The sequence below is a fragment of the Schistocerca americana genome, chromosome 7, assembly GCF_021461395.2.
Source record: "Schistocerca americana isolate TAMUIC-IGC-003095 chromosome 7, iqSchAmer2.1, whole genome shotgun sequence".
NCBI classification, from domain to species: domain Eukaryota; kingdom Metazoa; phylum Arthropoda; class Insecta; order Orthoptera; family Acrididae; genus Schistocerca; species Schistocerca americana.
The window spans coordinates 318227567-318299655 of record NC_060125.1 but is presented as its reverse complement, the minus strand read 5'-3'; the positions used below and the strand labels follow the sequence as shown (position 1 = coordinate 318299655).

Below are 72089 nucleotides of genomic sequence, written 5' to 3'. Positions count from 1 at the left end.
TCGATAGTAGGAAAAGGAAGAGAACAAGAGAAGTAGGTGAATATGGAATTAGTGTAAGGAATGGAGGAGGACGCTGCCTGGTAGGATTTTCCACAGAGTATAACTTAATCATAGCTAACACTTGGTTCAAGAATCATGAAATAAAGTTGTATACATGGATGAGGCCTAGAGACATTGGAAGGTTTCAGATAGATTATATAATAGGAAGACATAGATTTAGGAGCCTGGCTTTAAATTGCAAGACATTTCCAGGGGCAGATGTGGACTCTGATCACCATCTGTTGGTTATGAACTGTAGATTAAAACTGAAGAAACAGCAAAAATCAGGAAATTTAAGGAGATGGGACCTGGATAAACTGAAAGAACCAGAGGTCGTAGAGAGTCTCTGGGAGAGTTTTAGGGAACGATTGACATGAATGGAGGTTAGAAATACAGTAGAAGGAGAATGGGTAGCTTTGAGAGATGAAAAGGTGAAGGCATCAGATGATCAACTAGGTAAAAAGACGAGGGGTAGTAGAAATCCTTGGGTAACAGAAGAAATATAGTAATCAACTGATGGAAAGAGAAAATACAAAAATGCAGTAAATGAAGCAGGCAAAAAGGAATACTTCAAACCATGATAGCTTAAATACTATTTACTGGATAACCGCTTTCAACACACTAAACGTTCCATCATCGGATATGAATGTAGCTTAACATTTATAAACTATTTGGATATAACGGTGCATGAGTCAGACCAGCTGACACAAAAGTACAGGTCTGCCTCATATAACACTATATCCAAATGGTTTGTAAATGTTAAGCTACATTCGGATCCGATGATGGCACCTTTAGTATGTTGAAACCGGTTATCCAGTACAGAGTATTAAAGCCATCTAGGCTTTTGAATTATTTCCACAACAGAGTGATCGCCCCACTACGCACTATCTGTCCACTGCAAAAAGGAATACAAACGTCTCAAAACTGAGATCGACAGGGATGATTAGAGGACAAATGTAAGGATGTAAAGGCATATATAACTAGGGGTTAGATAGATACTGCATGCAGAAAAATTAAGGAGACTTTTGGAGAAAAGAGAACCACTCGTATTTATGCAATGGAAGAGGACGTAGATGAAGATGAAATGGGAGATGTGATACTGCGTGAAGAGTTTGACAGAGCACTGAAACACCTAAGTTGTAACAAGGCCCCAGGCATAGACAACATTCCATTAGAACTACCGATAGCCTTGGAAGAGCCAGTCCATACAAAACTCTACCATCAGCTGAGCAAAATGTATGAGACGGGGGAAACACCCTCAGAGTTCAAGAAGAATATAATAATTCCAACCCCAAAGAAAGCAAGTGTTTACAGATGTGAAAATTACCAAACTATAAACTTAAAAGTCACGGCTACAAAATATTAACACTAATTCTTTACAGACGATTGAAAAAACTAGTACAAGCCGATCTCAGGGAAAATCAGTTCGGATTCTGTAGGAATGGTGGAACATGTGAGGAAATAGGGACTCTACGACTTATCTTAGAAGACAGATTAAGGAAAAGCAAACCTAAGTTTCTAGCACTTGTAGACTTAGAGAAACACTTTCTTTCAGATTCTGAAGGTGGCAGGGGTCAAATACAGGGAGCGAAACACTATTTACAATTTGTACAAAAACCAGACTACAGTTATAAGGGTCGAAGGGCACAAAAAGGAAGCAGTGGTTGGGAAAGGAGTGAGACAGGGTTGTAGCCCATCCCTGATGTTATTAAATCTGTATATTGGGCAAGCAGTAAAGGAAACAAAAGAAAGATTTGGAGTAGGAATTAAAATCCATGGAGAAGAAATACGAACTTTCTGGTTTACCGATGACATTGTATTTATGTCAGACACAGCGAAGGACCTGGAAGAGCAGCTGAACGGAATGGACAGTATCTGGAGCAAGAAGGATAGAAGTTGAACATCAACAACAGCAAAACGACGATAATGGAATGTAAACGAATGCTGAGGTAATTAGTTTAGTACAGGAGGCACTTAAAGCAGTAGATGAGTTTTGCTATTTGGAGAGCAAAATAACTGATGATGGTCGAAGTAAAGAGGATATAAAATGTAGACTGGCAATGGCAAGCAAAGCGTTTACGAAGAAGAGAAATTTATTAACATCGAGTATAGATTTAAGTGACAGGAAATCATTTCTGAAAGTATTTATATTGCAGTGTAGCCATGTATGGAAATGAAACATCGACGATAGATAGTTTAGACAAGATGAGAATAGAAGCTTTCGAAATGTGGTGCTACAGAAGAATGCTAGAGATTATATGGGTACATCAAATAACTAATGATTAGGTACTGAATAGAATTCGGGAGAAGAGAAATTTGCAGCACAACTTGACTAGAAGAAGGGTCGCTTGGTAAGACGTGTTGTGAGGCATCAAGGGATCACCAAATTAGTATTGTAGGGCAGCGTGGAGGGTAAAAATCGTAGAGGGAGACCAAGAGATACACTAAGCAGATTCAGGAGGATGTAGGTAGCAGTATGTACTGGGAGATGAAGCTTACACGGGACAGAATAGCATGGGGAGCTGCAACAAACCAGTCAGTGGACTGAAGACCACAACAACAACGGAAAATACGCAAGTCACACACTTCCTTTATGTTTTATTTATTTATTTATTTATTTATTTATTTTTGCAAACCTGTCGTCAGTTACATCCTGGAAATATTCCAGTTTGTCTTCCACTATAGTTTTTTCCCTCTACAGCTCCCTCTAATACCATGTCTTAATAGATGTCCTACTATCCTGCCCATTCTCCTTATCAGTGTTTTCCACGTATTCGTTTCCTCTCTGATTCTCCGCAGAACCACCTTGTCCTTCCCTTCTTAGTCCACCTAATTTTCAACATTCGTCTGTAGCACCACATTTCAAATTCTTCGATTCAGTTCCGGTTTTCCCACAGTCCATGTTTCACTCCCTTTACTCAAGACATACATTCTTAGAAATTTCTTCCTCAAATTAAGGCCGATATTTGATACTAGTAGACTTCCCTTGGTCCGGAATGCCCTTCTCTCCAGTGCTAGTCTGCTTTTGATGACCTCCTTGCTCTTTCCGTCATTGGTTATTTTACTGCTTAGGTAGTAGAATTACTTAACCTCATCTATTTCGACACCACTAAGCCTGATTTTAAGTTTCTCCCTGTTTCATTTCTACTACTTCTCATTACTTTCGTCTTTCTTAGATTTACTCTCAGTCCATACTCTGTGCTCATTAGAGTGTTCATTCCGTTCAGCAGTTCATATAATTCTTCTTCACTTTCACTCAGGATAGCAATGTCGAATGCTTTTTCCAAATCGACAAATCCTATGAATGTGTTTTAATTTTTCTTTAGCCTTGCTTGCATTATTAACCGCAACGTCAGAATTCCCTTCCTCGTGCCTTTACCTTTCCTAAAGCCAAGCTGATCGTCATCTAGCGCATCCTCAGTTTTCTTTTCCTTTCTACTGTATATTATTCTTGTAAGCAACTTGGAGGTATGATCTGTTAAGCGGATTGAGCGATAATTCTCGCACTTGTCAGCTCTTGTCGTCTTCGGAATTGAGTGGATGATGCTTTTCCGAAAGTCAGATGGTGTGTTGTCAGACTGATGTATTCTACACAATAACGCTTTGTTGTCACTTCCACCAATGATTTTAGAAATTCTGATGGAATGTTATTTATCCGTTCTGCCTTATTTGATGTTAAATATTCCGAAGCTGTTTTAAATTTGGATTATAATACTGGATCCCATATGTATTCTAATTCGACTGCTGTTTCTTCTTCTATCACATCAGATAAATTTTCTCCCCTCATAGAGGCTATCAATATATTCTTTCCACCTATCTGCTCGCTCCTCTCCATGTAACAGAGGAATTCCCGTTGCACTCTTAATGTTATTACCCTCGCTTTTAATGTCACTGAAGGTTGTTTTGACTTTCCTGTATGCTGAGTCTGTCCTTCCGACAATTTAATTTTTTCCTGCAACTATTTCGTCTTAGCTTCCCTGCACTTTATATTTTTTTCGTTCCTTAGAGACATTTTTGTACTTCCTCCTTTCATCGCTCAACTGAGATATTTCACCTGTTACGCATGGTTTCTTCACAGTTACCTTCTTTGTACCTACGTGTTTCTTCCCAGAATCTGTGATGGCCATTTTTAGAGATGTCCATTCCTCTTTAACTGTACTGCCTACTGAGATTTTCCTTATCGCTGTACCTATAGCCTTAGAGAACTTCAAGCGCATCTCGTCATTCCTAGGTACATCCGTATCCCACTTCCTTGCATATTGATTCTTCCTGACTAATGTCTTCAACTTCAGACTACTCTTCATCACTACTACATTGTAATCTCAGTCTATATCTGCCCCTGGGTACGCCTTACAATCCAGCATCTGATAACGATATCTGTGTCTGACCATGATGTAATCTAACTGAAATCTTTCCGTATCACCCGGCCTTTTCCAAGTAAACCTCCTCTTGTGATTCTTGAACAGGGTATTCGCTATTACTAGCTGAAACTCAAATAGTCTTTCTCCTCTCTCGTTCCTTGTCCCAAGCCCATATTCTCCTGTAACCTTTTCTTCTACTCCTTCCCCTACAACTGCATTTCTGTCCTCCATTACTATTAGATTTTCATCCCCCTTTACATATTGTATTACTCTTTCAATATCCTCATACAGTTTCTTTATATCTTCATATTCAGCTTGCGACGACGGCATGATTACCTGAACCATCGTTGTCGGTGTTGGTTTCCTGTCGATTCTGATAATAACAACCCTGTCACTGAACAGTTCACAGTAACACGCTGTCTGACCTACCTTCCTATTCATAACGAATCCTACTCCAGTTACACCATTTTCTGCTGCTGTTGATTATACCCTATACTCAACTGACCAGAAATCCTTGCTTCTTCCTACTTCACTTCATTGACCCCTACTATATCAAGATTGAGCCTTTTCATTTCCCTTTTCATGTTTTCTAGTTTCCCTACCACGTTCAGGCTCCTGATATTCCGCGCCCCGACTTAGAACATTATCCTTTCGTTGATTATTCAATCTTTCTCTCATGGCAACCTCCCCCTTGGCAGTTCCCTCCCGGATATCCGAATGGCTCAATATTCTAGAATCTTTTGCCAATGGAGGGATCATCATGACACTTCTTCAATTACAGGCCACATGTCCTGTGGATACACGTTACTTGTATTTAATGCAATGGTTTCCCTTGCCTTCTGGATATTTATGCCGTTGATCATTGCTGATTCTTCCGCCTTTAGGAGCAGTTTTCCAACCCTGAACCTTAGTCCGCTAGTCCGCCCTCTTTGACAAGGCCGTTGGCTGAATGAGAGTGACTTCTAATGCAGGAAGTCTTCGGCCGCCAATTGTGATTGCTAATCACACACATACGTTGGACGAAAAATTTTAACATTTATGCAATATAATTATGTAAAAGTGTAAACTATCTTAGGTAAGCAACGTCGATCTCCGGGACAGTTTCAAAGTTAAAACGGGAACTACCCTGCAGATCAGTCAGTTAAATTTGCACATGCATAGATGCGCTCTCAACTGAAACAGGAAAACGGACGGGAAAACAACTGGAAAGCAGACGCTAAGATGGACAGCGTCCTCAAAACGTATTCGAAACTGTCATTGTAACTCTTCCACTGTCACAACGAATTTTTCAAACCTCGATTTTTCTTGTATTCCACTGATAACTTGCGGCGGCGCGGTTTCTTTCTTCCATTACCTGCCCCTACATGTGAACTCGTTGCATCATATCGCCGGTAGGAAAGCAGAGCAGAAACCTACCGTACTGCAAGTCGAACCAGGTTGCATACAACGTAACTATTTCAAGAATCGGGAAAAGGTCTTAATTTTGAGTGACAGGAGGAAATACTGGCAAAACGTCTGTATATTCTGAATCTTGATTATTTAGACGCTGACTGCCAAGACCGTTCTAATCTTAACAAAGTCACACACAAGCCCTTTCATTCACGTTAGCAAGCTTATGATAACGTATTCCCGAAATCTGAATAGCTACTAAGCACGGATTGTTCTCAAATGAAAATACTCACCATACTATTAAGTTTATCAGTGTCTAATGCACTCAAGTCTCTAGTCACCTACGTGCTCATCATGCCAAGCGGAATTGCTGTCTTTTCTCGTACACAAAATTACTTAAAAAATTCATGTTTCCTAAAACACACACCAGAATAAATATGCATGCACTTTAAAACACTTTTGAAACATGTAGCTCAACTAAAACTGGCAAATTATAACTTTCTTCGGAGCGCATACTACACAAAACCGTAGCAGTGCAAGGCTGGGCTTCGACTCCTTAGACTGCTGCTAGCATTCTCTGTCTCCAAGAGAAAAGACGCGCGAAGAATACTCCTTTCTGATTGGTCAGTTTTCTTCAAAGCCAATAGAGAAATTCTCACAATTTAGTCAGCGCTTTTCATGACTAACAAATCAACAAATAACCACTTTCGAACTGTACTTTTTCCCGTGATAAACGTTTAACATTCTGATATTTTGTTTACAGTTTACGTTATTAAGTATTTTCATTTGCACTCGAGTTAGCCTTCCTTTTTCCATAAACTTACATGACATATGATACAAAATTCCTCATCGAACAACGATCATCTGTGGAACAAAGATCTACATTTTTAGTTTAGACCACATTCACACATCATACACACTACTAACAGCATATACAAAACTGTGCAAACATAAATAAATAAAAAAGTTTTTAAGAAATACACAAAACAATTCACAAAAACATTGTCTTGAACTATTTCCCTGTTCACTACTGGACTCTGGGGTGTGGATATTAGGATTACGTACTCGACTAAATCCGCTTCAGACCGCGTGTCACTGTGCACGCTTAAGTCACTCTCCCAATACACAGGCCTTACACAGGAGCGACATAAGGCGCCACGGCTCACACACCTTATGATTATAAAGATTTCTCCCAAAAATTTTAGAATTATGCAAGCTGTCGATCCTGGCTTCAAATTTTAACTCTTTCAAAAATTCTCAATCTTATAAACTAAAATTACGAATTTGCTACTCCGGATTCACCAGTTTGCAACTAACCTAGCCCAATCTTTTAATTTTAATATTAAAAATCATTTCGTACTTGACGAAACTGATGCAGATTTTCAAAACAAATTTTCAAAATTTTAATAACTTTTTCAGCATTTTTACATTCACGTATCATGAAAGTCTTTTTAAGTTAACAACTCGAACACTTTTCTTTTATTTAAAGGCGCTGGAATTTGTGTCCTTCCATTTAACATGGTATTTTATCCTACCTTTGCATCTGCACATCACTATAGTCTTTTTGTCACATATATTTCCCTGTTTTTTGATCACGGCACCAATTGCATTGTAGTGTCCATAACATTCCTCCATTCTCCACATATCTGTCCTTCCAGGGTTTAATGCAACGTTATCCCTGAAACCATACTTCCGTCTAAGATTACTTTCTTTACATACAACCTAATGCACAATCACTTATTGTTACACAAATTTATTTACAAAATTTATATTTCGTTCAACTTGACTTCAAATGAAAGTAAATTAACAGAGTGTTGCTTCTTTACTTTACTTTAATCAGGAGGATCAAATCTATTACCATCTTTTTCAAGAATTTATTGCCTTTAGAGGACTCAATGAGATAAAAAAAACTAGTTGCTATTGAAAGGAAAAGTTAAACTTTTCCTTTACCTTATCTCAACCTGAGAAAATTTAATTGTGAAAAATGCATTTCACACAAAGCAATTATTTACAAACATTTTATTTTATAATACACAGTTACCATAATTATGCAGTGTCTCTTTGCATCACTTCTTCATATTTTTTAGCACTATTGCAGAGATATCAATGATTTATATTTAATTATTAATATAATCTCCATATTAATTCATATTCCTTTCATAATAAACGTTCTTCAGCTTTATCCATGTATATTTTTCATCATTACAATACGCCTTTTCCTGACCACTGCACTTCAGGGTTCATCATCAAAATCTTCTTTATTAACTGCTCTTGTCACACTCCCTACATTTCATTCAGCCTCCAATTTATCTTTACTTATTCCAACAGCATACTCATTCCTATCTGCCATTACTGTAATTGTTATATTAATGCTTCATACACTTCCACATACCATGGAATAACTTCTTGTGTTACTAAAATCAGCCCTTACTGTCAGATTTATGCAGGATGATGCACCCTTTTTCTATTTTCCCATTATGTCATCATCTTTGTACCTTAATAATTTTTCCACATCAACATACTTATGTCGTCCATTACAATTTGAGCCCCATTTCTCTCACCATTAAACTCATTTTGTTATAAGACACTGTAACGCCCTCTCAGGCTCTCAAACACTTTACCGTCACTGATAGAGAAGAAAATTAAAGATGATAGATTCAGCTTAGAATGACAAAAGAGGAAGATTGGCAATGCGAAGAGAAACTAACATAGCATTGTCAATAACTCAAGCACCTGCTGTTCATCAAATACTTAGCAATGCATAAGTTTTAATGCCTTCTGAGGCCTCCAAGCTTAGCTCTCATTTAACTCTTGTACCATCTTCATTTCCTCAGAGTCCACGCCACATTATTTCCATACTCATTGTAGCCCCCTAAATCTTCCATTCTTCTGCAATGCCCAACTGGTACACTGGATTCTTCTTCCTTAGTGAAATTATGTTTTCCAAAATATGGTAGCACCACATCTTTCCCATTTATTTCAAAAATTACTATATTTTCTTTAAAATTTTATCTCCCTTTGTACTTGTTAAGGAAATCTACACCAATTAGCATTTTTATGCACAGACCAGGGATTGTAAGGAAGTTATGGAGTACTTGCACACCGTTAATTTTTACTGGCAACAGAACTTTTTGTTAAACAAGGTTTTTCTCTTTTCCTGTGGCTACGATTATCTGCTCCCCACTTTCTGGGATTATTAAAAGTTCATTTCTATTTGGCGACGATTCTTACCAACTTTTGCTCACATCACTTAAATCACTGCTCCTATCTGCTAAACACTGTACTTCTCCGTTACACACTTGCAGATTAATTACTGGCCTTCCTTTCATGGCTGGTGTCAGACCCGTCCGCCAACAAATCGTTCACAACCTCCCTTATATCGAAACCTTCCATGTTTCCAGAAATTATACAGATTTTTGCAGAATTACCCTCATCACCTTCCTTCCCCATACTAACGATTCGGTCCACTAATGACAGCTCAGAATATTTTTCCGGCGTTTTCTCTCTCTCTTCCTTTTTAGCACAATTAATTGGCTAACCACCATTTTCTTGCCTCTCCCTTATAGCCTCACAAATGTCATTTACAGGCGCTAGTATTTCTTCTACACTGGCGATTCTAATCTCACGTAATTGTAAAGCTTCTGTACTTTTTCCTTCGCCAGAACATGCCTCGCCTTCAACTTGGTTCCTAAAGACTTTCTGACAGTCAGGTTCTGTCACATTTTCCGCTAGTAGGTCACTCATTTCGTCTGCAATACAGTGCTTATTTTGTTTATGTCTGTCCAAAAAATCCCCTAAACCTTCGTTAAATGTACAGATATTTATGTAGCTCGTTTCGTCTGTTGTTACTACCTTTTTATGCTCCCCACTTATAATCCCTATCTGTTAAGCGCTGACATATGGAAAAGGTGTTGCTAGTGGGTTCAAATTACTGCTTCCCGTCTTGTAAATGCTAATCCTTTCACAGATGGCATATAGTTTAACGGATTCAGTGATTCTGTACCATTTCTTACGTTTAGCCCCGTTTGTTGTAGCCTTTGCGGAACATCATCGTCTCCCACTGGAGAATACGATCTATTTTGCTGGATAGCGCCACCTCCTGGCACCTCTGCTGTTGCTATTTCCACGGTACACGCGAATTCTGTTAACATGTACATTCTACCGCGGTAGTGCATTATTTGGTGGTCCGACATTACGATTTGCATCCTCCTCCTCATGCAACGAATTTCTCAACTCTCTCCAAATTACTAGTTAATTTATGGACGTCATCCCTCGGACTGCAATAATTTTGTTTCGCCAGTTCATGGGCAGTTTACCTTCCAGGCCCATAACAACTTGTTCTCGCTCGACTTTATTGTTTAAATATGACAACCTTTAACGCGAACTTTCTTACGCTTTGCTTTCTAGGCTTAAACTTTTTCCCAGCCCAGAAGCTATGTAGCCACTCCATTTGTTTTTGCTTGCCCCAATATTCTTTAAAAATCTGCTCTTTAAAATCATTTAGAGTATCGTACTGTTCAGTAGCGATAAACCCTCGAGTTCTAGCCTCTCCCACGAATTCCGACGTAATAAACCCCATTTTTTGTCTGTCTGCCCACAAACTAGGCAGAACACCGTCAAATTAATTCCAAAATTCTTTTTGATGTAATTTTCCTGTTGGATAAAAACGTAAAAACTGCCTCTTAGTGACATATGATATTTCAGCTGATTCTACTACAAAGCTACACCCACTACTTTTAGTTCCGTGTCTGAGGTTAGTTTCAACTTGGCATAGACTACTGCTATGCTCTTCAAATTTTTTAAAACCTCTTTTATCTGGTTAGTTAGCTGAAGAACATTTTCTTCAGACACACACTCTCGGTCGGACACACGTTTTACTTCATTCATACATTTAGCATACTCCGAACTGGTTTTACGGTCTAACAATTTGTGATCATTTACACATGTAGACCCTACCGCCGCTATTTTGACCTCTATTTTCTGCACACTTTTCTAAATAAATCTACATTTTGTTTCCAATAGAAACTTTTTGAAGTCAACTATTAGTTCACTTTTTTCAGTTTTAATATATGGTTGGCAGTTATTCTCAACTTGATAAAGACTTCAAATCATTTTTCCTCCTTTCTATTAGAAGATCAGCCTGCTTTTCAAGTTTTTCATTAAAGTCACTAGTTTTCTTTCGAGTTTCTCATCAAGTTTACTTATTCCTGACCAATGTTTTCACGCAAGTTATTATGCCCATCTTTTATAGAACCCATTAATGCTGCAAACATTTATTGGTATCCACATTTGACGTATCTGATTCAGTAACGCTACCAATAATGTTATCACAAAATTAGTTGTTACCGATTTCATGCTTAGTATCACTTTCAGGATTTACATTACCCCCTCTAGTTTCAGTAACTGACACCATTGACGCAGATTCCACTCTATCGTCCGTAAATAACGCAGAAATATTGTCAAACACCTCCTCTTTAACGTCTGCTCCATCTTCCTGTTCAGGCGTGCTAGTTTGTGAAGCACTTACACTGAATGAGACTTCTTCCTCTTTTACCATTTTTACACGCCTCAAACTGGTTTATTTGGTCAGAATATTTCCCTTCTACAATGCGATGATTTTTAATATGAAATATGTCCCCATCAAATGAAAATCAAGTTGTTTTCTCCTTGCAGTGGCTTAAAGTGGGCAGTGTGCAGTAACGTCCGCTTAATATGATGGGTCTGTAATCAGTTCCGGATGTCCTAATGTTAGTTTCTGCAGTTGTTTTTCCTTCATAAATTCAACAATAGCGAGACTTAAAGAAAAACGGTTCCAGGCATGCTGCTTGAATTAACCGACATACTCTGCAGTAATGTATGAAATCTCCATACTCTTCGTTCAGTTTCGTCGAAAACTGTTGCAACAGAAAGCGGAATAATGCTTGCGACTAAAGAAATTTCACTATTCGTACCGAAAGTCCCTTCGCGTGCTCCATGCGTACAATTTTAGCACAACGTGCTTTTTGATATATACAACAACGAATTATTTCTGTCTTGTTGTAACTATTTGCTCTTTCACTGCCAAATAAATGTTTAAAGTCTTTCTGCATGGCACTGTAATGACGTTTCATAGCAAATATTCGTCGCTTATGCTACTGGATAATACGTATTGAAAATTATCATCCGATTCTTCGGTCATTCCCATTCACATTTAAAGGTTTGTGACAATAGGTAACAAAACTGCCTCTCTTTACGCAAACAGCCAGTGGATATGAGAACGTTCTCAATACCACGAACAAACATAGAATGTTAAACAGCGCTGAGCTCTTGTTTCTGACGAACTGAATACAGTTGTGTCGACAGAAAAACGCCGCACCGCAATGCTCAATGAAATGTCTCGCTGTATCGGGTAATTCCGAGGAGGGCCGAGCAAAACGGAGACAAGTCAGGCCTTTGCCCGCCCGTGGCACACCCATCCTACGACCATTAAATTTAGCAGGTAACGACAATTCCAACTGACATTAAGAAACTAAAAGTGGGGTGAATTAAAATGTAAGTGGTGTTTGTTACTGGTGAGAGTCGTTTACGAGAAATCGTATTTTGGTAAGTTTTCACACCGACATCTGCAACTGCCATTGAACCTGCTCAGTTGCTAGGTACGATGTTGTTATGTTTAGAGTTATGTTATAGAGTGCTTGCGTGTTCCCTGAGTGCAATGCGACTTCCTAGTCAGTTACTGTGTGACAGTCCAAGCAGTAGGTCGTGAGTGGACGACAGGGATTACCGATGTAGGAAAAGCCAACATGTTCATGGTGTATCAAGAGTGTAGGAAGAACGTAGTTCGTTCTTGTACGGTGTTTGCGGCCAAATATCCCAATAAACGCAAACTATATCTGCAATTAATTTTCAACCGTTTCAACCAGTTACGTGAAGGGGTAGTGTAACACCCACACAACGTAAGAGAAGGAACAAGTGAAGACAGTGTTGTTGCAGTTGATCCCCACGTTAGCTCACGCCCAATCGTTCAAAGGAGCAGCACGAAACAGGCAGGTATCCTATGCATTGCGCATCGACATCTGTTCCCTCCCTATCGTATCACTCAGCATCGAGTGCTGCATGGAAACGATTACGATAACCGCGTACATGGGCATTAGGAAAGGATAATCCAGGTGTATCATCTATCTTGTTTAGTGATGAAACCACATTTACCAATCGTGGTCAGAGAAATCGCCGAGACATGCATTATTGGTCTATTGACAATTCCTGTCGGCATCGTCATGTGGAACGTCAGCATCCACGGAGCGTAAATATGTGGTGTGGGATAGTGGACCGTCTGCTCACAGGCCCGTTTTTCATAGACGGAACACTGAATGCGCAAAAGTATCACAGCATCCTAACAGACCATCTTCCACGGATGCTGGAACATGTCTCTCTGCAGACTATGAGGAACCTGTGGTACCAACAACATGGCTTTTCAGCCCATAGTGCACAGGGTACTACAGCTTCTCTTCACGAATTGTTTCCAAATCGTTGGATTCGATGTTGGAGACTTGTATCTTGGCCGGCCCATTGCCCTGATTTGACGCCTACAAACTTTTCTGTGGGGAAAGCTGGAAGACGCTATCTACGAAGACAAACCAACAACTCCCGATGATACGCAACGACATATTTCTGCGGACTTTTCGGGCGTCACCGTTGCAATTCTAGCACGTGTGCAGCAGAACTTCCGTACCAGATGAGAATCGTGTATTGTCGCTGCCGGTGGTCATTTTGAACACAACTCGATTGTTTCCTTACCGGTCAGAATCCGCATAACTAGTGTATAGTCTATTGTCTTCTTACTAGTCAGCATCCAGATAACTAGAGTATGCTCTTGTCTTATTCTCTAGTGTAAGCAAGCACAGGTATTGTACAAGTGTCAGTGTGGGAATATTCCAAAATATGACCTCGTAAACTTCTCGCACTAGAATCCTCCAACGAACACCACTGACATTCTAATTTACTTTTAATTTGATAATGTCAAAAGACATTGTTCCATTTAAAAATTTTCAAGTTTACACAAAACACGCACTTTCACTGTATTATTACGATCTGTTGATTGACTAACAATAAAACCCTCTGACTACCAACCCATTGTTTAAAAGCGGCACATCAATAGAACATCCCATTGCCGCCATATTTGCGGTGCACGTTTTACGTGATTCACCCTGTATTTTATACTGAAGCGCGAAAGAAACTATCGTAGGCATGTGTACTCAAATACAGAGATACGTAAACAGTCAGAATACGTCGCTGCGCTCGGCAGTACCTATATAAGACAACAAGTGTCTGGCACTGTTGTTAGATTGGTCACTACTGCTAAAATGGCAGGTTATCAAGATTTAAGTGATTCTGAATGTGGTGGTATGGACGACGCACGAGCGATGGGACACAGCATCTCCGAGGTAGTGATAATGTGGGGATTTTCCATACTACCATATCACGAGTTTACCGTGAATATCAGGAATCCGGTAAAAGATCAAATCTCCTGCATCACTGCGGCCGGAAAAAGATCCTGCAACAACGGGACCAACGGCAGCTGAAGAGAATCGTTCAACGTGACAGAAGTGCAATTCTTCTTCAAATTGCTGCAGATTTCAATGCTGCGTCATCACCAAGTTTCAGCGTGCGAACGATTCAACGAAAGATCATCGATATCGGCATTCGAAGTCTAGGGCCAACTCGTGTGCCCTTGATAATTGCACTACACAAAGATTTACTCCTCTCCTGGATCCGTCAATACCGACATTGGGCTGGTGATGACTGGGAACATGTTGACTGGTCTGATGATTCCCGTTTCAAATTGTCTCGAGAAGATGGACGTCTGCGGGTATGGAGACATTCTCACGAATCTATGGAGCCTGTATGTCAGCAGAGGACTGTTTAAGCTGGGTTAGGCTCTGTAATGGGAGTGTGTAGCTGGAGTGATAGGGGATGCCTGATACTTCTAGATACAACTCTGACAGCTGACACGTACGTAAGGATCTTGTCTGATCACGTTCATTCCTTCGGTCGTCGGCGATTCCAGCAGGAGAATACGACATCCCACACGCCCAGAATTGCTAAAGAGTGTCTCCAGGAATACTTTGAGTTTAAACAGTTTCGATGTCCACCAAAGCATTGTATTGTATTGTATGGAACTGGGGACCTAGAAACGATGAACAGGCTTCATCCCCGCCATAGCCCTCAGTGGTTCTCAACCCCACAACAGGCTACAGCAGTCCACTCACCCCACCGATGCCCCACACAGAACCCAGGGCTATTGTGCAGCTCGGCACTCAGTGGATCCCCTGGGAACGTCTCAGACCAGACGAATGTCACCCCAATGTGTGCCTGGTAGAGTAATTATGGTGAACGCATGCCTGGAGAAAGTGTTTGCGCAGCAATCGTCGACATGGCGTAACTGAGACGGAATAAGGGGTACCTGCCGCATTCGCCGAGGCAGATGGAAAATCGCCTTAAAAACTACCCACAGACTGGCAGGCACACCGAACCACGACACTAATCCGCCGGGCACATTCGTGCGTTATGCCACACGGCTAACCGGCCCTCCAGCACTACTTCAGACATTGGTCGAGTCCATGTCACGTCATGTTGCGGCACTTTTGTGTGCTTGCGGGGGCCCTACACGATATTAGGCGCGTGTCGCAGTTTCTTTGGATTTTCATTGTAGATATACACTCCTGGAAATTGAAATAAGAACACCGTGAATTCATTGTCCCAGGAAGGGGAAACTTTATTGACACATGCCTGGGGTCTGATACATCACATGATCACACTGACAGAACCACAGGCACATAGACACAGGCAACAGAGCATGCACAATGTCGGCACTAGTACAGTGTATATCCACCTTTCGCATCAATGCAGGCTGCTATTCTCCCATGGAGACGATCGTAGAGATGCTGGATGTAGTCCTGTGGAACGGCTTGCCATGCCATTTCCACCTGGCGCCTCAGTTGGACCAGCGTTCGTGCTGGACGTGCAGACCGCGTGAGACGACGCTTCATCCAGTCCCAAACATGCTCAATGGGGGACAGATCCGGAGATCTTGCTGGCCAGGGTAGTTGACTTACACCTTCTAGAGCACGTTGGGTGGCACGGGATACATGCGGACGTGCATTGTCCTGTTGGAACAGCAAGTTCCCTTGCCGGTCTAGGAATGGTAGAACGATGGGTTCGATGACGGTTTGGATGTACCGTGCACTATTCAGTGTCCCCTCGACGATCACCAGTGGCGTACGGCCAGTGTCGGAGATCGCTCCCCACACCATGATGCCGGGTGTTGGCCCTGTGTGCCTCGGTCGTATGCAGTCCTGATTGTGGCGCTCACCTGCACGGCGCCAAACACGCATACGACCATCATTGGCACCAAGGCAGAAGCGACTCTCATCGCTGAAGACGACACGTCTCCATTCGTCCCTCCATTCACGCCTGTCGCGACACCACTGGAGGCGGGCTGCACGATGTTGGGGCGTGAGCGGAAGACGGCCTAACGGTGTGCGGGACCGTAGCCCAGCTTCATGGAGACGGTTGCGAAGGGTCCTCGCCGATACCCCAGGAGCAACAGTGTCCCTAATTTGCTTGGAAGTGGCGGTGCGGTCCCCTACGGCACTGCGTAGGATCCTACGGTCTTGGCGTGCATCCGTGCGTCGCTGCGGTCCGGTCCAAGGTCGACGGGCACGTGCACCTTCCGCCGACCACTGGCGACAACATCGATGTACTGTGGAGACCTCACGCGCCACGTGTTGAGCAATTCGGCGGTACGTCCACCCGGCCTCCCGCATGCCCACTATACGCCCTCGCTCAAAGTCCGTCAACTGCACATACGGTTCACGTCCACGCTGTCGCGGAATGCTACCAGTGTTAAAGACTGCGATGGAGCTCCGTATGCCACGGCAAACTGGATGACACTGACGGCGGCGGTGCACAAATGCTGCGCAGCTAGCGCCATTCGACGGCCAACACCGCGGTTCCTGGTGTGTCCGCTGTGCCGTGCGTGTGATCATTGCTTGTACAGCCCTCTCGCAGTGTCCGGAGCAAGTATGGTGGGTCTGACACACTGGTGTCAATGTGTTCTTTTTTCCATTTCCAGGAGTGTATTTTCGAGATAAGGAAATAACTAGCTGTTAACCTCAGCAGCGCTTTCATATCAGTTGGTTTGTTAAAGTGCATGGTGGTGAGTGAGTAAGCCGCTGTATGTACAATAAAGTCAGCTGCCCTCACGTGTCTGCCTATTTGGATAGGCATAGCTTCTCACTCACCCCGCCGCCCAAACGCACTATTATGCAGCATGCACAGCATCAGTGCTGAGTGGAGCGTCTGAAGGGGAGGGGATATCGACCTATTATACAAAGTATACGTTACGCAATAGACTTATTATTTTTTTACATTTCTCATGTACAATGGTGTAAAAAAAGTTCCATTTCTTACGTCACTTGGCAGATTTGCTTTATTTTTCCTGTCTAATGTAGCACATGTTCACCTTTAGTCTTCAGGCTAACTCCATACCAAATCACATCGAAATTGGTCAAGCGATTCCGTCGTGAAAACGTAAGCGACAGAGTTACCTTTACAATTAATATTATTAGTGAGGATACATGGATTAAACACGTTGATGAATGTATAAGCATATCATTCTGGGTGTTTCCAAGAGCTGCGCTTGTATATGAATACATTGGGATGAAATGTACGTATGGTTTTATTGGCTATTGGCTGAGAGGACTCCATTCGGGAAATACGGTCACTTGATGAAAGTCTTTTTATTTGACGGTACTTCATCAGTGATGACAAAATGATGACAGGGACAACACACACCACCAGTATTTGGCGGAGAAATGCTGACCCAGTCGGTAATCGAATACGTGAATCTGTGGTGGAGATCAGCAACGCCAATCACATTCCCACCAGCTGATGATGTGTATCAGTAGTTATGATGTGATAAGTGATGGTACTAAAATAGAGTGAGGACTTTTTAAACGTACTAAATAACGTTAAACTGACAAAGGAAAAATGTATATCATTTGTAGTTTGTACATGTGACAATGTCTGTTGCCTCAACTGTTTGTTACCTGTAGGTACGCCTGCAAATCACAATCAAACGCAGTCTCACTAAAAGCTTCCTATGTTCTACGTTTAATAGCGTGATGTTTCTTTGCTTTTGGTTCACAATTTCAATGACAATATTGTCGTGAGCCTTCAAACATTTCAGAAGCTATAAGGCACTTGTGACGCTCAACAGTCTAATTACGTTGGGTTTTTGACTGACATTAGCGCAAAAGTATGAATTGAACCGGCTGGGGACTGTATAAGAATTTTATTCATTACGTTGAATTGCAGAGCACATGAAACAATAAATGAATTTTCACAAACATGATCAAGTTCAAAAGCCAAACGTTTAATAATTTTTCCAAAGATTGTTTATTGTTGCACATTGTGCGTTATATTCTTCAAATCGATAAGTATCTTGAACTATGTATTTTATAAAGTAGCCTTTGATCTTCCTCAGCGTTGAAGCTATCACAGTACGAAATCTCATTAAAATCGGTTAGCAATTTATTCCTTAATGCCTAACAGACAGCTTTACTTTTCTATTTATAACATTAATACGCTTAATCATAATTTAAATGCAGTTACATTTGTTTACTTCCGAAGGTCATGGATTTTGAAACGAGCTTTAGGCTTTACTTAGAACTTAGCGAACGCTAAGGTTGTTCTGATTACTCCAATATTCTCGACTGCCATCACATGAAATTGCCTTCTGACCGTCGGCTGCCGTCTGAGTGTTCTCCTCCACTTCTGAGGGTAAATGTTTGCACCAACCCACGCTGCAACGTTCCTCAGTGAAGACAGTTCGGAAACTGGAGTTAGATTTGAGTTACGTGTGTTGCCTTGCGGAATAGTAGACATATTGCATCGTGATCACGCAGTGTGCTTGACATTCAGTTTCAAGACAATTGTAACATTTAGTTTGCGAACTGAAGTTAGAAAACCATACTTCAAACTTCTCAGGAAAACGTAATAGTATTGATTCATTCCACACTTTTTCAAACGATGTCAACGCATCGTAAGGTCTTACAACTTTCCTTACTAATAACTGGAATGAAGTCCCCGTTTTCTCGCAGATTAAGCCGATAACTTTATCAGTAAGGCTACTAACCAGCAGTATGGCAACGCTCCTGACGCTATTACATCACCAAGTCTACGCCAACAATCTTTTTGATGTATGCCGATGCCGCATGCCGTAACAAGACATAGTACTGTATATCAGGGGATTAAATTGTTCACTAGGAATATGTTTAAAATAAGATGAAATTTAAATAAATTTGTCACTGTTACTTCGTTCTTCTATTCGGATGAATTTTGGATCGACAGTAGAAGTAGGACTGGAGGAAGATTCTTTAGAGTTCTGCAAATAATGTTTTACCACTAACAGAAAACACAACAAAGAAAAAGTGGAAAAAGAGGATGTATACATTCAACAGTCCAGGAGATGGAGGAGGATCCAAGGAGGCGTAGCACCGTATAACGATCCTGTCTTGGAGGCGGTTAAGTGGGAGATGTGTCTCAGAGCTGGAGAGTGACGGATGGTGACGCGAGACTGGACGCGCACGTAGTTTATGTATCACCCGATAGAGGACAATATTGGATAGGGGACTGATTTAGTTTCGATTGTGCCCACTAGAGTACACTAAAGTAATAGAATGTCTTTCATAAACTGTTCTAGTATTTTCATAAAGTGTCATTATTTCCTTTTGTGTATGTAAAATGTTACAAATTTGTTTTAGCTGTATGAATGGTGCGTGAATGTAGTTTAAGATTAATATGAAGATAATTTTTTAACGAGTTATGTAGTAGGATTTAGTGTGGGAACATTTCGAAGAAGTATGGATATGGACAAAGGGAAATTTTGTAGAATAGATTTGTAAAGCAAGTTTATGGTAAAGAGAAAGTTAATTCAGTTATAAATAACAACAGTAAATAACTTTATGCATAAGGAAAACTTCAGCATATTAGATAATTACGTCGGCAAAAAGTGCAGTCGTTAGGTTTACTATTTTGCCATTGGTTATTGATAAAAAGCGCGGATTGACGCGGGAGAATGTTGTTTTGCTTTTGGCTGTTGAGTAAACTGACCGATGGTAAAGCAATATTTTTTGCGCGCCTTCTCTGCTGGTAGAGAAGACTTACAGTATTCTAGAGAGGTGTGGAAGCCTAGCCAAGAGATCGGTCGTGTGCGGTAGTAGTTCCGATGGAAATGATAAGTTTCCGGATCTAGCAGTGTTTCATACACCAAAAGTGTTGGAAAGTGACGGCATAATTATTCCGATGTGTGTAGAAATTTCGGAATTTTTAAGTGAATTTTGTGACGAGAAAAGACATATTTTCCGCGTGGCGTATTGAGCAGGTCGTTGGCTAAAAACTGTGACTGCATTTGCTACCGACAGACTTAATATTTGGCGAGCATTCTCAATGAAAAACAATCAATATTTGGGAAATGCAGTACCATAAACTTGCTAACGGGAGTGAAAGGGATTATGAGTGACTGTGTTAAGACTTGCACGGGCTTGGCAGTGATACTTGTTCACCAAAGTTTCTGAATGTATTAATTGAGGACAAAATTTCCAACCTTTCATTTCGTGTTTCTCCCGAAACATAGATTAGTGACTTTAATTGCAGCCTGGTTCACGTCGAAGTACAATAGGTTTCAACCGGATTTCCTACTGATGATCTGCTGAGACAATGTTCACAGGTAGGTGCAGATCCGTCGTAAAGGGACGGAAGGAACCGCGCCGCCGCACCAGCTATAATACGCAGTGGTGTAACAAATCCAACGAAAGGAGATACAGGTTTGTAAGGAGGGTCCAGAATCAGATATAAACACTGATCACGTGTTAGTAATGACGAAGAGTAGGATGAAGTTTATGAGAATCGTCGAGGTGAGTGAATGTATCAATACGAGGGATACTGAAGTACTGGAGAGTGATGGAAGCTGTTTGAACTTCTCAGAGGCTGAAAATACAGCGATAAATGAATTCCAGAGCAGGGCATTAAGTTGAAAATCTATGATCACACCTAACAAGGACAGTCACAGAAGTTTAACAACATAGGTATAAGGAAACTAAATATGAAAAGATCTTGCCTAACAGTAGAAATAAATTAGCTGGTCGACGAAAAACAGGAAAAAAAAGCTGTCAGAGAAAGTCATACAGCATTACATGACACAGAAAATGAAATTAATAGGAAGAGCAAAAATCTAGAACAAAATAGGCCCACGAAATACTGAAAAGTTTGTTTCGCCGGTACTCTGGTGCTTTCGTTCCATCCGCCGAAGGTCCACTGGCTGCTACCGCCAGAAGTAACGCTCTCTTAAATCTCGTCCTACACGAGCGGTGCGATGCGAATGGTGCGCGGTGAGGGACCGCAAGAGTAGGCGACTTATCGAAGCAGAGCGATGCGGCTAGGTGGTGCCTTACATCAGCGAAATGTCGCAAACGCGGTGCAGGGCGGCGTCAGCGCGAAAGTATCGAACTTTCGCCAAATGTTAAATTGTCCTACATGACCGCACACTCACGGGGCAACAAAGCCCAATATTTGCATCTCAAACCCTGTTAGCTTTGCTATGAGCGTTTATCGCGAATGACCTAAAAATTTATCATAACGTTGCCAGGTTATTGCCAGAGCGGTGGAAAATGAACTCATGAAGCGTAAAATAACGGATACTAACTCACGACTGCCGGTCACGCAATAAGGCACGCAATGTAATACCAATGTAATGTAACTGAGCCTACCAAACACTGCAATGAAGTGGGCCTATCAAGCACTGCAACAAACTGAGGTCGAGAGGGTGACTCCCACCAACTTTGTAAACTCAGCCCTCCGCGGGCGAAAGATCTCTGCTGCCAACGTGAACGCTTACCTACGATCGTTTAGACTTACAGCTGAAGGGCTGTTCGGACCGCATACGCACAAGTTGGCGTCACTGCTTGGCTCCAGTCGTCTGGCCGTGTCTGTCTGCTCCACCATCGCCTGGAATCAGTGACCACTGTGTTTCTTGTAGTTATACGCAATTATGATGAATTTTGGAATTTAATAAGTTTCCTTTAATTTACGCCTATGGTCACAATCTTTTCTGTTTAACAGATTACCGGTTTTGGTCTTTAATGACCATCATCAGATGGTTTTAAAGAGTAGTTTTACTGACAACATGACTCGTGCATGTGATGTGATTTATATGTATTTGACGATGCTGGTGCTGATTCCGCATTTAACATTTGACAATGCCACTACGGGTGTAGTGCATTAGGACTTCGTTTTTATGAGACAGATCTGATGATGGTCATTAAACACCGAAACCGGTAATCTGTTAAACAGAAAAGATTGTGCCCATAGTCGTAAATCAAAGGAAACTTATTACATATACGGGTCACTGTGTTTTTTCGCGACGATGTCGCAGCTTGTGAAATTTTTGAATTAATTGAAAGGTGGAACAAAGAATTTCTCCGTCCTCGCCATATGATAGCCCTCTTCTCAGTCAAGCAGTCTGTAGATACACAGATACATATTCATTGTGCATGGAGACCACGCGCTGCGTCCATAAATTGCTTCCATTCCTTTCTGTTTTGTGCTCGGTTGCTCCAGGCTTCTTCGTCGGGTCGACCATCCTATGGAGCGTCCGAAGTTTCGTTTCCCTTCAAACGCCTTCTTAGTGTTTCTTATGGCATAACGGCTACATGGCCTGCATACTGGATTCCTTTACTCTTCAACTTGTGTAGTAAAGTTGTTTGTAGCAGCAAAAAAATGGCTCTGAGCACCATTGGACTAACATCTGTGGTCATCAGTCCCCTAGAACTTAGAACTACTTAAACCTAACTAACCTAAGAACATCACACACATCCATGCCCGAGGCAGGATTCGAACCTGCAACCGCAGCGGTCGCGCGGTTCCGGACTGAGCGCCTAGAACCGCGAGACCACCGCGGCCGGCTGTAGCAGCAAGAGGTAGGTTTCCTGATTTCTACTTCTTCTCCACTTTACTCTACCTAAGATTGATCACCATATCTTCCTCACCACTCTTATCTCGAATATTAATAGAGTTTAATTTTCGCATTCTCACATGCTTCAGGTTTCGGAACCATAAATGACTGGTGGGTATATACCTATGTTATAGATTCTCACCTTAGTTTTCGCTTATACTGATTTGGAGCTTATGTTCTCCCTACTGTAATACATGCGTTTCATTCCAAGTGTTATTTTTCCCTATGCTGTCGCTGCTAGTAAACGAAGATTCCAGGTATCTGAACTGGTGAAATCTGTTCATATTCATGCCATCTATCTCGAGAAATTCCTGCTATCTTCACATCTTCTTCGGTCAATTCACATTCTTCTTCATCTTTCCTTTCCTCCATGGTGCCTGCAGGTGGCATATCATCTGAGTTCTGACATGTATTCTTTCATTATTCCACAATTCTTTCCTTGTCATTTATCAAGTTGCCTTTCTCTAATTAATCGATATTTGATGAATTAGGAAAATTGTCTTGAATTCTTGTTGTGGCTCTCTGCCTCAAGTTGTTCCAATAAACTGGTCACATATAACCTCTCCTCTGTTCTCAGGATTCACTTTTTCTCCCTTTCTGATGCTGATAAAATGTTCTCTTTTCCGTTCTTTCTGTCAGCCAGCCACTCCTCCCTCATTTTCCTTCTGTTTTTGGTAGCCTTCTGGCATGTGTTTTTCTTCTTCACTCTCTTCTTTATTCCCAATGTATCCTCCGCTAAACTTAGTACCGTGGCCTTTATTTCCTCACGCTTTTCCTCTATGTTTTCTCTCGCTTCTAGGTTTTCTAGGGCCTCAAAACGGTTTTTGATTGCTATTGAATATTGTTCTTTAATTTCACTTTCTCGCAGTTTTTCCACATTCAAAACAGGCTCTAGTGTCTCCTTCTTCTTCCCATATACGTTAGTGAACATCAGTTTAACTCTGCACATTCTGCTCGTCTATATGACCTGATGCCCAAGACAACATGGGTATAACGCTGGTCCACCGACGTATGATCTGTTCTTTGTTGTTCTGCAACCCGGTGAGCACCACATACCATTATGTATTATCATGTGTTCGAGTATGTCGTACTGCCTCTCAAGTGGCTATCACAGAGCAACTTACCCCAGACGGGAACAGTGGTTACACATGGCCTTAGAAAATTTTTTAATGCAAAATTAATGCGAACTAAAATCACTGGCTTTTAATAGAAGGTTGAGCAGCCCGTAGCCTACTACCACTGGAAGCGCAATTGCATAAGTAACCCGAATCTGCTGCATGAATAGCAGATTACATTTTATTTTAACAACTCGCTTTGTGTAGGACTGGGCTGGACCGCTATAGAGAGACTCCGGAGCGTGTTATAAACATCTTTTGAAGGTTTCTGTGTTACAACATCCAACAAGCAAGAAATGAAAGGGAAAGCGGAAGTAGATTGCCTGTAGAGGAAACTAAATCCGTAACGCCGGCACAAGACTCATGAACACATGAATTCAGATATCGGCCAAGACACTCGACGCATCTGTCTATCGATATATTATGACTTGCGGACGGCGCAGAATCGGAATCTAGCCCAATGTCAATGCAGTGTGGAAAAAACAAAGAGTTGAAAGACATTATTATTGGTTCGCACTATGTGATAAAAAGTATCCGGACGTCCCCAAAAACATAAGTTCTTCGTATTAGGTGCATTGTGCTGACACCTACTGCCAGGTACCCGTATTAGTGATCACAGTAGTCATTAGACATCCTGAGAGCAGAATGGGGCGCTCCGCGGAACTCACGGACTTCTAACGTGGTCACGTGATTGGATGTCAATTATGTCATACGTCTGCACGCGAGATTTCCAAACTACTACGGGTCTACTGTTTCCGGTGTGACAGTGAAGTGGAAACGTCAAGGGACACGTACACAACAAAAGCGCAAACGCCGACCTTGTCTGTTGATTAACAGAGACCGCCGACAGTTGAAGATGGCTGGCGCTGAGCACTATGGGACTCAACTGCTGAGGTCATTAGTCCCCTAGAACTTAGAACTAGTTAAACCTAACTAACCTAAGGAAATCACAAACATCCATGCCCGAGGCAGGATTCGAACCTGCGACCGTAGCGGTCTTGCGGTTCCACACCTCAGCGCCTTTAACCGCACGGCCACTTCGGCCAGCGACAGTTGAAGAAGGTCGTAATATGTAATAGGTGGACATCTATCCAGACCATCACACAGGAATTCCAAACTGTATCAGGATCCAGTGCAAGTTCTTAGACAGTTAGGCGGGAGGTGAGAAAACTTGGATTTCATGGTCGAGCGTCTACTCATAAGCCACACATCACGCCGGTAAATGCAAAACGACGCCTCGCTTGATGTAAGGAGTGTAAACATCGGACAACTGAAAAACGGAGAGATAGTACGGGGTGCATTCAGTCTCGTGAGGCCAACTAAGGAACTACTTGATTGGCCAGTAGCAGTCGCAAGAACCAGACACAAGACAAAGATCGGGAGAGCGGTGAGCTGACCGTATACCCCTCCTTATAGCATCTTGTGACGATTAGCAGAGGATGACGCCGAGTTCTATCAGGCTCGAGTGCCTCGTCTGCGACCAGAACGGTCGTTTCTACTTTATCCCAGAGTGAATAACTGGAAGCCCTGTTCTACCATATGTCGCATCCAACTCTCTCCTAAAAATTTCCAGCCATTATCTCCATGGCAACAGAACTCGAACATTGTTTAAAGTCAATAGGGAAGAAGTTCCACCTAAACATTTATAATAAATGAATATGAAATTTGTTATCAGTCAACTGTAGTACAGTCCGTCGCTGTTAGTCAGCCCATCCTCAATCCTGGCCATCATCCACAGGCTGAAGAAAACTTAATTCCCCCTGATACCGAACCTGGAACAGACGACAGGAACAGGAAGAGCACAGCGACACGACGAGGAAAATTATTACAAAATGTAAAGAAGTCTGATTAAATGGTCGTCCGAGAAACAGATTATGCATACAGAAAATACAAAGAATCTTTAAAAATTTTATAATCAAATACATCAACATGCAGAGTGCAAGAACAGAGGAGAGAATGGTTGGTTTAAATGGCTCTGAGCACTATGGGACTCAACTGCTGAGGTCATTAGTCCCCTAGAACTTAGAACTAGTTAAACCTAACTAACCTAAGGACATCACAAACATCCATGCCCGAGGCAGGATTCGAACCTGCGACCGTAGCGGTCTTGCGGTTCCAGACTGCAGCGCCTTTAACCGCACCTCCAGAGGAGAGCAGGATAGGTGGAAAGAGTACATTAATGGGTGAGCGACGTAATACAAGATGAAATGGGTGTAGATTTGTAAGACATACCACTATATTACCGTATTCAGAACTGCACAGAGCTATGGAGGACTTGGGATTAAATGAGCCACAATCGTTATATAACATTCATGTCTCATTTCTAAAGTCACTGTTGAAACTGACAAATCAAACAATATTCGTGTTAGTGTGCAGAATCTGTTAAACTGCAGACGTACTGCCGGACGTCCGGACTCACACATAAAGATGCAAAGCACGAGTAACTGCAAGAACTATCCCATAACAATCTCATAATGACCGGACTAACTTAAAGAAACTTGCAAAAGACAACGGAGTTCTGTCAACAGATGCAAGCAGGGCTTGATAAAAATAAAGACCGTTCGACAGGAATAGTTTACCTAGGGGAAGAAAGAATCTGAAAGTGCAATGTGTTGTAATATGATTACGAAGTCTTTCGCGACGGAGTCCTTGCATAAAAAGTTCTCGGTTTACTTGCCGCGTCAAATTTGGATAACATCGCAAGCTTTCGATGACTACCTCCGTCATCTTCGTCAGGGGTAAAGCTGACTGTCGTGGACCAGTGAGGCTTCCGCTTTTACAAGCAGTGGACGGCTTTTCATTGGCTGGATGACGTGACGGTGAAAACGGCTCCTACCGAGGTGGGGGCCTCTATATCCATAGATTTTGTTTGCGCTCTTTATCCAGCGTTGCTTGCAGCGCCATCCATCGCAACAGGCGGAGAACTGCGAGGAATGTAAGAAGTCTCCCCCTGCGCTCTTTCTTTATCAATTGCGCGCTTCCATGCGTTGCTGAGTGCATAACCGGAGTCTCTGTTGAAATTATTTTCACAGAGTCTAATTTCAACTGCTTCCCTGATGACAGAGTCTCAATAGTTTGAAGCATGAGCCAGTTGTCTCGTTTCATCGAATAAAGTCTTATGTTTACTTAACAAACGGTGCTCAGCCACCGCTGATTTTTCTAGATATCTGTTTTTCAGGTGACGCTGATGTTCCACACAGCGATCGGCAACAGTTCTTATAGACTGGCCCACATAATTGTTGCCACACTCGCAAGGAATGCTGTAAATTCCCAGCACTCTCAAGCCAAGATTACCTTTCACGGGTCGCAACATCTCCTTAATCTTCCTGGGTGGCCGGAAGACTGGTCTGATTCCCTGCCGGCTCAGGACTCTGCCGATCTTGCTTGTCGTTGCACCGCAGAATGGTAGCCGCGCTATATGCTGGTCCTCTTCATCTGTTCGAACAGTGTCCTTCCTAGGTTCCTTAGAAAGAGTAGATCTGATATCACGATCGGAATATCCATTTTTTCTGAATACCGTCGTCCGATGGTTAATCTCGGAGTCGAGATGATCCTTGTCCGAAATAGTCCTTGCTCTGTGTACCAAGGTATTCAGCATAGCTCTCTGCTGAGCTGGGTGGTGAAAACTACGCGCGTTTAGATATAAATCTGTATGCGTCGGTTTTCTGTACACAGAATGTCCGAGACGTCCATCTGATTTTCGCTCCACTAGCACATCTAAGAAGGATAGCTTCCCATTCTTCTCCACCTCCACTGTAAATCGTATGTTCTGATGTATACTATTCAAATGATCAACAAACTGCTGCAGTGCTTCATTGCCATGTGGCCAGAGATGTTTGAAATCCTAGGGAAGGACGTATATGCTATAGGGATATCTGGATAATGTGCACGATATACAAGAACAAAGATGGATCAATAATAATGGGAACCGAGAGAAGAGCATCTGTATTGAAAATTTAGTCAAAATATATCGAAGATGTAACGGAGGAAATAAAACGAAGTGTCAGCTGTGAGGTTAAGGTTTTGGGTGAACGGGTGTCATTGATAAAAATATGTTGATGATTTTGTTTGCCTGACAGAAAGGTTCCTGCTGTCGTCTGTGGCTGACACTGTAGCTGAGCCAGATGCTGCCACCTGTCCTATTTCAGAAGAAACCACTCAGCCTGCACGATTCGGGCAATCGCAGAGGGTGGGATTATTGGTAGTTGGGAGCTCCAACGTTAGGCGCGTTATGGGGGCTTTTAGGGACTTGGCCGACAAGGGGGGTAAGAAATCCAATGTGCACTCCGTGTGCATACCGGGTGGAGTCATTCAAGATGTGAAAAGGGTCTTCCCGGATGCCATGAAAAGCACAGGGTGCAGCCAACTGCAGGTGGTGGCTCACGTCGGTACCAATTATGTGTGTCACTTTGGATCAGAAGAGATTCTCTCTTGTTTCGAACGGCTAACAGAAGTGGTAAAGGCTGCCAGTCTTGTTTGCCAGATGAAAGCAGAGCTGGCCATTTGCAGCATAGTCGACAGGACCGATTGCGGACCTCTGGTACAGAGCAGAGTAGAGGATCTGAATAGAGGCTCAGACGGTTCTGCGACCGTGTACGCTGCAGATTCCTCGACTTGCACCTAAGGATGGTTGGGTTTCGGGTTCCACTGAATAGGTCAGGTGCCCACTATACGCAGGAGGTGGCTACACGGGTAGCAGGGGCTGCGTGGCGTGGACTTGGCGGTTTTCTAGGTTAGAGGGTCTCGGGAAAACACAAGAAGGGCTTCAGTCACAAAGGGTGCAGCTGAATGCAGGAAAAACGTAGATAGAGGTACCATTGGTATAACAGTTGTAGCTATGTTGGGAAAGTATCAGAGCTCCAAGCGCTAATAGAAAGTACTGATCCCCAAATCGTTAAAGGCACTGAAACCTGGATAAAGCCGGATATAATCTCAGCCGAAATTTTTGCGAAGAACCTAACGGTGTTCCGCAAGGATAGGCTAAACACGGTTGGCGGTGGCTTGTATATTGCTGTCGCGATATTGAAGCAGATACTTCCTTTGAGTTAGTATGGGCAGAGGTCATTGTTGGCAACCGGAATAAAATAATAATTGGATCTTTTTACCGACCTCCCAAATCAGATGATACATTTGCTGAAAGGTTCTAAGAAGAGCCTGATTTCAAACACGTACCCGACTCATACGATATGTTGGCGAAAATACGTGTTTAATTCCGGAGGTACGCATAAAATTTTATCCGAAATTGTGCTAAACGCATTCTCTGAGTATTATTTCGAGCAGTTGGTTCATGAGCCATGTGAATAGTAAACGGTTGTGAAAACACACTTGACCTCTTAGTAACAAATAATCGTGAGTTAATAACGAGCATCAAAACCGATTCAGGGATTAGTGAACACAGGGTTGTCGTAGCGAGAATGAATACTGTAATCCCCAAATCGTCGAAAAATAAGCGAAAATATACCTATTCAAAAAAGTAGATAAAAATTAACTTGATGCCTTCCTGAGAGACAATCTCCACTCATTCCAAATTAATAATATAATTGTAGACCAGATGTGGCTTAAATTCAAAGAAATTGTATCGGCAGCAATTGAGAGATTTATACCAAATAAATTAACAAACGAAGGAGCTGATTCTCCTTGGCACACAAAACGGGTAACAATACTGTTGCAGAAACAACGAAACAAATAAGCCAAATTTAAGCAGACGCAAAAGCCCCAAGATGGGTGATCCTTTACAGAAGCTCGAAATTTGGCGTGGAGTTCAATGCGAGACGCCTATAACAGTTTCCACAACGAAACTTTGTCTCGAAACCTGGTAGAAAATTCAAAGATATTCTGGTCGTATGTAAAGTATGGTAGCGGCAAGAAACAATCAATGCCTTCTCTGCACGATAGCAATGGAGATACTGTCGAAGTCAGTGCTGCCAGAGTTGAGTTACTAATCACAGCCTTCCGATATGCCTTCACAAAAGAAGACGAAGTAAATATTCCTGAATTCGAATCGAGAACAGCTGCCAACATGAGTAACGTAGAAGTAAATATCCTCGGAGTAATGAAGCAACTTAATTCACTTAATAAAAGCAAGTCTTCTGGTCCAGGCTGTATACCAATTAGGTTCCTTTCGGAGTATGCTGATGCATTAGCTCCATACTTAACAATCATATACAACCGTTCGCAAGGCGAAAGATCCGTACCCAAGGACTGGAAAGTTGCACAGGTCGCACCAATATTCAAGAAAGGTAGTACATCTACATCTACATCTACATCCATACTCCGCAAGCCACCTGACGGTGTGTGGCGGAGGGTACCCTGAGTACCTCTATCGGTTCTCCCATCTATTCGTCTCGTATTGTTCGTGGAATGAAGGATTGTCGGTACGCTTCTGTGTGGGCTCTAATCTCTCTGATTTTATCCTCATGGTCTCTTCGCGAGATATACGTAGAAGGGAACAATATACAGCTTGACTCTTCGGTGAAGATTACTAAATGATCCTGTAAGCGCTGCTCTCCGTTGGATCTTATCTATCTCTTCTATCAACCCTATCTGGTACGGATCCCACACTGTTGAGCAGTATTCAAAAAGTGGGCGACAAGCGTACTGTAAACTACTTCCTTTGTTTTCGGATTGCATCTCCTTAGGATTCTTCCAATGAGTCTCAGTCTGGCATCTGGTTTATCGACGATCAACTTTATATGATCATTCCTTTTTAAATCACTCCTAAAGCGTACTCCCAGATAATTTATGGTATTAACTGCTTCCAGTTGCTGACCTGCTATTTAGTAGCTAAATGATAAGGGAACTATCTTTCTATGTATTCGCAGCACATTACACTTGTCTTCATTGAGATTCAATTACCATTCCCTGCACCATTCGTCAATTCGCTGCAGATCCTCCTGCATTTCAGTACAAATTTCCATTGTTACATCCTCTCGATACACCACAGCATCATCTGCAAAAAGCCTCAGTGAACTTCCGATGTCATCCACAACGTCATTCATGTATATTGTGAATAGCAACGGTCCTATGACACTCCCCTGCGGCACACCTGAAATCACTCTTACTTCGGAAGACTTCTCTCCACTGAGAATGACATGCTGCGTTCTGTTATCCAGGAACTCTTCAATCCAATCACACAATTGGTCTGAGAGTCCATATGCTCTTACTTTGTTCATTAAACGACTGTGGGGAACTGTATCGAACGCCTTGCGGATGAAACATGGCATCTACCTGTGAACCCGTGTCAATGGCTCTCTGAGTCTCGTGGACGAATAGCGTCTTTTTCGAAATCCATGCTGATTCCTACAGAGTAGATTTCTAGTGTCCAGAAAAGTCATTATACTCCAACATAATACGTGTTCCAAAATTCTACAACTCATCGACGATAGAGATATAGGTGTATAGTCCTGCACATCTGTTCGACGTCCCTTCTGGAAAACGGGGATGACCTGTGCCCTTTTCCAATCCTTTGGAACGCTACGCTCTTCTAGAGACCTACGGTACACCGCTGCAAGAAGAGTGGCAAGTTCCTTCGCGTATTCTGTGTAAAATCAAACTGGTATCCCATCAGGTCCAGCGGTCTTTCCTCTTGTGAGCGATTTTAATTGTTTCTCTACCCCTCTGTCGTCTATTTCGATATCTACCATTTTGTCATCTGTGCGACAATCTAGAGAAGGAACTACAGTGCAGTCTTCCTCTGTGAAACAGCTTTGGAAAAAGACATTTAGTATTTCGGCCTTTAGTCTGTCATCCTCTGTTTCAGTACCATTTCAGTAGGAGTAATCCACTAAATTACAGGCCCATATCGTTAACGTCGATGTGCAGTAGGGCTTTAGAACATATTTTGTGCTCGAATATTATGAATTACCTCGAAGAAAACTGTCTATTGACACAGTCAACATGGGTTTAGAAAACATTTTTCCTGTGAAACATACCTAGCTCTTTATTCACATGAAGTGGTGAGTGCTATTGACAAGGGATTTCAGATCGATTCCGTATTTCTGGATTTCCTCAAAGCTTTAGACACTGTACCATACAAGCGACTCGTAGTGAAATTGCGTGCTTATGGAATGTCGTCTCAGTTATGTGACTGGATTTGTGATTTCCTTTGAGAGAGGTCACAGTTCGTAGTAATTGACGGAAAGTCGTCCAGTAAAACAGAAGTGATTTCTGGAGTCCCCCAAGATAGTGTTACAAGCCCTTTGCTGTTCCTTATGTATACTGACGATTTTGGAGACAATGTGAGTAGCCGCCTTCAGTTGTTTGCTGATGACGCTGTCGTTTATCGACTTATAAAGTCATCAGAAGATGAAAACAAACTGAAAAACGATTTGGAAAAGGTATTTGAATGGTGCAAAAATGGCAGTTGACCCTAAATAACGAAAAGTGTGCGGTCATCCACATGAGTGCCAAAAGGAACTATTTAAACTTTGGTTACACGATAAATCAGTTTAATCTAAAAGCCGTAAATTCAACTAAATACCTAGGTAATACAATTACGAACAGCTTAAATTGGAAGTAACACATAGAAAATGTTATGGGGAAGGCTAACCAAAGACTGCGTTTTATTGGCGGGACACCTAGAAAATGTAACAGGTCTACTAAGGAGACTGCCTACACTACGCTTGTCCGTCCACTTTTAGAATACTGCTGCACGGTGTGGGATCCTTACCAGATAGGACTGACGGAGTACATCGAAAAAGTCCAAAGAAGGGCAGCACGTCTTGTATTGTCGTGAAATATGGGAGAGAGTGTCACAGAAATGATACAGGAATTGGGCTGGAAATCATTGAAAGAAAGGCGTTTTTCGTTGTTGACATCGACCTACATAGGGGGAACGATCACCTAGGTAAAGTAAGGGAAATCAGAGCTCATACGGAAAGATATAGGTGTTCATTCTTTCAGCGCGCTATACGAGATTGGAATAATAGAAAATTGGGAAGGTGGTTCGATGAACCCTGTGTCAGGCAGTTAAATGTGATTTTTGGAGTATCCATGTAGATGTAGATGTAGATCAAAGTGAGGAATAGTTACAACACCTACTGAAATGTTGCGCATTTTACTGAAGACATCACACGGGCCCAGAGTAAACGAAAGGTGGAACTGTAAACGAAATTAGCTGCAACGTTACTGTTGTGTCTAGACAAGACAGCCTAAACACAATGAGAGGAAGGTGAAAGGCACGCGCTAAGCCAAAGCAGGGTGCGTGAGGTCTGAAACAGGATACGTAATGAATGCTATAAAGAAAAGTACGTAGCTTCTGGAATACTTAACTTTAATCCTTCCTTTTGGTACATCTGGAGATGGTGGCGATACAAGTTAGACTCTTTAGATACATGCAATGTTACTAATGGCGCCTTGCTAGGTCGTAGCCATTGACTTAGCTGAAGGCTATTCTAAATATTGGCTCGGCAAAGGAGCGTGGCTTCGTGAGTGTAGTCGTTAGCTACGTCGTCCGTACAACTGGGGCGAGTGCTAGTCCGTATCTCGAGACCTGCCTTGTGGTGGCGCTCGGTCTGCGATCACACAGTGTCGTCACGCGGGTCCGACATGTACTAATGGACCGCGGCCGATTTAAAACTACCACCTAGCAAGTGTGGTGTCTGGCGGTGACACCACAGTTACAACCAAACAGGTGCATTGTTGTATATGAGGAGAAGAAGGAACAAGTGGTATGTAAGAAGCAAACTAGCACCTACAAAAATAGTATTTGTTGCCATCAGAAGTGTCGTAGGATCAAACAAAGAACTTAACTTGAAAATGTCTGAAGCACAATATTGTACGTAAGTGAATAACATATTATGGGAAAATGGAAAAGAGAAATGAAATGATCGTATGGCATTGACAGCCGGGAGGCCACATTCGGTGAAGTTCGGCCACTGAACGCGAGTCTTATTACAGCCAACGCCACACTGGGCTATACGCGTGCCGGAGATGAGGACGAAATGCTGATGAGATGAGGACAACACAACACCCAGTTCACAAGGGGAGGGGGGGGGGGGGGGGAGGGGAGGAGGAAATCTCCAAACTGGCCCTGAATCTATCCCGGGCCCCCTGCATGGTACGCAAATACATAAAAAAATCTAGATGTTTGAGATATGGTGTTATACATGGTAACTGAAAGGTAGTGGACTGATGAGATACGAAATAAGGAAGTTCTCTGCACAGTAGGTGAGGAAATGAATGTGAGGAGAACACTGACTAGAAGACTGGATAAGTTGTGAGGACCTGTGTTGGGACGTAAAGAAAAAATCACCATAATATAGGATGGAGCCAAAGCAGCCAAAAATTTTCGTGAATGATAGTGATTAGGAAACCGATTTACAAATAATTCCTGATATGGATGTGGTTTGCATGCCCCGTTGTGTCTAAAACCAAGAATTGCTAGATCGCTTGAACAGGCTCTGACTTTCGGAGTGGATATTTACAAGCTACAAGGAATTAAGTAAACTGATATGTTACTCAGTCTCTACTACGAATGGCAATCAATTTCGTCCCTATTTCTAAGGGTTGGGTTTGGTTGTTTGGCGGAGGAGACCAAACAGCGAGGTCATCGGTCTAGTGGGATTAGGAGAGGATGGGGAAGGAAGTCGACCGTGCCCTTTCAAAGGAGCCATCCCGAAGCGATTTAGGGAAATCACGGGAAACCTAGTTCAGGATGGCTGGACGATGGATTGAAACGTTGCCCGGCCGAATGGGAGTCCAGTGTACCAACCACCCACAGCCTGGCCGGCACTGCGGACCTCGGCATTAATCCGCCGGGCGGATTCGTGCCAGGGACTGGCACGCCTTCCCGCTCGGGACGCAGCGAGTTGGACCGCGTGGCTATTCAGACGCGCTATTTCTAAGGGGTCCCAATTAATAAGGAAACTGAGTAAGGAGGACCGGGATCCAAAACTAAGAAAACGAATTTTATCAGTTAGAGTTGACAGACATAGACCCGACAGCAGCATGCACTCACGTTTTGGTGCTACTTGTATACTAAGGCGAGATAGACAAAGATATCAGTCAACGAACGTATGAATCCACACAAAAAAATCAATACTGGCTTAAACGACACCTGTATGACCAACATGCTCGAGCAAACGGAATGCATGCTAGAGGATGAGGTGAATCCATGAGATAATAGACCAGAAGACAAAGGGTTGCTGTGAGATCTTACCACGTGGCGGAAGATGATGCCACATGGCAAAACCGCGATGTCTTCAAGCGTGCTGAGAGAAAACAGCGACGCCCATGTACATGAGACGTTATTGTATTCTGCGCAGTGTAATGAACAGGTAAACTGTAATATGGCTCATGTCAGCAAGTGATAATAACAAAGCATATTCGGCTGTTTCGGCTGGGTATATCTGTTGGTCGGAAGAGAGCCGTGGAAATGGGTCTGCGGTGGCCGTGACCTCGGCGTGTCCAGTAAGCTTTCTACTTCTAAATATAAGTCCACTACCGACTGCTGCAGCGGGAGTGAGGGGATGGGATATAGTGGGAATGGTCGGAGGAACAGGGTTACCAGATGAGACTTGGAGAGCAGGCCTATTTCAATTTACAGAAGTTTCTCGATCCCAAATGCAATGGTCTTTGTACCACTGTGCCTCCTCTAGGAAGAAGAACAGAGCCGTCTGGATTTTAATCTGGATTTAACGATGGTCACTATCTTGAGCAAATGACTAAATCCTCTCCTAATGACTAGGCCTGCAGTCAGATTGGAGAATACTGTTCCCCATCAGGTCATGAATTCGTCTGTTATGAACCTTCTCCTCTTGAGTTATTAATTTTACTGCTAGTTTCGGGAACCTTGAAGTAAAATTGATTACGGGATAATAAGTTCACTAGCAAAGTAATTATTTCGATTGGACCTGGATTCTACAATAAGTATATACGGAATGTTAATTATTCAAGCTCCCCATAGTCTCAACTAATACTGATGTCGTCTCTGTTGTTCCTTCTTGCTGAAGGATTTTAAAAAAGCTGTGCCCATCGTACACTCCTTATGATGCGTAACTCAACGACCCTATTTTCTTCCATGCAGTAGCCAGATATTTAATTCTATATGATTTGAACTCACCTCTTGGACACGAATATCTCAAGGATATGGACGATCTAGTGATACGTGGTGAGTAACAGTTACGCAGCACTCTCTTGCAAGTTTAGTAGAAGATCTTCTAGGAAGCATGGAAAGTAGGAGATGAGGTACTTGCGGAAGTGAAGCTACGACGACGAGTCGTGAGTCGTGCTTGCGAAGGTCGGTCGGTAGACTTCATCTCTGCGAGAGGAAAGGGTCCCGCGTTCGAGTGGCGGTCCGCCATACAGTTTTAATGTACCAGTAAGCTTCATATCGCCGCAAACTCCGCTGCAGGAGTGAAATGACAATTTGGATATCTCGATACAGTGTGTCGAAAACTAATGCCAACTGCTGAAATTCGGCCCCGACCGTTGTCTTTGAAGCTTTTTGGAGCCTTTAGAAAGGTAATTGTCAACCTGCACTCGCCAAGTTGCATATCTAACCCTTCTTCAAGTGTGAAGAGTTGTTTGTGAACAAGTATCGTATCTGTATCAGCTGAAGAGAGCCAAAACCGTTTTAGAAGAGAAATTTCCCCTAACGCGTGTCGCTTGCTCGATGAAATTTACAGATTCATGCTAAATGAACGTTTCTTGACTTTGGAGGTATTACGCGCTAAACAGTGATGACGAACGAGCTTGCATAATTTTATTGTTTAGGCAGACGATGAACGGACGGCATTAGTGGTTAGGAGTAAGAAACAATGGTTGGTAGACTCTCATGGGAAATTTTCCCTCCCCTGTCCTTCTAGATGGAATGGAAACGTGTGGTACCACCTGGACGCCACAAATATGAGTAGATGCACTAGTATCCTGTGTCACATCTACTTCTACATCTACATCCATACTCCGCAAGCCACGCGCCGGTGTGTGGCGGAGGGTACCTTGACTACCTCTATCGGTTCTCCCTTCTATTCCAGTCTCGTATTGTTCGTGGAAAGAAGGATTGTCGGTATGCCTCTGTGTGGGCCCTAATCTCTCTCAGTTTATCCTCATGGTCTCTTCGCGAGATATACGTAGGAGGGAGCAATATACTGCTTGACTCTTCGGTGAAGGTATGTTCTCGAAACTTTGACAAAAGCCCGTACCGAGCTACTGAGCGTCTCTCCTGCAGAGTCTTTCACTGGAGTTTATCTATCATCTCCGTAACGCTTTCGCGATTACTAAATGATCCTGTAACGAAGCGCGCTGCTCTCCGTTGAATCTTCTCTATATCTTCTATCAACCCTATCTGGTACGGATTCCACACTGCTGAGCAGTATTCAAGCAGTGGGCGAACAAGCGTACTGTAACCTGCTTCCTTTGTTTTCGGATTGCATTTCCTTAGGATTTTTCCAATGAATATCAGTCTGGCATCTGCTTTACCGACGATCAACATTATATGATCATTCCATTTTAAACCACTCCTAATTCGTACTCCCAGATAATTTATGGTATTAACTGCTTCCAGTTGCTGACCTGCTATTTTGTAGCTAAATGATAAAGGATCAATCTTTCTGTGTATTCGCAGCACATTACACTTGTCTACATTGAGATTCAGTTGCCATTCCCTGCACCATGCGTCAATTCGCTGCAGATCCTCCTGCATTTCAGTACAATTTTCCATTGTTACATCCTCTCGATACACCACAGCATCATCTGCAAAAAGCCTCAGTGAACTTCCGATGTCATCCACAACGTCATTTATGTATATTGCGAATAGCAACGGTCCTATGACACTCCCCTGCGGCGCACCTGAAATCACTCTTACTTCGGAAGACTTCTCTCCGTTGAGAATGACATGCTGCGTCCTGTTATCTAGGAACTCCTCACTCCAATCACACAATTTTTCTGATAGTCCATATGCTCTTACATTGTTCATTAAACGACTGTGGGGAACTGTATCGAACGCCTTACGGAAGTCAAGAAACACGGCATCTACCTGTGAACCCGTGTCTATGGCCCTCTGAGTCTCGTGGACGAATAGCGCGAGCTGGGTTTCACATGACCGTCTTTTTCGATACGCATGCTGTTTGCTACGGAGTAGATTTCTAGGCTCCAGAAAAGTCATTATACTCGAACACAATACGTGTTCCAAAATTCTACAACTGATCGACGTTAGAGATATAGGTGTATAGTTCTGCACATCTGCTCGACGTCCCTTCTTGAAAACGGGGATGACCTGTGCCCTTTTCCAATCCTTTGGAACGCTACGCTCTTCTAGAGACTTACGGTACACCGCTGCAAGAAGAGGGGCAAGTTCCTTCGCGTACTCTGTGTAAAATTGAACTGGTATCCCATCAGGTCCAGAGGCCTTTCCTCTTTTGAGCGATTTTAATTGTTTCTGTATCCCTCTGTCGTCTATTTCGATATCTACCATTTTGTCATCTGTGCGACAATCTGTCACAGCCATGACAGTCTCCATATCTTACACTTCTTGAGACTGTTTTCTATGACGACCACTAACATTACGATGTATGCTACTTCTGTAGCATCAGAGGAGCACCAAGTCGCACGAATTAATTCAGTGACTCAAATACTGAAGGCTAAGCCGCATTTATTTAACCAGGTTTGCGGTCACTGCACCAAAAATGAACACTCTTCAGTTAATTTTGAAAGTGAATCCCATATCTGAACGTCTTTGTAACTTTGCCGCACACGGTGCCGAAATCATGAACTGCAGAATTTTCTGACCACCGTGTTGACAAAATATAGCGTTATTCATAAGCATCTGTCGGGCTGCACAAGAAACACGAATGTAGGACGTACAGAATAGTCAACATTTCAGCGTACAGAGAATCTCTACAACGTACGAATCATAATATTCGTCGTGGCGTTGCTACAGAACGCATCGCTATTGGGCACACTTGTCACAACATGACATCTGTTGGAGCGACAGTTCTGTTATGCAACCTTGAAATCACGAAATAAGATTGAATTTTGACGGTTCAACGAATATGTCGTGCCAAATGTCAGGTACAATCTCCGACAGATAAACACATTCCGTGAGAGGAGATGATTATGTGGTGAGAAGAAAACAGGCTGGTTGCGACAGTCAGTAGAGAAGGTGCGCGAGTGTGGGAATCATTCGCCATGAGCCCGAGGGAATCCGTGATGCGCGTGAGCAAAGATCTGCAGATACGACAGTGAAATGTTCGGCGCATTCTACGCAAAATTTCAAATGTAAAATCATAATATCTTCAGTTGTCCCATGCATTGACCACTGTGGGAAAAGAGTTTCGTTTCGAATTTTGAAATGACTTGCAGCAGTTACTGGAGGAAGATGGCTTTTACAGAAGTTTGCTTCCAGTGAGGAAGTGATAATGTGTGTGTTTGAATACGTCAATCATCGTAACGTTCGTGTTTGGCGCAGACAGAATCTACAAGTGGTTGTGGAACACATTCGCGATTCCTTTAAACTTACTGTATTTTGTGCCATGTTCTCTTCAAAAGTCTATAATCATTTTCCCCAGCTGATGAAGTAGTGACTGAAGTTGTATAGCTGGCAATGCTACACCAGTGGCTTATGCCACAATTCCAACAAGTCAGTGAGACTTCCTTTTATAACAAGGCTGTAGTCCAACATACTTTCATTCAGATGTATTGGATTGGGTGCACTTCCCACCATGATTTTCCTCTTCCTCAGTGCCATCCACGGTCACTTTATTTAAGTCCATCTGATTTCTTTTCATGGGTTTGTGTCGAAGGTGGTCTGTTCCTGCCTCAATTGCTAATTAATTCGGAAGAATTTCCCGGAATGACAATTAATGCTGTTGCTAATGTCGACTATAGCTTGCTGGGATTTGTATGGAAAACTGCCGTTGTATTTACGTTTGCCGTCTCACAAATTTTGCCCCTACGGAGAACCTGCCAACTGACTTAAAAATTGGGAGAGATGCTGTATCCTAATATGTGTTTTGTGCTTTTATTTCAGTCTCTTCTAAAACACGGAGGTACTTATAAATAACGCTTTAATGAGTTTACCAAGTATCTTAGTACAATGAACGCTTTGTAGATACAGTCACTGTGTACTTTACCAAGCTGTATGATGTGTTGTTTGTCCAACAGGGATAACAAACACAATAGGAAGAATGACTGCAGCCACACTTCTCGAACTTCAACGCGCCAAAAAGCAAAGCTATGATTATCTGGAAAGTCTTCGCATTCTTAAAAAAGGTCATACTCGACAAATTGTAAATGGTCGTTGTTTTTTGACACACACGTTCAAATATGATAATATTATCTACTACTGCCTCTTCTGCTATGTCAGAGGCTCAACTACGCAATGACTCTACCTGACCAGTAACCCCTTGTGAATCAGCTAAGGATACTCTCTCCCCATTAGCTTTCTACATAATGCTTTCGCTCCTTTCCACAAGAATTCCACAAAATATCGTGAACCTTCAAACTAATTTTAGACTGTGTGTGTTTTACTTTCATCAGTTTTTAAAGTTAAATTAATGGATACAACAATTTTTGTTTCGTGATATTGTTCGCTTGCACAGTAATAGGCTTCTTATTTTTTTCATTTCCTTACTAGACATTAGAACGGGCTATTTATGTTTCGACTCGTTACAGAGCTTCAGTACCTTCAAGAAAACCCCCAACTAGAAGGAACTGCACCAGAGAGAACATTTGGGTGAGAACTTCTAGTTGACGCAGTTGCCTTAAGAAAAACCTCATGGATGCCTTGATCTCAACTGGAAACTTGACCTGTTTTTATTTTATTTCTCGGAACATCCGTCCAGTGTCTGTAAATATGACAAACAGGAAGTGAACCTCGTGTAAGAAAGCCAAATTGATGATTCGGTCAACTAGTAATGCTGTGAACCTGTGTCATGTACCACCATGTTCCCCACTTTTCGCGTCCCATGTGCAAGGGGAAGAGAAAGCTACTGAATTTCTTCGTATTGTACTACACTACTGGCCATTAAAATTGCTACACCACGAAGATGACGTGGTACAGATGCAAAATTTCACAGACAGGAATAAGATGATGCGATATGCAAATGATTAGCTTTTCAGAGCATTCACACAGGGTTGGCGGCGATGGCGACACCTACAACGTGCTGACATGAGAAAAATTTCCATCCAATTTCTCATACGCAAACAGCAGTTGACCGGGGTTGCCTGGTGAAACGTAGTTGTGATGCCTCGTGTAAGGAGCAGAAATGCGTAACATAATTTTTCCGACTTCGATAGAGGTCGGCTTGTAGCCTATCGCGATTGCGGTTATCGTATCGCGACATTGCTGCTCACGTTGGTCGAGATCCAATGACTGTTAGCAGAATATGGAATCAGTGGATTCAGGAGGGTAATACGGAACACCGTGCTGGATACCAACGGCCTCTTATCAATAGCAGTCGAGATGACAGGCATCTTGTCTGCGCAGCTGTAAAGGATCGTGCAGCCACATCTCGATCCCTGAGTCAACAGATGGAGACGTTTGCAAGACAACATCCATCTGCACGAACAGTTCGACGACGATTTCAGCAGCATGGACTATCAGCTCGGCGACCATGGCTGCGGTTACCCTTGACGCTGCATCACAGACAGGAGTGCCTGTGATGGTATAGTCAACGACGAACCTGGGTGCACGAATGGCAAATCGTCATTTTTCGGATGAATCCAGGTTCTGTTTACAGCATTATGATGGTCGCATCCGTGTCTGGGGACATCGCGGTGAACGCACACTGGAAGCGTGTATTCGTCATCGCCATACTGGCGTATCACCCGGCGTGATGGTATGGGGTGCCATTGGTTACAAGTCTCGGTCACCTCTTGTTCGCATTGACGGCACTTTGAACAGTGCACGTTTACTTTTAGATGTGTTACGACCCGTGGCTCTACCCTTCATTCGATCCCTGCGAAACCCTACATTTCAGCAGGATAATGCACGACCGTATGTTGCAGATCCGGTACGGGCCTTTCTGGATTCAGAAAATGTTCGACTGCTGCCCTGTCCAGCACAATCTCCAGATCTCTCACGTATTGAAAACGTCTGGTCAACGGTGGCCGAGCAACTGACTCGTCACAATACGCCAGTCACTACTCTTGATGAACAGTGGTATCGTATTGAAGTTGCATCGGCAGCTGTACCTGTTCACGCCATCCAAGCTCTGTATGACTCAGTGCCCAGGCGTATCAAGGCCGTTATTACGGCCAGAGGTGGTTGTTCTGGATACTGATTTCTCAGGATCTATGCACCCAATTTGCGTGAAAATGTAATCACATGTCAGTTCTAGTATAATATTTTTTTCCGATGAATACCCGTTTTATAATCTGCATTTCATCTTGGTGTAGCAATTTTAATGGCCAATAGTGTAGTTTACTTTTTCTTAAGTTTAACTGACAAATCGAAAGGTGGAGCAAGTTATTCGAGATCAGAATCACTTTAGAGCTTTGGTTCTCTTCAGCCTAACACAACATAAATTGGTAGGATGTTAGGTGGGCTGCTGTCACCCAAACTGGTGGTATTTGAGAGTGGATTTTCTCTTCAAGCGTTTAATTTGCAACCAACGGAAACGTAACGGAAACGTTGATCGAACCTAAGGATTGTAACTTGTTGACTGTGTTGCTCGTAAATTAAGCCACAGACAAGAACACGTACACATTTTTGTGGAATCATAAGTCTTCTGACGGGTTTGTCGTCTCCTATGCCAGTCTCTTCATCACAGAATAACACTTGTAACTCATACCCTCAATTATTTACTGTATGTATACAAATCTCTATTTCCTCTATACTTTTTACCCTCTAAAGCTCTCTCTAGTACCATGGAAGCTACTCCGTGATGTCTTAACGGATGTCTTGCCGTTCTATGCTTTCTTTTTCTCAGTGCTCCGCATATATTTCCTTCCCCACCTATACTACGGAGAACCTTTGTATTCCTTATAATCAGTCCGCTTAAATTGCAGCATTCTTCTGTTGCACCATGTACTGACTGATTCGATTCTTTTCTTTTCCAGTTTCCTCCAAGTCCATGTTTCACTATCACACAATGCTGTTCTCCTACTTCACGTAGCTTTTGTCTTTCTTCGGTATATTCCCATTCCATATTGTTTACTCATTAGACTGCTCATCTCGTTTAGCAGATTCTGTAATCCTTCTTCACATTCAATGACGAAGCAATTGTCATAAGCGAACTTATCGTTGATAACCTTTCACCGTGAATTTTTATTACACACATGACCTATTTCCGTCATTTCATCTTCGATGTGTAGATTTAACACTAGGGGCAAAATATTATGGCCCCCACCACAACCCCCCCCCCCTTCCACAAACATTTTAAAACCAAGCACTTCGTTCTTGGTCATCCACTTTTATTGCCCCCTCTTGTACGTTGTACATAATGTATATTGCTCGTTCTTCCCTGTAGCTTACCCCTGTTACTCTCAGAATTTCGAAAATCTTGAACCATTTGACATTATCAAAAGCTTTTTCCAGTTCGACATATACTGCAAATACACTCCTGGAAAAAAAAACACATTGACACCGGTGTGTCAGACCCACCATACTTGCTCCGGACACTGCGAGAGGGCTGTACAAGCAATGATCACACGCACGGCACAGCGGACACACAAGGAACCGCGGTGTTGGCCGTCGAATGGCGTTAGCTGCGCAGCATTTGTGCACCGCCGCCGTCAGTGTCAGCCAGTTTGCCGTGGCATACGGAGCTCCATCGCAGTCTTTAACACTGGCAGCATGCCGCGACAGCGTGGACGTGAACCGTATGTGCAGTTGACGGACTTTGAGCGAGGGCGTATAGTGGGCATGCGGGAGGCTGGGTGGACGTACCGCCGAATTGCTCAACACGTGGGGCGTGAGGTCTCCACAGTACATCGATGTTGTCGCCAGTGGTCGGCGGAAGGTGCACGTGCCCGTCGACCTGGGACCGGACCGCAGCGACGCACAGATGCACGCCAAGACCGTAGGATCCTACGCAGTGCCGTAGGGGACCGCACCGCCACTTCCCAGCAAATTAGGGACACTGTTGCTCCTGGGGTATCGGCGAGGACCATTCGCAACCGTCTCCATGAAGCTGGGATACGGTCCCGCACACCGTTAGGCCGTCTTCCGCTCACGCCCCAACATCGTGCAGCCCGCCTCCAGTGTTGTCGCCACAGGCGTGAATGGAGGGACGAATGGAGACGTGTCGTCTTCAGCGATGAGAGTCGCTTCTGCCTTGGTGCCAATGATGGTCGTATGCGTGTTTGGCGCCGTGCAGGTGAGCGCCACAATCAGGACTGCATACGACCGAGGCACACAGGGCCAACACCCGGCATCATGGTGTGGGGAGCGATCTCCTACACTGGCCGTACACCACTGGTGATCGTCGAGGGGACACTGAATAGTGCACGGTACATCCAAACCGTCATCGAACCCATCGTTCTACCATTCCTAGACCGGCAAGGGAACTTGCTGTTCCAACAGGAAAATGCACGTCCGCATGTATCCCGTGCCACCCAACGTGCTCTAGAAGGTGTAAGTCAACTACCCTGGCCAGCAAGATCTCCGGATCTGTCCCCCATTGAGCATGTTTGGGACTGGATGAAGCGTCGTCTCACGCGGTCTGCACGTCCAGCACGAACGCTGGTCCAACTGAGGCGCCAGGTGGAAATGGCATGGCAAGCTGTTCCAAAGGACTACATCCAGCATCTCTACGATCGTCTCCCTGGGAGAATAGCAGCCTGCATTGCTGCGAAAGGTGGATATACACTGTACTAGTGCCGACATTGTGCATGCTCTGTTGCCTGTGTCTATGTGCCTGCGGTTCTGTCAGTGTGATCATGTAATGTATCTGACCCCAGGAATCTGTCAATAAAGTTTCCCCTTCCTGTGACAATGAATTCACGGTGTTCTTATTTCAATTTCCAGGAGTGCATATCGTGATGTTTTTTTTAGCCTTGCTTCCATTATCAACCGCAACGTGAAAATTGCCCTCCTGGGTCTTTTACCTTTTCTAAAACGAAGTTGATCGTCATCTAAAATATCGCCAAGTTTTTTTTTTCAATACTTTATTATTCATCTCAGCAACTAGGATGCAATTCTCGCACTTTTCTTCTGTAGCATTTTAGGGAATTTTGTGGATGGTGTTTTTCCGAAAGTCAAATGCTTAATCGCCAGTCTCATACATTCTGCACTTCAACGATATATCCGATTTGTCGCAAGTTCCCCACTGATTTTTGAAATTATAAGATAATGTTATCTATCCTTCTGCCTTCTTCATCGTAAGTCATCCAAAGGTCTCCTAATTCTCATTCTAATAATGGATCCCCTAGTTGTCTTATATCAAGTCCGGTTTATTTTGTAATACATCATCAGGAAAGTTCTCACCGTCATAGAAGCCGACAGTGCACTTTTTCCATCCATCCGCTCTCTCTTCTGCATTAGTGAGTCCTTCCGGCAATCAATTCCGTTTAGATTTCTTCGCATTTTTCATGCAGCTATTTCGTCCTCCTACAAATTTCCTTCCTAAGTGACGTGTATTTCTTTACTCGTGAATTTCCTTGAACATATTTGAACTTACTACTTCCATCGATTAACTGAAGTATTTGTTCTGTTACCCATGATTCCTTCGCAGTTACCTTCTTCGTACTTACGCTTTCCTTTCCAGCTTCTGTGATGGGCCTTGCGTAGCCCCTCCCGCCGGAGGTTCGAGTCCTCTGTCGGGCATGGGTGTGTCTGTGTGTTGCTCTTATAATAAGTTAGTTTAAGTAGTGTGTACGTCTAGGGACCGATGACCTCAGCGGTTTGGTCCCTTAGGAATTCACACACATTTGAACATTTTTGATGACCCTTTTTAAGCTTGTCCATTCCTCTTAAACTGTACAGCCTACTGAGCTATTTTTTATTGCTGTGTCTATAGCCTTAGAGAATTTCAACCGTATGTCGTCATTCCTTATTACTTCCGTATCCCACTTCATTGCCCAATGATTCTTCCTGACTAGTCTCTTAAACTGTAGCCTACGCTTCATCACTGGTAAACTGCGATCTGACTCTGTATTTCTTCAGGGGTACGCCTTTCAATCCAGTATCTGATTTCGGAATCTGTGTCTGACCATGATGTAATGTAAATGATATCTTGAAGTCTCTCCCGGCCTTTTCCTGGTATATCTCCTCTCCTGTGATTCTCGAACAGAGTATTCACTACTGTTAGCTGAAACTAATGCAGAGTCTTCTTCGTCTCACTTAGCTGCTATCCAGCCCATAGTCCCCCGTAACGCTTTCTTCTTTTCCTATGACTGGACTCCAGTCCCTCATGACTATTACACTTTCATCTCCATCTACCTACTGAATTAGCTGTTCAATATTCTCATACGCTTTTTCCATCTCTTCATCTTCAGCTTCCGACGTCGACATGTATAACTGAATTGTCGTTGTCGGCATTGGATTTCTGTATGTTCTGATGAGAATAACACTACCACTGAACTGTTCACAGTAACTCACTCTTTGCCCTGCCTTCCTATTCGTAATGCCTCCTATTCTCTTTATATCATTTTTGTTGCTGTTGATATTACCCGAAACTGAATGGAAATGCTTGCCTTCTTTTCATTTCTCTTCCCTTACCTCACAATCTATAGATTGTCTTTTCATTTTCAGATTGTCTAGCTTTCCTACGCCGTTCAAACCATGCCCCTTTCGTTATCCATTCATTGGTTATTCAAGATTAGTCTCATGGTCACCATGCCCTTGGCTGTCCTCTCCCGGAGATCCGTATGGAAGGCTAGTATAGACAAAAACCTGAGAAGTAGGTGTTGTGTGTGTGTGTGTGTGTGTGTGTGTGTGTGTGTGTGTGTGTGTGTGTATGTGTGTGTGTCTGCGAGCGCGTCTTAGGTAAGATAAACTTTTCGTTTCATTGCGCCATAGCGGTTATAGCTTCTACAATTGCAGAACACTCATCGGAGTAATAAATAATACATTTAAGGAATAGATATGCTGATGTTCTTAAAAAGCCGTAACGTAAAGTCGTGTATTAGGTGAGGGAGAGAGGTAAACCATATTGGTAGTCTGTAGAAAGCTGGGTAGGAAGGGGGGACGGATGATAATTAATTAGCTGAATACTTTACGACTTTCAGTACAACGAAACACCAGTCGAAAGTTGCAAATTTTACTTCTTTTTTATTCACTCGACGACTAGTTAATGGCCGAGACCCATTTTCAAATCATCGCAACGGACTGCAGCTCTTTGTATCAAAACACTGTCCTCGTAGTCAGCGATTCTTGTGTAAGCAAAGAGGTGAAAATCTGAGGGAACGAAATCTGGGTCATATGGTAGGTGATCAAACACTTCCCATCAAACACGCTGCAGGAAAGTCTTCATTGTAGTAGCATTGTGATGCCGACCATTGTCATGAAGGGCAATGCATGACGACATTATTCCCCATCACCTCTTCTGAACCGCCATTCACAGACAGTTTCCGCTAATCCGCTGATCCACTCACAGTACAAGATCACCAGTTGACACTCGCTTCCTTCGCTGACCAACAGTATTATGAACGTCTGTGAACCCTGATTCGAAGTTCCTACACCACATCCGATCTTACATATGACATTTAATGTATATGTAGGCTGCACAAAAACAGGGAAGCCACTTCAAAGTGAAGAAATGGAATGACAGCTCACACTTCACACATGGTGGGAGAGACTACTGTTCGAGGCATAGTTATGAGGGCACCGTGCGCTCAGTACTTAAAAGAGCAATGTGACGCGACCGACTGGCATACCGGAGACGCTGCGCAGAGTTTCATTAGATTTTCACTGCGATTTTAATTTCGTGGAGGATCTGATATTGATAGAAAATATCCCCCCTACACTGAAATACATACGCTCCAGGATGCGTTGGCTTCCATCAAACAGCTTGAGGCTACTGCCAAGGGGCGTCACTGTGGGGGATCGAACGTGGGGAATGCGAGGGACGTCGAGGACATCCCACGTGTCCTCCGATAGGTCCACTGCTGTGACCGCCCAGGGTACTGCCTGCACTAAGGTTGACCCCTCACCCGTGATCGAGTGGAAGATCATTCCAAAGTCTGGCAGGCAGCGAAAAACTTTCCGAGGGGCCGATCGTAGGGCCTCCTCGGTTCGTTTGACGAACGGGTTTCGAGCGTTATCTGTGGCTGACGATGTCTCTGAGCTGGATGTATTCGTCCACACTCTTCCAGAAGAAGCTTCTCGGCCCCTTAAGGTCTGGGAATTCACAGAGGGTGGGTTTGCTGGTAGTTGGGAACTCCAACGTTAGGCGTGTAATGGGGCCCCTTAAGAGCTTGGCTGCCAAGGAAGGGAAGGAAGCCAGTGTGCCCTTCGTGTGCATTCCGAGGGGAGTCATGCCGGATGTGGAAAGGGTGCTTCCGGGTGCCATAAAGAGTACAGGGTGCAGCCAACTGCAGGTGGTGGCTCATGTAGGTACCAATGACGTGAGTCGCTTTGGATCGAAGCAGATTCTGTCTGGTTTCGTGTGGATATCGGAAATGGTAAAGACTGCCAGTCTTGCTTCCGAGATGAGGCGGAGCTCACCATCTGTAGCATCGTCGATAGAATCGACTGACGTCCTTTGGCGCAGAGCCGATTGGAGGGTCTGAATCAGAGGCTCAGGAGGTTTTGTGACCGTGTAGGCTGCAGATTCCTTGACTTGCGTCATCGAGTGGTGTGTTTCCGGGTTCCGCTTAGTAGGTCAGGGGTCCACTACACACAGAAGGTGGTTACACGGGTAGCGGGGGCTCTGTGGAAGGGACTGGACGGTTTTTCAGGTTAGAAGGTCTCAGAGAGGACATGAGGGGCGTCCGTCTAATAGTGAGCACGTAAAATACAGTAAGGTGGTTGTGGAAATGATTAGTATTGTAGTCGTAAATTGTCATAGTTGTGTTGGGAAAGAACCAGAGCTCCAAGCCCTAATAGAAAGCAATAAAGCTCATATAGTTGCTGGTACAGAGAGCTGGCTAAAGCCGGAAATAAGTTCAGCCGAAATTTTTTCAAACGATCTAACAGTGTACAGAAAGGATAGATTTCATACAGTTGGTAATGGAGTATTTATTGCTGTCAGAAGTAGTTTGCCTTGTAGCAGAATTGAAGTAGATATTTCGCGTGAAATGGTATGGGTAGAGGTTTTACATGACAATCGGATTAAACTATTAATTGGAGTGTTTTACCGACCCCCGACTCAGAAGATATAGTTTCTGAACAATTCAACGGAAACTTGAGTCTCATTTCAAATAAGTACCCAGATCATATAATTATCGGGGAGCACTCAGCCTCGTGATGCCAACTGAGGAGCTACTCGACCAAATAGTAGCGGCTCCGATCAAAGAAAACCATCGTAACGACCGGGAGAGCGGTGTGCTGACCACACACCCCTCCTTTCCGCATCCTCAACTGAGGATGACACGGTGGTCGGATGGTCCCGCTGGGTCACTGCTGGCCTGACGATGAAGTGCTCATATAATTGTAGTTGGTTGTGACTTCAGTCTACCCTCGACATGCTGTAAAAATTAAAGTCGGCGGCAGGCATAAAACGTCATCCGAAATTCTACGGAATGCTTTCTCCGAAAATTATTTTGAACAATTAGTTCATGAGTCCACTCGAAGTGTAAATGGTTGCGAAATCATACTTGACTTTTAAGCAACAAATAACCCTGGATAAATAGTAAGAATTGTGACGAATAGAGGGATTAGTGACCAGAAGGCAGTTGCTGCTAGGCAGAATACCGTAACACCTACAACCATCAGAATGAAACGCAAAGTATATCTATTTAAAAATGCTGATAAAAATGCCATTAAGGCCTTTTAAAGAGACTGTCATCACTCCTTCCGATCTGATCATGTAAGTGTAGAAAAGTTGTGGAATGTTCTCGAAGAGATAGTATCAACAGCAATTGGGAGATATATACCACATAAAGTAATAAGTGGTGGTACTGATCCCCCACGATAAACAAAACGGGTCAGATCGCTGTTGCAGAAGCATCGAAAAAAGCGTGCCAAATTTAAAAGAACACAAAATCCCCAAGATTGTCAAGGTTTTAAATAAGTTCGAAATATAGCGCGTACTTCAATGCGAGATGCTTTCTATAATTTCCACATCGAAATTCTCTCTCGAAATCTGGCAGAAAACCCAAAGCGATTCTGGTCATACATAAATTACACCAGTGGCAAGACGCAATCAATACCTTCACTGCGCAATAACAACGGTGAAGTCACTGATTACAGTGCCACTAAAGCAGAGTTATTAAACACGGTTTTCCGAAACTCATTCACCAAAGAAGACGAAGTCAACATTCCTGAATTCCAATGAAGAACAACTGCCAAATGAGAAACATAGAAGTAGATGTCCTCGTTATAACAAAGCAGCTTAAATCACCTAATAGAGGCATGGCCTCCGATCCAGACTGTATACCAGTCAGGTTCCTCACAGAGTACGATGATACAATAGCTCTATATTTAGCAATTATATACAACCACTCGCTCACATAAAGATCCGTACCTATAGATCCGTACCGTTTCTCACAAGCGTCTTCTAACCAAACTGCGTGCCTACGGAGTATCACCTCGGTTGTGCGGCTGGGTGCTTGATTTCCTGTCAGAAAGGTGACAGTTCGTAGTAATAAACGGAAAGTCATTGACTAAAACAGAAGTAATATCCGGCGTTCCCCAAGGAAGCGTTGTAGGCCCTCTATTGTTCCTGATCTATATTAACGACATAGGGGACAACCTGAGTTGCCCCCTTAGATTGTTTGCAGATGATGCCTCTTGTAAAGTCAGCAGATGATCAAAACGACTTGCAAAATGATTTAGATAAGATATCTGTATGGTGCGAAAAGTGGCAAATGACCCAGAATAAATAAAAGTGTGAAGTTATTCGTATGAGTACTAAAAGAAATCAGCTAAATTTCGATTACGCGATGATGCACACAAATCTGAAGGCTATAAATTCAACTAAATACTTAGGGATTACAATTACAAATAACCTAAATTGGAACGATCACATAATAATATTGTGGCTCTAGCAAACCAAAGACGGCGATTCATTGGCAGAGCACTTAGATGGTGCAACAGGCCTACTAAAGAGATTGCTTACACCACGCTTGTCCGCCCTATTCTGGAGTATTGCTATGCGGTGATGGATCCGCATCAGGTGGGACTGACGGGTGACATCGAAAAAGTACAAAGAATGCAGCTCGTTTTGTATTATCGTAAAATAGGGGAGATAGTGTCACAGACACCATACGTGGATTGGAGTGGCGATCGTTGAAACAAAGGCGTTTTTCGTTGCGACGCGATCTTTACATGATATTTCAGACACCAGTTTTTTCCTCCGATTGCGAAAACATTCTGTTGGCATCCACCTACATAGGGAGAAATGATCATCATGATAAAAGAAGAGAAATCAGGGCTTGAACAGAAAAATTTAAGTGATCGTTTTCCCCGCGTGCCGTTCGTGAGTGGAATGGTAGAGAGCCAGCTTGATGGTGGTTTATTGAACACTCAGCCAGGCAATTAACTGTGAATAGCAAAGTAATCACGTAGATATAGATGTAGATGTAGACTTACAGGCTACTGGTGCTACGTCTCATCGTATTACTGGTCGCACGTTATTTGATTTTAATAATAATATATGGATCTGTTGGTTCCTCTAAGAAATTCGTCAATGGAGCTTATTAGCAACTTTAGAGTAAACGTGTACTTATGATTTACTTCAACGTCCGTTTTAACGTTGATTTCAATGTTTCATAAAGTCTTCTGACTCAGTTAGGCAACTAGGATATGTCAGTATGCAGTTATTGTCAGTTTTGGTTTAGATCATGAATGGCTCTCTCTCACTACTGCTGCATATTTACGAAACTCTCAGTTCACGTATGCGATATCTAAGAGTATATTTCAGCCCTTTAATTTAAATAGAGTTGGAGTACTAGTTGTTCATCTAGACTGCAAAACCACAAACCTTCTGAGTATAATAGATTTCACTGCATTGGAAACTGTAAACCATTCTAACAGTTTCCAGAATGAGATTTTCACTCTGCAGCGGAGTGTGCGCTGATATGAAACTTCCTGGCAGATTAAAACTGTGTGCCCGACCGAGATTCGAACTCGGGACCTTTGCTTTTCGCGGGCAAGTGCTCTACCAACTGAGCTACCGAAGCACGACTTACGCCCGGTACTCACAGCTTTACTTCTGCCAGTACCTCGTCTCCTACCTTCCAAACTTTACAGAAGCTCTCCTGCGAACCTTGCAGAACTAGCACTCCTGAAAGAAAGGATATTGCGGAGACATGGCTTAGCCACAGCCAGGGGGATGTTTCCAGAATGAGATTTTCACTCTGCAGCGGAGTGTGCGCTGATATGAAACTTCCTGGCAGATTAAAACTGTGTGCCCGACCGAGACTCGAACTCGGGACCTTTGCCTTTCCCGGGCAAGTGCTCTACCAACTGAGCTACCGAAGCACGACTCACGCCCGGTACTCACAGCTTTACTTCTGCCAGTACCTCGTCTCCTACCTTCCAAACTTTACAGAAGCTCTCCTGCGAACCTTGCAGAACTAGCACTCCTGAAAGAAAGGATATTGCGGAGACATGGCTTAGCCACAGCCAGGGGGATGTTTCCAGAATGAGATTTTCACTCTGCAGCGGAGTGTGCGCTGATATGAAACTTCCTGGCAGATTAAAACTGTGTGCCCGACCGAGACTCGAACTCGGGACCTTTGCCTTTCCCGGGCAAGTGCTCTACCAACTGAGCTACCGAAGCACGACTCACGCCCAGTACTCACAGCTTTACTGGCAGAAGTAAAGCTGTGAGTACCGGGCGTGAGTCGTGCTTCGGTAGCTCAGTTGGTAGAGCACTTGCCCGCGAAAGGCAAAGGTCCCGAGTTCGAGTCTCGGTCGGGCACACAGTTTTAATCTGCCAGGAAGTTTCATTCTAACAGTATTAAAGTTTTCGGCCGGGACTTTCTTTTATTGAACAGAAGAGCTCAGGTATTGAAGTGTCTGGTAGATATACAGACATTGAAATATGCTAACTTTCATTTGCGGGTTTATTTCATAAAATACAATTACTGAACTACATTTCAGGCCCAAGAACTAGATTCACAGTATCTGACGTACCACTCCTTACTCGTAGGCAAATATGCATGATACGAGTTACAATTGGTAACGATCGTGTTGTGCCAAACACGATACTTGCATACTTATTATTTAGTAAGATGATTCGGGGATGGAAACAAGTCAACCGAAACCCCTAATACACAAATCGCATTTATATTTTATTGTGATCAAGACTAGGTAAAGTAGATGGCTTTGTCTGCATCATCCAATGATTGGATAGTGAACGTAACATTTCTCTCTCAATTCCTAACGCGTGAATTATCGTAGGAACATCGTTTCCGAAGGCGAACCAAGGCTGTCAAATGTCCAGTAATGTTTAAGCACGATCAAGAAGAATCGTCACTGCATATCGTTGTACTTGGAACTGCTTACATACTGAGACAAGCTTGGGTCAGGCAGAAGCTAGCGCTAGTAACAAAGCAGTTAAATTGAGAAAAGTGAATAATTTCTTTTTTCAAAGGAGTGAAAACGGGTGAAGGGAAAATAATCTCGGAAAATGTGGAGCACCAGATACCAGTCGGAACAAGTAACAACACTCGGTGAGTGCGTGTTTCTGTGTGTATGTGTTTGTGTATGAGTGTGTGATTATGTGTGTGTGTGTGTGTGTGTGTGTGTGTGTGTGTGTGTGTGTGTGTGGTTAATCATTCACACTTTCCAACATTCCCGGCCAACTGCACTCACCGGTGTTACAAATGCACGTTGGCATCGGAAACTCTCCCACGCAGATAAATTCTTTGTAGGCGAGACCTGACACCCAGTGCGTGGGAACGCACTGTTCCTAGAGGTCGGTCGCACATTACTCGATTCCGCCCCATTTATCCAACTTCTCGAGTCGGTAAAATGCTTCTGCTGAGTCACGTTGAAACCTGCATCCAAGTCTGGAAACTGCCTCCCAATATAGGCCTCCATAACGTAGTCAGCGCATGCCCCATCCATCATTAGCACTGTCCCTATTAATCAGCTTGTGGCGTCGTCTGTATTAGAACAACAGTTCCAACGATGTATCGCAGTCCCAACGGAAACTCCCTATCACACCCCACTAAGGTTTAGTAGCAAGATGACCCACTGGATAGCCCGTCAAAAACAATATGCAGATCAAGCATGAAAGAAAGGAAGAAGGTGTACTGAACTGTAAAATAAGAAGCAAAATAGAACACTGAACGGTCCACGCTCTAGATGTGCAACATCGATCGAAATGAAAGAGCCAAGTCTCTTGGTTATACAGTCATGGCGTTTGGACAGGAAAGCGGCGGTTCCGTGTACAGATCTCCCTCCTGCCAATATTTTTTCAGAAAATATGAACTTTCTCTTCTCTGTATTCACATTTGATTTTGTGCCGTTGAGTAATATGCATTTGCAACAGCGAGGCATAAGGAAGGGAACTATAATGAAAATTGATTCCGAACAATTACTCTATTACCAGCCGATATTAAGTGGCTCTCGAATGGAAACGCCAAACATTTGACCACAAGGGAACAAGACAACGGAGTCCTCCACCGGAAAACACGTATGATGAGTCATACGACACTGGTGACGGTATGTGTGTCATACGTTAGGAATCTTATATCGATTCATCTAACTTGTACGCCTAGTGAGTGATATATGTCTCCTTGCATGATTTAGGTAATCGTATGACTGTGATCACTCAAAAAGAAATGATAGAAACGTGTTACTTTGTCACATAAGCTTAAAAAATGTAAGTAACAGGTTCACACTCATAATCACTCTCACACAGTTTTCCCTGTTCTCTATCAAAACACGTATTTTTAACGCTTTTGAATCATTCCACAACTAAACCATCAAATCTTGCAAATGAGCAAGGAAATATGAAAATGTCTCGGAATTTTGGAAAGTGAAGTTGCTTATGTTTTAGAGCTTGGACTTTGATAATAAACACACGATCATGTAAACAATACCGCTCTGTGTATCTGTGCATTCCTGGCTTGAATAAATTGTTCGTGTACTTGGTTTTCTAATTTAATGCATTTCTGTCTTCAGGTTCCACTCATTCCGAAACTCATTTACAGTATTTAACTTCAGGTTTTTCCACCATCCCTTTAAACTTCTGGAATTTATTCCTAACTTAACTCCGTAATCTATGCTTCCGTCTATTAATTGATATGGAAAACACTTTATATTGGAGCATTTCCATCATTTACCGTAAAGAAACGCCATGAAATTGACGTAAGTGTATCACTTCATCGTGTCCTTCGTAAGCTCATCTACATTTCAATCATCCAGTACACACAGCTCCGCAGCAATCGGCAACGTATCTTCATCACCATATTTACTATTTATCACCAAATGTAGGAAATAATGACACAAATAGTGCGTAGTCATACTATGTCTTAAAGAACTAGCAGATTTCTTAAAGTTCGAAAAATGTTCATGGATCATGTTATGCTAGTCGCGAGGCAAATTTGATAGATTCTTATTGCCGACGGAATTTCAATTGCTTGTTTAAGACGCCAACGTGCAAAGGAACAACAATTCACTGCCATCCAGGCAACTTCGTCAACAGGAATCCTCTCTCCGCCCTGCACTGTAGTCAACTGACTTCCATCGTGTGTTTGTTTCGTTTTGGTTCGATTTTTGTTGTTTAGTCCTAGCGTCCTCATACCAAAGCTCGGCTACCTCCAATCGGGCCTACTGGTTATAGTGGGGGTCTGAACTATTAGCAGGTTTGCAGCCGAGAGCCTGTATTTTTCCACTGACACTCGACAATGGGATACCGTGATTACAAGGCCAAGAGGCACCTGATGTACGTATCTCCTATTTGTCCCACAAAAAAACTTCGTGTTACGACTCTTGTGTTCCGTTTGGAAGTTCTGACTATTCAGTTTCTTCTTTTATAATATAGTTCACATATATTTATTGGTTATTTCCATTTCTGTGAGAGGTCTATGCGGCATCTCGTCTGCTCTCATTGTTCATCACGTTTCTTCCGACAGCAATATAACCTTACCACATGGCTCATATTTTATAGCCAATGTATAGTATGACAGCTGCCTAGAATACAAAAAGAGAAGAGACACGTCAATGACTAGACAAGAATTCTTAATTTTTGAGAAAGAATGGGGTGGTCACGAGGGAGATTTCTACATGGATCTTCAACTTTTCATTCCCCCACCGTGTCCACAAAATCAAGATACCGTAGCTTTTCCGGTTTGCTAGATCTTGCACATCTTCAGCTAGGACTACTTACTGTTTCTATTTTGCATCTTTTTTCACATTTCAATACACCTTCTTCCTGTTTTCATGCTTGATTTGTGTTCAGTCTATGACGGACTAGCCTGTGGGCCGTCTTACCACTAAATCTGACGGCGCCGGGGCGACGGGGTGCACAGGGACTTTGGCTTGCCAGAGACTCAAATTCTCGGGTCTCACCCAAAAACGTTGTGCTTTGATGCGGTTTCATATAGGGTTCTACGTCCTCATAAAATGAACCCGTTTTCTCTGTTTAGCAAGCTATCGACATGATGCCTGAGCGATCTCAGAATTACCGCAATTTATTAGATTAATCTTGGGTATTAACAATCGCTTGAGATGTATTTTGGTCCTTTATAATTGTACCACTACCGGTTTCGTCGCGTTAAAGCTAAATCTTAAGCGGAAAAGCTCGGAATATTTTCTCCCAACATTCGTGGTCTGTCAAATACGAAACACCGCAAAGGGACGGTATGTCATGGATACCCAAGATGAATACTCATGGCTGCTGTTGCCCCATCTACAGGGTTGTTAGTAGATTCAGTTCAGTAGTGGGATGCACCGAAAAATAAACACGTATAGTTTTATACGTAATTTTGTTTTGTCAAAAAGTGTAACAAAAAATGCTAGCTTAAGTAACTGAGAAACAAGGTTATCAACGCAAAGAATTACTTTTCCTTAAGAGATGTACAGTTGAATCATTAAGTTAGATACAGTCCGATTGTGCAGTATAGCCTCTCACAACAGCTTCAAAAATTACCACCGGGTCAGGCCTCCCAAATTTCAGTGAACTGTTTCAAAAAGATTAATTATGTTACAGAAAGGATATAAAATACACACAAGAAACAATTATAAAGTATGTCTTAAAACTAAATAAGCAACAATTTACTTTACCGTAAGGGATGGAGATCCATCTTGTATAATGTAATCTAAAATCAAGTAACAGAGCTAAAACATATCAGGAATCAGAGCTCCAATAGAAAAAAAATACACTTAACTATGAACTATGAACTATGTGGAACTATGAACTACGTAGAAGGTTTCACCAATAAATGAGCAAAAATCAGACATTAAACGATTAAGACCACTTTCCCAAAATATGATTTCAAAAGCACCTTGCGTGAAAAGACTTATAGCTTACAAAAACTCTCTCTATCTCTATGTCTCTCTCTCTATCTCCCTCTCTCCCCAACAGATCATGAGTCTTAACAAAGAACAGAATTATAAAATATATATTAGCCTTCAAAAGAAGAATAATGCACTTAGCAAGGATAAAGGTGCCTGCTCATACATGATTTGTAAAAGCAGTGCCCTGATAAGCATAAATATAAGTACACAATGACGCTCAGTCAAAAGAAAATACTGACAGTTCGAGGAAACATCTGCCCACACAGTGCACCACTCACTGTATAGACTTGATCACTGTACTGTAAAACTCCTTGATACTACTAAACAAGATTAATGTGCGGCATAGGTTAATAGCAAACCTGAAAAACGGTTACCTATCAAACTCTTAATCTCAGAGTTTACTCAGTTGCGCTGTCCTTAACGCTAAGATGGATATCCGCAAACAATACATTGAAATCGAACTAAATCAAATGACACGACCCGTACTTGTGACGTCTATTGGCCTTTAGACAAAACATATAGCACATATAGAGGTGACCATGTGAAAAAGATTGAAATGATAATTAAATAGACACCCTAGCTGCAAGCAGGCGTTGATACACTTCATTGGGGACATGTTGAAAATGTGTGCCCCGACCGGGACTCGAACACGGGATGTCCTGCTTGCATGGCAGACGCTCTATCCATCTTTTTTTTTTTTTTTTTGTCAGACTCATAACTTTAGACCGACTGTGGTAAAAAAAAAAAAAAAAAAAGAAATACAGTTGGAAACGAACAGGCGACTATATGTTTAGAACGCACGACCCTTGCCACTTTTTTTTATACATATATATATATATATATATATATATATATATATATATATATATATATATACAAAGCAAAAGTTCTTCAAGGTACCAGTTAAACTTATTCAAATGAGTGTTAGGTAAACAAATTATTTAGAATAACATGAAATACAACAAATTGGAACATATCCTGTTTTCCTTTTTTTGTTTTTCCTGTTTTTGTTTTTGTTTAAAAATTTGTATTGAACAAACTAAAAGTACATATATATTCACTATGCAAGAGTTCTTCAAGATACCATATAAAAATATACAAATGACTGTTAGTTAAACAAAAAAAAATATTAAAAAAGAAAAACATTAAATACAACAAAATATAACATATTCTGTCTTCTTCCTATAAAAAAAAATTGTGTTTGTTTTTAGTCGATGCATGAGAACGTGGATAAGGGTGTTGCATCATGTGACAGGTAGGCATGGTACACCCCAACATTGAGGGGGGGTCAAGGAAGACGCTGCGGAGATAACCGGCAAAAGTTTGTCGGTAAGATGGTTTTCGGGTGAGGGTGCTATGCGCGGTCACAACTTTGTACCAGAAGTCAAGGACTGTATGCGGACCACTCCGAAAGAGATATTCTAAAGCCTGTCCTCGAAACCAGATTAGGGTATGGTGCTTAGCAAGAGGGTAGTGAAATGTCTGGGGCAACAACAGGAAATCCGGGGTTACCGTCGTTGCCGGGGCACGGAGGTAAAAGCCCACGATTCGTTGAATGAGGAGCCATACGTTTTGTTTCAGGGGGCACGTAAGACAGTGCTCGTCGGTGTCTTCGAGCTGACAGTCAGGGCAGAGTGGGGAGGTGGCCAGTCCTATGCGATAAAGTCGACTATTAGTCGGGAATTTTCCATAGACTAAAACATACCAGAGTGCAGACACAGACGACGGTAAAAAGGGAGCATGCACACGCCCCCAAACCGTTCACCAGTTAATGTCAGGATGCTGTAGCACCATGGGGTCGCAAGGGTTCGACAGCATAAACAAACGATAATAATCTATTGTACGGGGAGGACGGGTGACTGGAGGATCGGCCCGAACGTAGCTGAGTTCTATGAAGCAATTGGCGACGTAGTACAATAATGGAGAAATAGGTGCCACATTGATCGGTGGATCGAGAGAAGCTGGTCGGAGGAAATCTAAGAGACTGCGTGTTAAGGACGGGACCGGCCCCTGCCAGTGCCGCAACAGAGTGTGGACAAAGAGTGCAGAAGATCGTGCCCGCACGTTGACGAGTCCGAGGCCACCTTTTGCAGGAGGCAGTGTTAGAGTGTTGTAGCGGACTTTGAAAAGTGCCCCTGCTGACACGAAATATCCAAAGGCTGATTGGATGCGGCGGCCAAGGAGTAACGGCATTGGGAGGATCTGGGCGACGTGTACCAGTTTAGGGACGACATAGATGTTGACATAGGACACACGTTGGAGTTGGTTTAAGTTACGGTGCACTTGACCGCGGACATGGTGCCGAATCGACTGCAAAAGCCGCCGGTAAGCCAGGGCCACTGTGCGGTGTCGGAGCTCGTAAATTCGATACCCAAGTAACGAAGGGTGGCACTGACTGGGAGTGGGGTCGGCACCATAGCCGGGAGGCCGCGCCCAATGTGCATCATAGTCGATTTACGGACATTAAGAATGCTACCAGAAAGACGTCCATACTGGTGGATCCATTGGATGGCGTCATTGAGTTCCGTGGAGGAGCAGGTGAGAAAGAGGAGATCGTCCGCATAAGCCCTACAGTAAAAGGTGTGGTCATGCAAAGTGAGCCCCTGCAGTCTAGAGGTAAGTCCAGTGATGAGGGGCTCAAGTGCAATGGCATATAGTAAAGTAGACATAGGGCATCCTTGACGCACAGAGCGGCGTATAGGAATCGGTCCTACAAGCCACCCATTGACTTGTACCATCGAGACCGCGGGAAGGAGTAACCGGCGAATGGCATCGACAATAAGCAATGGGAACCGCATACGTGTCGCCACCATGAGGAGGAATGGGTGTCGAACGCGATCAAAGGCACTCGTGAAATCGACGGATACCAGTGCTGCACGAAGGCGACAAACCGACGCCAGTGCAATGAGGTCACGGCATTCTCCTAGGGCTGTTTGTAAGGTGGCCCCACAACCACGTGCAGTCTGCTCAGGTGAAAGGCCCGTAGGTAAGACGGTGCGTATGCGCGCTGCTAAGAGGCGTGCATAGATTTTATAGTCTACATTCAGTAGTGTAAGGGGGTGATATGCAGAGACATGAGACCCTCCCTTCGGTTTAGGCACAGGTAGAAGAATGCCAGTGACGAATTCAGGTGGTATTGGGAAGGACGGAGTAAAGAGTTCCTGAATCATTTCCGTCCAGCGAGGAAGCATTAACGTGGTGAACGCCCGGTAAAACTCCACTGGGAGACCATCTGGACCGGGTGATTTGTTCTTGGCCCCTTTGTTGATCGCATCTACCACCTCTTCTGCGGTGATTGCAGACATCATGGACGTTGACTCCGCTACGGTGAGGGTCCGATCAGGGGAAGGACGGAGATCATCAGGAATGGACGTCGCCATCGGTTCATCATCATAAAATCGGCGATAATGTTCAGCAAAGGCGGACACGACCGCCGCCTATGTTGTGTGGTGAACACCATCGGAGGTCGTGATGTTGGGGACGAAAAGCCGACGTCGACGACTATGGTCGGACGCGGCATGGACTGTGGATTGGGTTTCGTCGTGGAGGGGGTCTTGTCGTCGGGAACGCACCACGACACCATGCAGTCGTGCACGTTGAAGAGAGAGGAGACGAGCTTTAGTACGTTGTCGTTCCCTGTGGGTGTCAGGTGATGGAGGGAGCGCATCGAGCTCACGGAGGACGGCGTAGTGAAAATTTTTGGTGTCTCGATGCCATGCTGCTGCTTCCTTGCCACATTGTATGAAGGCCTTTCTGATCGCAGGTTTGGCACATTTCAGCCACCAATGGAACGTGGATGTGTACTGCGGAAGGCGTCCATGTAGTGGCAATACATTGTCGGCAGTGTGGATCATTAAGGAGGGAGGTATTAAGCTTCCAGTAACCTCTGCTGCGCCACACTGACTGAGGTGGCAGAGCCAGGGAGCAAATGACGGCGCAATGGTCCGAAAATGCAAGGGACCATCGTTCAGCTTGGGCGACTTCATTGCCGAGGTGAGCAGAGACATAAAATCGGTCCAGTCTGCTCGCAGAATGTGCTGTATAATGGGTAAAACCGGGGGTATTGCCATGAATTTTCTCCCAAACGTCCACTAGATGAAAATCTTCGATTAAAGTGAGCAGCGCCGCGCATGGCGAACAACCAGGTACTTGGTCCTGCGGATGGAGGACACAGTTGAAATCACATCCCATGATAAGGCGATCATAGCGTCCAGAAAACAGGGACGCCACGTCATGTCCGAAGAAAGTGGACCGCTGCCGACGGTTCGTGGAGCCAGACGGAGCGTAGATATTGATGACGCGCGTGTCGAGGATGGTAACAGCCATGCCTCTTCCACAGGGAAGGATCGTCGTGTCCGTGAGTGGGATTCCTTCGCGTATGCAGAAAGCCACTCCACGCCCTGATTGATCACATGTGGACGTGTATGAGTCGTAGCCGTAGACTGGTGGTAGTGTGGCAACGCGTACTTCCTGAAGAAGGGCGACGTCGATGTCAGAGGCCCGAAGCATGTCACATAGGAGTTGCAGCTTGGGTGCAGTGCTGATCATGTTGATGTTCAGTGTGGCAAACCGGTAGGTTTGTTTCAGTGGTGGTGGACGCGCATCTACCATCACCAAGGGAAGTAAGAGGAGGGCACCGACAGGAAGTCCCGTACCATCAGCTGCAATGCCTCGCTTCTGATGTTAACAGGCAGCCTCGTCCGGCGGAGGTAACTCATCCGGAGGAGGGGGCGTACCCTCCTCAATGTCGTCGGCCCATGCTCCTGTGCCGTGGGTCTGTCCAATGTCCGTGGGAAGTGCGTCGTGGTTAGAGAGATCTGGAGTTGTCGGCGGGGAGACAGGCGTCTCAACCGGCGCACAGATCGTTACATTGTTCGTGGCGACCTCCATAGTGGTCCCGTCCTGCGAAACGTCTTGTTCATCGTGAAAGTTGTCCGCCGACCTCTGCGTGGAAATGTCGGCTGCTTGGGTGTCGTCTTCGTCGTCGCGAGTGGCAACGCTCTGAGAGCCCGTGGGTGAACGGCGACGGCGTTTGCGCCTACGTGGCGAGCGTTGTTTGCGCACGTGTTCCTCAGTGTCAGACGACGGCAAGGAGGAGCGTCGACCTGGTTCGAAGGCGTCGGTGGGTACAATGAAATTGTCAAACAGGTGTTGTGAAGATGTACTGGTCTCCTCAGCGTCCGGTGCGGGAGCCTGTTCGGCGGCAAGGTTGTCAGGTGGGACGTCTGTACCGTCCGTTGGTGACTGGGACGGTGGGACGCGCCGATCGGAAGGACCAGGCGACGGACTGGACGAAACTGTAGACGTGGCAAGAGCCGCTGCGTAAATGACCGGTAGGGCGGTCATCGTGGGTGTGACGGACGCTTCCGACAACGGGAGCTGCGCGACACGTCGTTGAATGCATTCAGACCGTAGGTGACCTTCTTTCCCGCAACCGGAACAGGTCCGAGGTTGGCCGTCATACATTATCTACATCTACATCTACATTTATACTCCGCAAGCCACCCAACGGTGTGTGGCGGAGGGCACTTTACGTGCCTCTGTCATTACCTCCCTTTCCTGTTCCAGTCGCGTATGGTTCACGGGAAGAACGACTGTCTGGAAGCCTCCGTGCGCGCTGTAATCTCTCTAATTTTACATTCGTGATCTCCTCGGGAGGTATAACTAGGGGGAAGCCATATATTCGATACCTCATCCAGAAACGCACCCTCTCGAAACCTGGCGAGCAAGCTACATCGCGATGCAGAGCGCCTCTCTTGCAGAGTCTGCCACTTGAGTTTATTAAACATCTCCGTAACGCTATCACGGTTACCAAATAACCCTGTGACGAAACGCGCCGCTCTTCTTTGGATCTTCTCTTTCTCCTCCGTCAAACCGATCTGGTACGGATCCCACACTGATGAGCAATACTCAAGTATAGGTCGAACGAGTGTTTTGTAAGCCACCTCCTTTGTTGATGGACTACATTTTCTAAGCACTCTCTCAATGAATCTCAACCTGGTACCCACCTTACCAACAATTAATTTTATATGATCATTCGACTTCAAATCGTTCCGCACGCATACTCCCAGATATTTACAGAAGTAACTGCTACCAGTGTTTGTTCCGCTAACATATAATCGTACAATAAAGGATCCTTCTTTCTATGTATTCGCAATACATTACATTTGTCTATGTTAAGGGTCAGTTGCCACTCCCTGCACCAAGTGCCTATCCGCTGCAGATCTTCCTGCAATCCGCTACAATTTTCTAATGCTGCAACTTCTCTGTATACTACAGCATCATCCGCGAAAAGCCGCATGGAACTTCCGACACTATCTACTAGATCATTTATATATATTGTGAAAAGCAATGGTCCCACAACACTCCCCTGTGGCACGCCAGAGGTTACTTTAACGTCTGTAGACGTCTCTTCATTGATAACAACATGCTGTGTTCCGTTTGCTAAAAACTCTTCAATCCAGCCACACAGCTGGTCTGATATTCCGTAGGCTCTTACTTTGTTTATCAGGCGACAGTGCGGAACTGTATCGAACGCCTTTCGGAAGTCAAGAAAAATAGCATCTACCTGGGAGCCTGTATCTAATATTTTCTGGGTCTCATGAACAAATAAAGCGAGTTGGGTCTCACACGATCGCTGTTTCCGGAATCCATGTTGATTCCTACATAGTAGATTCTGGGTCTCCAAAAACGACATGATACTCGAGCAAAAAACATGTTCTAAAATTCTACAACAGATCGACGTCAGAGATATAGGTCTATAGCTTTGCGCATCTGCTCGACGACCCTTCTTGAAGACTGGGACTATCTATAATGGCACGGCAGCCTCCGATACGTAGATAGGAAGGCACGTGTTTCTGCAGCTCGATGCGGACCTGTCTAACACCGTTTAAAACTGGATAGGTCTGAAATTGGACCCATCGTTCGGCAACATGTTCCAGAACGTTGCCATAGGGACGGAGCGCCTCGATGACGACGTCTGCAGGTAGTTCGAACGGCAGTTCGAAGATCCTTATCGTCCGTCTGCCGAGACCCGCGTGATCGACGGTAACGGGTCCGACGTTGCCGTCGGAATGACAGAAGCGCAGTCCACGTTTTGCCTCTTGAAGCACCTTGTCGCACGCCGCATCGTTGATCATTTTGACGTAGACGGTACTGCTAACTATGGACAAGTGGATACCAATTAGATCCGTTGGTGGTATTTCAACTTCATCGCATATAAATCGTTCTACCTCCAGGGCCTTGGGTCGAGCGAAGTCGGAACAAAAGTTGAAACGTAATGTCTTCTTCCGATAGTTGTGCGCCATGGTGGTCTAGAAGGAAAACGGCACTTACAGCGGCCGAAGTAAACACAAACACACCGTGCGCGCCTCGCCCGCAGCGCTCTGGCGCGTGACCGCCTCGCAGCACTGCCGGCGGCAGACTGTCCATCTGAGCCACCGCGGGCACAGAGGATAGTGCGTCTGCAGGGACTTATCCTTTGCACGCTCCCCGTGAGATCCACATTCCCAACATGTCCACAACACTACATTCGTAGTGCGCCAAATAGATGTTGGCCCATCATACTCATTACTCGTGGCAGATTAATCTACCAAGTCCCGTACGAGTTCGGGCATAGCGTGTGCGTTCGCACAAGAAGGTCAAAGGCCGGGAACCCATATTTTTAACTATATATGACGCTAGTATCTGTTCCCGAAAGAACAGTTACCGCGGATGACCATGCAGCTTTGCTAGAAATGAAATGATAATGAAACAGACACCCTAGCTGCAAGCAGGCGTTGATACATTTCATTGGGGACATGTTGAAAATGTGTGCCCCGACCGGGACTCGAACCCGGGATCTCCTGCTTACATGGCAGACGCTCTATCCATCTGAGCCACCGCGGGCGCAGAGGATAGTGCGTCTGCCGGGACTTATCCCTTGCTCGCTCCCCGTGAGATCCACATTCCCAACATGTCCACAACACTACATTCGTAGTGCGCCTAATAGATGTTTGCCCATCATACTCATTACTCGTGGCAGATTAATCTACCAAGTCCCGTACGAGTTCGGGCATAGCGTGTGCGTTCGCACAAGACGGTCAAAGGCCGGGAACCCATATTTTTAACTATATATGACGGTAGTATCTGTTCCCGAAAGAACAGTTACCGTGGATGACCATGCAGCTTTGCTAGAAATGAAATGATAATTAAATAGACACCCTAGCTGCAAGCAGGCGTTGATACACTTCATTGGGGACATGTTTAAAATGTGTGCCCCGACCGGTTATAGGAGAATATGTGCTTGGGACAATGAATGACGGCGAAAAAGACTAATTCAGTTATGTAATAAATTTCAGCAAGTAATAGCGAAAATTCTGTTAACGGCTCACAAGAGGAAGAGATATATTTCGAAAAGGCCTGGTGATACGGAAGGATTTGAGTTAGATTACATCACGGTCAGACAGAGATCCGGGAATCAGATTCTAGATTCTAAGGCGTACCCAGGAGCAGATATAAACACAATGCAATAGTGATGAAGAGCACGTTGAAGTTAAAGAGATTAGTCAGGAAGAATCAATATACAAAGAAGTGTGACACGTAAGTACTATGGAACGAAGAGATACACTTGAAGGTGTCTAAGTTTGTACACACAGCAATAAAGAATAGTCCAATAGGCAGTGCATTTGATGAGGAATGTCATCTCTGAAAAGGCAGTCACAGAAGCTGGAAGGAAAAATATAGGCACGAAGAAAGTAACTGCAAAGAATCAATGGGTAACAGAAGAAATATTTCAGCTGATAAATGAAAGAAGGAGCTACAAAAATGTCGAGGGAAATTCCGCAATACAGAAATACAAGTCGCTGAGGAATGAAATAAATAGGAAGTGCTGGGGAGCAAAGACGAAATGGCTGCATGAAGAATGTGGAGAAGCGCGGGATTAGCCGAGCGGTCTAAGGCGCTGCAGTCATGGACTGTGCGGCTGATCCCGGCCGAGGTTCGAGTCCTCCGCCGGGCATGGGTGTGTGTGTTTGTCCTTAGAATAAATGAGGTTAAGTAGTGTGTAAGCTTAGGGACTGATGAACTTAGCAATTAAGTCCCATAAGATTTCACATACATTTGAACAATGTGGAGAAATCGAAAACAAACTGATAGTCTGAAAGACTGACTCAGCATATAGTAAAGTCAAGTTAACCTTCGTTGAAATTAAAAGCAAGGCTGGTAACATTAAGAGTGCAACCTTAATTCCATTTTTAAGTGCAGAGGAGAGAGCGGATAGGTGGAAAGAGTACACTGAAGGACTCTATGAAGGGGGCGATTGGTCTGATGTGATAGAAGAAGAAAGAGGTGTCGATTTAGAGGAGATATGGGATCAAGTATTAGAATCAGAATTTAAGACAGGTTTGGAGGACTTACGATAAAACAAGGCAGAAGGGACCGATAACATCCCATCAGAATTTCTAAAATCATTAGGGGAAGTGGCTACAAAACGATTATTAACTGTGGTGCGTAGAATGTATGTCTGCTAATATACCTTCTGACTTTTGGGAGAATACCATCCACACAATTCCGAAGACTGCAAGAGCTGAAATATGCGAGAATTATCGCACGATCAGCTTAACACCTCATGCATACTAATTGGTGACGAGTATAATATACAGAAGAATGCAAAAAAATCGACGATTTGTTCGATGACGATCAGTTTGGTATTAGGAAAGGTATAGGCACCAGAGAGGCAATTCTGACGTTGACGTTGACAATGGAAACAAGACTAAAGAAAACTCAAGACATATTCATAAGATCTGTTGACCTAGAGAAAGCGTACGACAATGTAAACTAGTGCAAGATATTCGATATTCTGAGGAAAATATACGTTTAGAGCACAGCATTATATGGTAGCGAAACATGGAGTGTGAGAAAACGGGGACACAAGAGACTCGAAGCATTTGAGATGTGATGCTACAGACGAATGTTGAAAATTACATCGACTGATAAGGTAAGGGGTGAGGAGGTTCTGCGCAGAATCGGAGAGGAAAAGAACATGTGGGAAACACTGACAAGGAGAAGGGACAAGATGATAGAACATGGGTTAAGACATCGAGGAATAACTTTCATGGTACTAAATGGAGCTGTGGAGAGCAGTAACTGTGGAGGAAGACAGAGATTGGAATAAATACAGCAATGATCGAGGACGTAGTTTGCAAATGTTACTCTGAGATGAAGAGGTTGGCACACGAGAGCAGTTCGTGATGGGCCGCGTCAAGCCAGTAAGAAAACTGACGACTCAAAAAAAAAAAAAAAAAAAAAAAAAAAAAACTAAAGAAAATGGAGTACAGGTATGAAATTTGACGAGAGCATGATACTAGTTACCGATACGTCCGGTTTTATGACGGAGAACTTAACTAATAGGAGAAAGGGCTTTCCTCTTAGCAAGATTGGGAGTTCTGTATTATTCCGCACGAAAGCAAAACGTTCTTTGCTGTGGCGGGCCCCAGTGTTTGAGGACACTCTCTGGGTGCATTACATTGTGGTGGCGGCGTTCGACCACGGGCGGCGCTTCAACTCCAGTCCTTAGTGTAGGTTCAATCATGGGCTCTCTGTGACGCATGCGCCGTGTATGGTTTAGTTTCCACCGGGACCCAGCAGCAGCATTGTCTTCTGAAGACATTCGAGAGATGGAATGCTGAAATATACATGTTGATTTTCGGATCGGACACCAGTCCAGATGGGGCTACCAAGATTTATTACGTCAGGAAAACCTACGCTATCACAAAAAAAAAAATTTGTTCAAATGGCTCTGAGGTCATCAGTCCCCTAGAACTTAGAACTTCTTGATCTTAACAACCTAAGGACGTTACACACATCCATGTCCGAGGCAGGATTCGAACCTGCGACTGTAGCAGTCTCGGTTCCGGACTGAAGCGCCTAGAACCGCACGGACGCTATCACATCATTGGAAGCATTTCGCAGCCGAGAGCTGGACACTGAAGCAGGTAATAAGCCCACAAGAATGATTGGCAGAAGTAGTACACATTACGGAGTTATTACATGCTTAAGAACCCGAGGTAAGGTACAATTCCAATGGGTCTTGGAATTGACTGGTACATTAAACTTTGTCCATTCAAGAAGCAACCCACTCTCACAGTCTCAATTCCATCAGTAAGCTGGGACGTGGCACATTAGACATTGTAATCGCAGTCGGGACATCGCAGCCAAAATGTCCGCTGCTCCTTCCCATTTTGGTTTTCGTAGCTTCACTAAACAGGCTAAATCGAAATCATTATTGTTCTTTTGAAAATTGACAGTGTCAATTTGCTTGATAATTTGTCCAATCCAGCATTTTGCCACGACTCTAATGAGATTGTCATGGAAAGGGCATCTAGTTTCCTCTCTTTCTCCTTTAATTGTATCAGCACCTATAAAATCACGTTTTGTGGAGGTTGGATCATACATAATAGGTACGTACAGATTATTAGCTCTGATTGTAGGTCGTGAGTCTATCTCGATTGTTCAATAGGTTACGGTCCAGGTTAAAGTTTTAAGCTGTCAGAAAGACTCATAACAATTCACAGTCCTCTGAAGTGCTGTTCATTCTGAAACTTCGTCGGCCGCAGTGGACGTGCGGTTCTAGGCGCTTCAGTCCGGAACCTCGAGACTGGTACGGTCACAGGTTCGAATCCTGCCTCGGGCATGGATGATCTCAGATGTTAAGTCCCATAGTGCTCAGAGCCATTCTGAAACTTCGAGCTGCATAGACTGCATGCTATTGTTTCTTTAGTGGCATGACACTGGTGTAATGAGGATACTATATTCATGCTGAAGTGATGGAAGGAAACAGACAAAAGGTATAAATGCTTGACTATCAGGATATGTAACAATTATCAAGCGTTCTAGTAGCTATAGTTCCAATTATTGAAAGGTTAAATGGTTTCGATAGTAGGGTGACGAAACTAGAAATTAACGTGAGAAATCATAATTCTTGTCTGAACCATGTTAGTAACTTTAAATGCAACCATACGTAATAGAACATGTTTGACTATTCAGAGATGATCTGCCACTGCTATCTTACGCCTCAAATCCGTATTTGTATGGGCAGTGTCATCACAGGAATTTATTTACTGTAAATGAAATCATACCGGACACCCCCAAAAGACATCACGCTCCATAACTTGGGACACCTCCTCTAAGCCTGAAAACGGCTTAAATACCCTGAGGGAGCGAGTTCACAGGTTTCTGCACGTTTGCTGTATCCACCTACAGCCACTAATCCTCTGTACTAATAAGTAAACTGTAAAACTGTAGTGATTGTCTGTTTGCCTGTTTCAAACATGTTTTCCAAAACTACTAGACGATTTTTCTAGGTATTGTCGCAGGTAACTTGGGCATGGGTTGGGGCACCGAATAGCCTTATTTCGTCAAAATCGGAACACGGAGAAAAAGAAATTGTAATTTCAATCTTAATATAAAACCGTTTAATCTGCCTCTTCCTCTGCTTGAAACGCTAATCTTCGAAACAACTAGAGGAATTTTCATGGGGTGCCCACAGGTAACTTGAGCGTAGCTTGAACCCCTGTATGGATTTTAGTTCATGAAAATCGGATCATGGAAGAAACATATCAAGATTTAAAGCTTTATCTAAAATCGACGAATGACTGTCCGAACAGAGCAAAAAATTTTATTGAACGTGACAATGGAGCCTACGCTTGTACTTAAGAAGTGTGCAGAAAACAGATTATAGTTATAAGTCGAAGGGCATGGTAAACAAAGATTAGTTGAGAATGGAATGACACTGGGTTGTGGCCTATTGCTGATGTTATTCAATCTGCACACTGAGCTAGCGGTAACAGTAAATTCGGAGAGGAATTTAAATTTCCTGAAAAAGAAAGAAAAAAGGTTAAGATATGTTGAGGGTATTCTAATTCTGTCACATATGGCAAAAGATTAAGAAAAACAAATGAATGGAATACGTAGTGCCTATAAAAGAGGTTATGAGCCGTGAATAAAATTAAGTCAAGGGTATCGACGGTAATGGAAATAGATCAGGTGATGCTGAGGGAATTAAATAAATAAATAAGAAATTAAGAGCAATAGATGAGCTTTACTATTTGGGCAGTAAAATGACCGATGATGGCCGAAGTAGAGAGGATATAAAAGCCAGACTTGGAGAAACAAGGAAAACGTTTCTGGAAAAGAGGAATTTTTTTAACACCTAACGTCAGCGTATGTGTCAGGGAGTACTGGCTGAAGCTGTTTGTCTAGAGTGATCGATAAACAGTTCAGAAAAGTAAACAACAAATAGAAGACCGATGAAGATTAAATGGGTAGCTCGAATAACATATGAGGAAGTAGAGACTCGAAGTGTGGAAAAGTGAATGAAAGGGTTCGGAGTAGCTGTAAGAGGTGATTGGGTCATATGATGCGTTCTAATGCATCAGCAACTGCCACATTGGTAGTGGAAGGAAATATGGGAGTCAAAAACTGTAGGCGGATGTCAAAGCTTGAATACCGTATGTAGGTGTAGCCGGATGTAGATTGCAGCAGTTCTGTAGAGATGAAGAGTCTTGCACATCATAGACTAGCATCGAGAACTGCATCAACCCAGTCTTTGGACTGAAGGCTACAACGTCTTGAAAGGTGGAAGTGTTCTCAGTATATTCCTCACGAAAATCTAAAAGAAAGAGACCCAGTAACCGAGAATATTAATGTATGTAATCACTAAGGTTCATGTTCTGGGTCTCCTGAGAAACAGAGCTCAGGTCATGCGAAACAACCTCCGACCTGATATACAACGTCCACACACTTCCACGTACTCGATGCCTTGCATCATTCTAAAAGAGGCATAACCGCTACTCATAGGATCACACTACACGCCCCCAGCCATCAACTGTCCAGCTCCTGTATTGTTAGGCCTACTGAGGACGTAAAGTTGATGTGCCGCTGACAGATATGACCCTTAACTTCGTGATCGGCTCCAAATTATCGTTTTATGCAGTAACCTCCACAATGTTCCCTATGAAACTAGTTGAGGTGAACCCACGCTCAATGACAGATGTAATTCCTTTCAGGTTTCAATCCGGTTGTGAATAACTGGGCGTGACCCTAGTCTTTGTCCCTGTCGCCTATGTTTCTTTTACGAACACTGTCTACTATTTCTTACAGTGCTTCTTGTGATACACAGTTCTTCTTCTTTCGTTTCACCCTCTTTGGGGTACACTGGATCAATCATTTCTTTGTGCGTTGTTCTTTTCTTGGGGCCCAGTGTTTCTTTATTCTTTGTGATCTTCTTTTCCTCTCTTCTTACTGTCTCGTAATGTGTAATTTTGGACCCCCATGAAATGGATTTTTTGTTGTATGTATGTTTTGTTAGTTGGAAGGCCAATTCAAGTTTATTTTTTCTGGCTTCCACTGCTTTGCTTTCCCAGCGTCCAACTAATCCATTGTCAAAGTTATTAGAATTCTTTTACTATTTCAATCTTTTGTTCTTGATCTTTAAGGTATTTACATGAGTTCTTGATGTTTGTCAATACCTTAGTTTTTCAAAGGATATTTGAAGACCTATTTTAGCTGATTGTTTCTTTAGCTCAAGGATTTGTTCCTGTGCTTCCTCCACTGTTTCAGCCAACAGGGCCATATCATCTGCAAAAGCAATGCAATTTACTTTACGGTTCTTCTTTTTACAATCCAGTCTTATATCA

At 43.5% G+C, this 72089-nt stretch overlaps 3 non-coding genes across 3 annotated transcripts; all 3 read right to left on the bottom strand.

Annotated features, from left to right (window-relative positions):
• Positions 1-52348: 52348 nt before the first annotated feature.
• On the bottom strand, positions 52349-52423 carry Trnas-gga. Its single transcript has one exon. It is a non-coding gene; the product is annotated as a tRNA-Ser (tRNA).
• A 226-nt stretch (positions 52424-52649) lies between these two features.
• Positions 52650-52724, bottom strand: Trnas-gga. Its single transcript has one exon. It is a non-coding gene; the product is annotated as a tRNA-Ser (tRNA).
• Positions 52725-65227: 12503 nt separating this feature from the next.
• Positions 65228-65302, bottom strand: Trnat-ugu. The gene has a single exon. It is a non-coding gene; the product is annotated as a tRNA-Thr (tRNA).
• Between the last annotated feature and the right edge of the window lie 6787 nt (positions 65303-72089).